We start from the raw sequence: 72,089 nt of genomic DNA on the forward strand, positions 1-72,089 counted from the left end.
TCTCCAGAGATCATTTCGAAGTCAGGCCTTCCTCTGTGGGTTCCTACCCTATGCCTGTCCTTCTCTTTACTGTTGAGGGAAGGCTCTAAATTCCAGGCAGGTTAATTATAATTGACATCACTTCATACCAGTGGAAGCCTTTCAAAAACCTTGCCTTAGAGACAAAGATTTGAAATAAACGCAGTCCCTGTCCTCATTGAAGACACAGAATAATAAAATTGCTCTTTTGCTTTATTTTTAATCACAGTGCCATTTCAGCAGCTGGGCACTTGGGATACTTGACTAAATCTCATTTTTTTTTTTTTCTGGGACATTCCTTTGCCATCCCTCACATGTTATTTCATTTGTGTCTGGACCACCATGCAGTGAGAATGCGGGCAGAAGTCTCCCTCCCTCTTCTGCACATTCTCTGCTCTTGGCTTGGTTCATACCTTCATTCCTTCACATTTATCCTACTGGATTTAAAATCTTAAAAATGAACTGAAAAGAACAAGTCATCAAGATAGTACATGTACATTTCTGTAACAAATGTTTTTTCATGAAAATATAATAAAAATCACAACACTGACATTAATTGATCACTAGGATTGCCCCAGGCACTATTCTAAATGTTGTGTATATAAACTTGTTCACTCCTCACTACCATGTGTTGAGAAGGTACTATTGTGATTATCAACCCTATTTTGCAAATAAGAGTAATGAAGCACAGAGAGGTTAAATAGTATATTCAAGACCTCACAACTAGTATATGGGAGAGCTTGGATTTGAACCTATGTGTCCTGTCCGTAAGAACTGTGTTTTTAACCACTATGCTATTTGGCAACCATTCTTTGTTCCAGCCTCTCCCCACTACTCATTTCAGGTCCTAGAAATAAACACTCACACAGGCACTCTTGTTATTCTCTAGGGAACTTATTTGGGGTTTTTGGGGGGAAATTCTATTGCACAAATCACATTTCCTCTTCCTTTCTAATTCATCGGTTACTGCTCTCTTTTGTTTTCAGTTTTCCAGATCTTTACTGAAATATTCATCTGTTATTGTTATTATTTATTCTATTCTTTAAATTTTGTTTGTTACCACTTACTATAATTAGAAGGAGGCATAGAAAGGAGAAAATATATACTCACATGATCATTGTGCTATCTTGAATGAAAGGTCTATTTTGACCTGACTTAGAGAGGTGTGACTTGCATTAGGGTTCCCCGGGTGTACCTTTGATCCACCACCAGCCTGCTCTCTCAAACTTGACTCCTACTTTAGCCTTCATACTTTTCTGACTCTGGGTGTCTACTTCTCATCTCTAACCCCTTCAGTCTTTCTCGAAACCTACAGCTGAACATGGTCTTTCTCCTTCATCTCAATTCCTGGAACACCTGTGGTACTTCACTGGCGATGTGCATCATGATTTCTCCTTCATTACAGTCATTTCTAATCACAATTTCACTTCCATGTTGCACAGAAGCTTCTAATGAGTAGTTGCCAAATCCTTTTGTAGTGGGAAAGCCTGGGCTTGAAATCAGGTGCAGTTGTACTCAAATGATAATTACAGGAGTAGGAAAGATTAAAGTTTACAAATTTTAAAGGAAAGAAAAAGCACTTGATAGGATTCAACGACTGCTTACGAAGAAAAAAAATCCCCCAGCGACTGGGAAAGAGCTTTCTCAAACTATGATGGTTATAGGTGAAAAACTTACAGGAAACATTATTCTAAATGGGCACACAAGTTCAGACATAATCCCTTTAGAAAAAGAGGAAGAAGGATGTCAACTACCACTGCCCCTGTGTAACATATTACTGAAGATAGCGGCTAAAACAAATCTTAGTTTCCACGACCTTTAGTTGTGGTCATGCAACTAACTCTGGCCAATGACATGGGAGTGAAGGTTACCATTTATTGCACTTGACAGTCTGGCCCAGAAAACCTCATGGGAATGTCCCTCCATTCTTCCCCCCTGCTAGGTGATTGGGAAGATGACTTTGCAGAGCAGGAGGAACTATAAGCCTAGAACCCTGAATGACTGTATGGAGCAGAAATCATTTCCCATCCCCTCTCAGATTCACACTGGACAGTTATATGACCAAAATTATGAACTCTAATTGTGCTGAACCCTAAAATTTTGGTCTTACTTGTTGTAGTATTTAGCCTGTCTAATACAGGAATAGGGATGCTACCATAGCAAAACCCTGAAATATATGGCATGGATTTAGTATCTGGGTGTCAGGAGACAAAGAATGAGATATTACTTCAGGAAAGTAGACTAGTCATGCTATGTTGATGTAAGTTATTTGGTGAGTGCTGTCTACAATAACTTGGAAGGGATTACTATGTGCCTTCTGTGTCTATAGCTTAGGAGATGGTTCGAAAGAGCCCAAGTTTTAGTGTTTGCTAATTGTTACAGCTTTTAATGATATTATAACAAAAATGAGTTTAGGAAATAATTGGCTGATCCAAGAAGAAATTAAGAATCTCAAAGTGTTGGGGAAAGCAAATGCTTCTGGGCCTAAAACAGTGGGACAGATAAGACTGAAAAAGACTTAGAGGAAAAAGACATATCAATGTTTCTCATTAACCAAAGAACTCAGCCCTGGGGCTGAGATCACATCAAGAATATTGCTTTTCATCATAACCCATTATTTAAGATGGCTCAAAGAAGCTGTCATTAAGTTAGAGGCAAGGATTAATGCAAGTATACAAAGAAATGAAAAGATTTAGAATTTTGTCTCAGAAATAACTTTGGATGTAGTTGCAGGAAGATGGAGCTGACTGAAAGCAAATTGAACAGAAGTCACTTTATTTTCTAAGGGATTTGTGTTGCCACAGTAAGTATGAGCCTGGCTTGAAAAAGTTTTTTCCTATTTCTCTATAAATCAACCCTACCACCATTGGAAAATGTGCTACCAAATTTGTATAGCTCATAAGCAGGGCTCAACATTCACTTCAAATATGGCCATGGAATTTAATGACCAGGAAGAACTTACCCAGTGCAAAGCCAAGTGCAAACCGTATTGCCATAGAGAACAACAGACACTTCCATATCCTGGGCAGGAGCCTACACAGTGTTTGCCCATTAGATTCTCTCAGTGCCACGGACCAATGACTGATGGTCATCTCTTTTTGGATGACTAATTTTTATTGCAGATGTCCGAGCTCCACCACTGTGTATTGGATATAGCTGTGGGAAGAAAACGTGACTTTTTAGCTTGTTGATTGTCTGATGAGGAGAAACTACATTTCAACCTGATGAGAAAACTGTATATGACCAAGAGGTCCTGGGCTTTGAGCTGCGTGCATTAACAGAGGGGAGAAGAGTATGGTATGTGTGTGAGAATAAAGGGCATACATGAGTATGTCGTGACCAGAGGCATGAGTTGTGGTAGAAACTGCCAGATGTCCATTAAAATCCATTCTACCTTTATTCCTGGGCACAAGGCTTGACTTTTCCCAGACTCCCTTGCTGTTAAGTGTGGTGGTGTGACTGAATAGTAGAGAATAGAATATGAGTCGAGAAGCGACCATTCCCCATCCCTTCCTTTTGGTTCTTAATTCATGGGAGGGATGGATTAAACCTCCTGTGTGTGCTTCTACTTATTACTTCCCTCTTCTGGAATGGTAATTTTGAAGGAAATTTGGAAACCAGATTTTGACGATGGCAAAGATGCCATCAGTTTAGAGCCATGAATGACTATGTGAAGGATAATCTCTGTTCCCTGCTGACCTGCAGTATTTCTGTACCATTACCTGAAGAGAAAAATAAACTTCCTATGTATTAACACCACTATGTTTTGGGTCTTAAGTTGCTCTAATTAAAACCACGTACAATCTAGTGGGTGAGATAACGTAGCAGGAAGTTCAGGCATTGACAATACTCAGACTCAGATGGAGGGCAGCGGATAGCTTGATTAGGTTTAGAATCACAACCACATCAGGTCCTGAGGATACAGAGAAGTATCTCTCACAGGAAGAGGGCTATCCAAGTGGTCAGCAACCAGATGAAAGAGTTAGGATTCAAGTCCATTTTCCAATCCTAGTAGGGGAATTGTGGGAAAAGACATTCTTATAAATCCAAAAATCAGGTATTTGTCACTTTAAGATACTTTTTCAAACTACCAGGAAACACAGTATTATTCTCATTTCCAAGTATGTCTGCAGAATACTTGAGAAAAAAGAAAAAAAAATGAACTCTTGGTCTACCCTAGATTTAAAAAAAAATTTTTTTTTTTTTTTTTGAGAGGGAGAGAGAGAGAGAGAGAACATGCGTTGCACAGGGAAGGGACAGAAGGAGAGAGAGACAGGGCTCAATCTAATGACCCTCAGATGACTGGAGCTGACATCAAGAATCAGATGTTTAACCAACTAAGCCACCCAGGCACCTCTTGGTCTATCCTAGTTTTGATTTCAAGAAGAGTTACTAGAAGTATATGTAATAATGAGTCATTGTGGTAGGCTCTGTTCTGAGCACAGGGGAGGAGCCATGATGTGAAGATCCTCTGTATTGCCCTTGAGACTCTCACGGTACACACTGCAAGTAAGAGGAGAGTAAACCACATGATAAGAGAGGTCATGCAATATAGCTGTATTAAACAAGAATAAAGGGAGAATGCTGGGAACTAGGACTCCCATATATGGGAAGCTTTGTAATAACCCTGAGGTGAGGAGATCAAAGCAAATTATAATTAAAGATTTTTAAAAAAATTATGACATGGTTATCATTACATAGAGGATTGTATATCATTACGTAGAGTTTTAGAAGTGAAAAAGAACTGTTATATGTCAGAGGAAATGGGCAACATAACTCCTGTACCTTTTGCTCCAATAGTCCTGGTGAGAGAGATGACAGCTTCTTTTGCTTTCCTTTTGGGTTTTCTGTATAAGCCGCTGTGGGAAGCACGACCACTGCTGAATGGGGTGGCTATCAGATATCTGGAATAACACTATCTTCTAGCAGACTTAGTGTGAGGGGGAAACAGATGCATGATTTTCTGCCTTCTGTTGTTGGGCCAACACTGCTATTCCTTGGGTTTCTAAGAGGAAGAAGTAGCCTGATTCTTTCAAACAAGGATTTAAATGAAGTAAAATAAGTTGAGCTCACGGAAGATCATATACATACCTGCTCCTAACATTGCACCAAACTAATATATGTCTTAATATGAGAAAATAGTTTTTAAGTCTGCAGCATATTAAAGAAAATAGGATCACTTTCCTTTTAAAGTGTACAGACCAAGTTATTCTATTGATGAATTTTTCTGTTTTGCACTTTATTTGAACATTTATCCTTCAACTTTCAAGGACAATTTTTGCCAAGTCACAGCACATATCGAGCACACCCACAAATGTGTTTCATGAGATATGGACGATGGTGCAATACCAAGATGTCGCTGGTGTTCTGTTTTAACAGAGAGCTCTAGCTTCGAGATAGTCAATAGGATCCTGCAACGTTGGTACCATTTCATATTAAATTAGCTCCTCGTAACAACAAGAAAAAAGAAACTGTTGAATATTACTGCACATTTTTTCTGAACTTATTAATTTATGCATGTGTATTTTTGTTGTGGTGGTTAGGAGTAAACATACTGTTTTCTACGTTTGCAAGAATAAACTTGTACCTAGCTCAAGGGTTTTGTGAAGATCACACTAAGCATTTAAAATAGTGTCTGGCACATAGTAAATGCTCAATAAATATTAACATATCATTATCCATGAAGCCTGTTTTTAAAATAAATTAAAATGGCAAAATATTTCTTGAATGCATAATTGTACTATGATGCTATGGTAATAAAAAAGAACAAAATTCAAACTTGTTTCTGCTAAAACCTTAAAATCTAAAATATATTTAAAAAACTAAGACATATACTGCCAATGTTCACATTTATGTAGGTAGCAAAATGAAACAAATCATTGTTATAATCACAACAAGGTCACTTAAGGAAATGAGACAGTTTAGGAAGATTTATGAATCCAGAAAGCACCCAGAGTTAGAAAAGAGAATTCTCTTTTTGAGGAGAATGTGTCTTTTTTAAATGTTCGGTTAGCCAATATACAGCACATCATAAGTTTTTGTTGTAGTGTTCAATGATTTATTAGTTGCAAAGAGAATGTGTCAACATGATCAAAACTTTCTGGGATTAAAAGTCAGTAGAATCAGTTATTCCAAAAAGAATGGCTATGCTTCTGTCAGTTTAATAGTTGTTTAATATCTAAAAATTGTGACATCTTACTTTGAGGAAATTTTTTTCTGGTAAATTATATACACTGTAACTGACACTTGAAGTTACACAATATTTAAATTGTAGGTTGGTTCCATTATTGGCTGTTAAGCACAAATGGCAAGAATGTTTTTCATAACACTCTGACTCTTCATATGCTTTCCAACTAATTCTCTAAGAAAAGAAAGAAAGCAAGTCAGATGTGCAAGTAGGGAAGGCTTTCCCCCCCCCCCCCCAATTACAAAACCTACACTGAGTGAGTGAGTGTGTTGGACATTTTAAAAATGATGAAAATTAGTAGTTACTTCCTTGTATCACCAAGATCCTATTTTTCTAAACTTATTGTCTTGAAAACAAACCTACCTTTTCAATTTACTCTCAAGTAACATTTTAAAGCTACTAATGACAACTGAAATCTAAAAGGCAACTGATTTCGTTTCGTACATCTACTCACTGAAAAATGCATATTGTCATATTCCAGCGACAAAAGATAAGAAATACTGGCTTTCCTGTTTTGTCCAACAAAAAGTGATATGGCAAAAAGAAAGGTGGGAATAGCCTTCAAAGGCTAAATATTTCCACAGGGCATGTAAGGTGCATTGACTATAGAACTCAATGCTGCCTTGCTGGTAGCGAGTAAGGAAGAGTTTGTCACAGATGATGTTAATCAGAGCTGCCATTTATTGAGCACCTCCTGGGTGCTGGGCATGCCCTCCATACCTCATTTTCACACCAATGTCAAGACATTTTTGCAAGGCAGTTAGTCTTATCTTCACGTTGCTGATAAGGAAACTGAAGTTGCATGAATAAACAAGCAGGAGTTTGAACTCTGGATCCAAAATTGATTCTCTTTCCATACTATCCCAGATGAAGCCTTTATAACACTAGGAATCATGTCATTTTAAATATTAAGAAAAGCGTCCTGAAATAAGAGCAGGTTTTGTGAAGCCTCACAGGAGTCACAAAAATGATTTAAGACCCCTGCACCCAAGGACTCACAGTTAAGTAGGGGATAGAATTCAGATCATAGTAAATGAGCAGAGGACTATGGACTTCGGGAAACAGACTGAGGGTTTTAGAAAGGAAGGGATGGGGAGGGATGGGTGAGCCTGGTGCTGGGTCTCCTGGAGGGCACTGATTGCATGGAGCAGCGAGGGTTATATGCAAACATTGAGTCATGGAAAACTACATCAAACTACATCAAGAACTAACGACATACTGTTTTGCGACTAACATAACACAATAAAAAAATTAACAACAACAACAGCAACAACAAAACGAGATGCACAAATGCCTTGAGGGTTCAGGCTACATGTTTCCATCTAGAAACTGCAAGTGGGTTATCGGTAAGCTGCCCGCGCGCACACACCCGCTGAACAGAGCTGAGGGCACGAGATACTCACTACAGAGATACCCACTGATGCTGTGACAGGCTTGTGCATGATACTGGGTAGAATTTTGTATTGCTTTTTGTTTGGATGACATTTGGCTCTTAGGAATTTCTTATGAGAAATGTGCTACATTTGATAAGACAAATACCGAGAATAAACCAGAAGGCTGTTGATCTATTGCTGTCTATGAATATACTGAAATAGCCCTTCTACCCTGTCATTCCTTGGCTCCCCATGTTCTTCCTTTACAAATTTCTCGTCTTTCTCCGTTCATTTCCCCTCATAGAGACCCTCTGCTCACACCTACACAAGCAAACATACAGACTGAAGGATCAAATTTTCTTATCAGCTTCATTCCCATCCCTGATTCGGGTCTCAATTTTAAGAAATTCAACATGAACCGTTCATGTCGGCCTCCAAGGTAAGATTTCTTCACTATAGTCTTAGGCTGATTTAATTATTAAACTATAAAGACCGTAAAGGAAATGTCCTCCTATAAACATTAAGTCCAAAAATGAAAAGTCCACAGATAGACGTACAGAGAAGTCAACCGGAAGAGTTCCAGGAGGTTAAAGTAATTCATATTTTAATTATTCTCTGAGTTCTTTTGCTCTTGTTGAGAAGGGACAGCCACTCTAGTCTATTGTCTTTGACTTGTAAATTACTTTAGAGACAAGCCTAGTCTCCTGTTCTTGGTTCAACATTTTATTTTTATTGAAAAAAGTACATTTAAAATTGCCTTGGTGCTTGAGTAATTCAGTAGATTAAATTAACCCAATAATACTGTCAAACTACTTATAAAATATGTAACAATAGAAATTCGCCCTTATTTTCAATTTAACACAAGAACTCTCTCGGAACAAACAAGTAGGTTAAGACTAAGACTTTGTAATTTATTTAAAAAAATTGAACTTGCTGAGCCCAAATACGTACATAATATCATTTACTTAATTATCACAATAAAAAGCCACATGGATTTTTAGTCATTTGGAAGTAGACGATCACAGGTGGGTACCTCTCTGTTTTTATATTGCTTTTTAAGTTTTATTATAAATGAGTGATAGCTCTATGGTTACAAAGCAATCGTCTAATGTCTAGAAATTTCTTTTGGATTATTTAGGCTAATTTTCGAAGCTTTCCTAAAGAGAAAATAGGACTGGATGGATTAAAGAATTCAATTGAGAATACAGGACAACCTATTAACATATTCACCTGCTTGTCAAGTTTGCCCTTCTTATTGCATTTACAGAGTTACTCAGTTTCATTATCCTGCATTTAGAGAGTTATTAAGTTTGTAAAGAAATGTCATTAATTCTTTTCTTTGTCAGGACACCATGACCTCTTATATAAATAACTCTGCCAGTGGAACAAAAAAAGAGTTCACACCCGCCTGTCAGACAAATTCCTTGAAATAGGTCATTCACACATGTGTAACATCTCACCTCTTAAAGCGGGAAAACCTTTTTGTGTCCATTTATGCATTAGAGGATGAACATGAATGTCATTTTATACATCTATATCTATGTTATCTATAATGTATGTGTTTATGCATGTGTGTACGTAAGGGATCTCCAAACACAAGCCTTATCAGTGTAACTAAAATATCATTATCATCAGTGTAATACCCTATCTTGCAGTGGAAAGAAATATTAGGATTTCAGGTCCCCTTAATATATTTAAAACAATGACAAGTCTCAGAACTCTGGGATGAGAACTTAGATATCATCCGGACATTACAAGCTCTTCATTTGACAGCATAATCACTGAACTATAATAAAATAGAATAAGTCATAAAGAACTACAGATGAAGCCAACTGGAGTTTGGAGATCAGAATTCTAAATCAATTAATTATAAAAATAACACTAACACACAAAAGCACGCATAAAAGGAAATAATTGTTCTTCATTTTGTAATGTTAATGAGTAGAGACATTTTCCATCATTGAGTCACTGGACTCCTTATGATGAAATTTTCATCTTGAAGTTGTACTGCGTAGGAAGGTATACAATATATTGGAGCATGTAATTCACACGTTCGTTTTTCATTTGACTGAAGTCTTGTGTCTTTGACTTCTTCCAAAATTTGGCTTAAGGATCAGATTCTCATGAATTAGTTTTCTGTGGAAGGATTATAGAGAGGGGGAAAAAGCAATAGTATGAGTCACAGTTCTATTTAAGCGCAACAGGAAATTAATGCATAAAATACACTTTAGAATTCTACATTCTCACAGAGTGTCCTTGAATATAGCTATTAGGGAATGAAAGGAATTGTCTTTCAGATTAGCACTATAAGAGAAAAACATGTAAAGAAAGGATTCTTAGAAAATCTATTCTAAAAGCCTTAGATAAGGCACAAACATAATTACTCTGCTCCTCATTTCTACAGAGATGAGATGCTAACACCAAACTTGTATAGGCGCTGAATATGGTGGGAAGGCAGCGACTGATAAGTGAGTTAAATTACGTATATGTAAGGCAATCTCTCTCATCTACAATCTCTCTTGGGAATAACTTTGTTCCTTGGACATCAGCAAGGAGAAGTCCGTACAGCACCTTACACCTAAATTCCTCTCTGATACTAGCATATGGGAAAAGGGAGCTGGGTTGGTTTCTTTCATCAAACCTGACTCTCAACCTTTCTTGGCTACAAAGTTGAATTTGTGTTACTCCTGGAGAGTATATTAAAGGGGTGAGAAGAGCTTTTGCTCTTGTGAAAACAGTGTTTTCCACAGTTTTCTTCCTTTGGGATATCAGAGGAACTGTGTATCCCAAACATTCTCCTGTGAGAAATGAGCTGTTGGAGTCACCCACAGCCGCCACCAAGGACAGCTAACTCAGATCCAACTCTTCTCACTTCCTATCAGGCATAAACTACATGCAAATTCAGGGGGTTAAAGTAAGTAATACTTTACACCCTAACATTTCCAGTTCTCATCTATAAGGCACGGTTCCTGTCTCTTATTGTCTTTGACTTCTACGTTTCTTTGCAGCAGTATACTACAAAAGCAGGACTAGAGTATTTTTAGATCCTTTTATGTATTTCCCAATATTTCCTGTGAGATGGGATCAGATTTTATAACCCATTTCACTAATTTTCTGAGACACATTTAATTACTTCATTTGCACCAATATGGGGAAATGAAAGAAGCCTGAAATTTGGTTCATCTGACTTTCCCCTGTCTTTTCCATATATTTGAGGCATGAACTGGGAACCAAAGCATTCATCTTGCTAAAGTAGAAATGCACATAATTCCCTGAAACATGTTCTGTCTTCTCCCACGCCATTTGCCATGTTGTCCTTCTGCCCGGAAGTGCCTTGTCTTGCCCTGGGTAATGTTCATGGCTTTGGGTGGTAAGCACTCCATTTAGAAACAGCATCAGAACATTTTTTTTGGAAATAATGCATTATTTAGATAAAAATTACAGATATTAGTTCTACCTGCAAGTCCTAAAACAAAGTATCCTTGTGCATTAAGTGGTTCTGGCACCCGACTTCAAACTTTGTTAAGTATCAGCAGATCGGGTTTTACTAATCCTTTTTGCTCAGAACTTTGTATATGCCATTTACTCTACAAAGCATGACCTTCCTGGGACTAAGGAATTATGTAACAATCATGGTTAAGCTTAAAGGACAATCCACAAGATAACTTGATGAGGCAAGTCCTGCTATAATAGGTTTTGCAGCTGGAGTGAATCTTTAAAACTTTCTTTCGCCACTCCAAACTCTAGGAAACCTAGCAAGTCCTTTGAAGACAGGTGTTTAGTCCCAGGTTAAAACTAGAATCCAAAAATTTATAGTTCTTCAGTCCTATCGTGATTTTTAAAAAGATTTTATTTATTTATCTGAGAGAGAGAGTACGGGGACAGCAGAGGGTGAGGGAAAGTGAGAATGTCAAGCAGACTCCCCGCTGAGCTCAGAGCCCAGGCAGGGCTAGATCTCAGGACCCTGAGATCATAACCTGAGCCGAAACCAAGAGTCAGATGCTCAACTGATTGAGCCACCCAGGTGTCCCTGTCATGATTTTTTGTAACTATGGAAAAACCCTAGTCAGTTTTGTAGGGGGAGTTAGGTCCTTTTTGCTTGAGTCTCACAGAGAGAGATTCATTCTAGGTGGACATCTCCCAAGATAGACATCACTTGGATTTATGCTTCAGGTGACATCTAATAGAAACTATATACTCATTGTCAAGAATGTACAAGAGGCCATAATGAATGAAATAAATGGAATTGGCTTGGTATTTAAACCAACAGCTGAGGCAGCAACCACTACTTAGCTCTTAGGAATTGCTCTCATGCTGGTACAGAGGTTCCAACATTGTTAGAGTTAACATTTTTTTTTTTTTCTGTAAGAGAGGACTAATTTTTTTTTTAACCTAAAAACCTCCTATTTTTTTTAAGTTGGAAATGAATATGCTTTTTAAAAACCATTGTGTAGGCTAATACTGCTCTGTGTGAACAAAACTGACCTGCAGTTTTCCAGGTGTTGTGTATCTACTTAGCACCTGCAGATGGAAGTGAGAACCAGGGCCCAGGGGACTGGCCATTTGTGCAGAGAAGGTCATTTGAGTGTGGAGCCTGCATCACTTATTAGAGCTAACAGGCATGAGCACTTACTATGGCCAAGAACTGTTCTAAATGCTTACTTGTTGTAGCTCATTTAATCCTCATGAAACATTATCATTATGTCCATATTAAGTGATCTCCACATTAACTATCATTATCTCCATAGCAGGAGCTTGCTCACGGTTACACAGCTAGTTAAGTGTTAGAGTATGGATTCAAATCCAGGTCTGGCTGTAGATCAGGGGCTATTAAATTATATCCACTGTAGGGTCTCCTATAGACAACCTTGCAGTTTGGAAAATAGGAAGTATACAAAAGAACTTAACTTTTGCTTTTACTTATAGCATTTGTTTTAGGTTTTTTTTTTAAATAAAAAAAAGAAACATTGTGCCTAAGGGATAATTTCACTATGCTGAAGACAAATGTTCTCATAAAAAACATCTTCCAGAGGTAACATTGATGAAATAGAATGTAAATGAATACGAATTGGGCATAAACCTCCCAACTCAGAAAGAAGTAACTAATTTATTTTCCTCCCAAAAAGGCAAACGGTATTAAATATATCAGCACCAACCTAGATTCTTGTTTCTATAGAACTTCAAAGTCTGCATTTTCTGGGGACGAATGTTGGACAGGAAGTGAACGTTTCTATGAATAAAAATCAGACAAATATTAATGCCACAATTTTCAAAACTTAAGACCATATAAAGAAAAATGCCTCAAGTTCAACATCTTTTTGTTTTTGGTTAGCGTTTGTTTTCTCTTGATTAAAATGTGTTTTGTAGACGTTACTTTTGGAAAAATACACAATTTCATAGATACTTGCAAACTGATTTCAACTTGTATTTGTCTTTCAAATAGTATTTGGTATTTCATAGGTGAATTATTACCCCCAAACATTGACTTTCATATTTCCCTGCTGTAATGAAAAATTAAAATGGAAAGTTTTTAAAAAAGAGGTAAGGTCTCTTAGCATACTGATTATGATCCAATATTTCTATATACAAATGGAATATTTTCTCTGAATTTTACCAACTAAGTATTTTAATGACTTTTCTGATTTTAGATCATCAGCCAAGAGACAAGACAACTCATTTTGCCATATATACCCAAACACAAGGAGATGCATTTCCCCCAGTATTTATACAGCAGACTGGAGGACTTATCTTGCATTCAAGCTTTACAACATCCCTCATATCACAGCAAGCACTCTCAATGACTTTTACTAAGAAGTATTCTTTAGAAAAGATACATTTACATGTAGCAATGATTATCCATCATAGGTTTGGACCTTTATAGAAGTCACCTAATAGAAGTTGTTGTTATACCACTGTCATTGCAAAGTTGTTGCCCCTCTAAATAAGCCTTTTTGAAAGAATATACATAGTGGCTAAGGTGTGGAGAACACAAAGAGAGATCAAGAAGACAGGATGAATGATAACTCAACCGTATCGTTCTTTGGTGACCAGATACCTAATGATCTAGGATTACAGTTCTAATTATGGCATCAGAAACACACACACACAATTTTGTTTTAAACTTGTTAGGTAGAAAGTTAGAGTAAAGGTTATGTGCTTTGAAATGCTGTGTCACATGGATTTAAAATTAGCTTTAGTGATGAAAAAAATCACTCATGCTGGAAAACATGTGGGTGGAGTTTGATTAATATGTACCAGGAAATATGAGACTGAAAAACAGCAAAAGTTTTAAACATATGTAAATATATCATGTTATTTTAAATATTTTGCAAACACAAGTTAAAGTACATTTATGATTGGAAATTTGCCTGTTTTTATCTATATCCATCAAAGTATACTAAATCAAGTGAGGCAAAAACTTTGGAAAAATTTTCACTAAAAAATGGGGGAGAGTTTTATATTTTGGGTTCCTTTATAGGACAAATGCAAAAAAAAAAAAAATCCACTAGAATAACCCAGTGACTTTTACGTGTCTGGTTGAAAAAGATGGAGTTTTATGCAGTTTAGTTTCTCTTTGAGTTTATCTGAACTCAAAGGGATAGAGTTGCTCACACCAGCACTTACAGCAAAATTAAAAACTGAATTCTCACCTTTGTCAGTTGGCCAATACAGAAGGCAATTGAGAGGATAACTGTAATGATACCAAGCATCACTGCATAAATAATCCCTATTATCTCTGTGGGAGAAAAAAAGAACAGAAAATTACAAAAGTATGAGATAAATTACCACATATCAACTGAAAAATACAACAGGTAAAATCAGGGTAATATCACTTTACCATTTTATAGAAAATACATTAATATACTTTTATGTATATTATATATTTTCAAAAATTGGGTTTTTCACAGTAACCATGTGGGAGACTGGAACTTTGAGTACTAACATCTTTGTCCAAGGTCATACATCTAATGACAACAAGTCTCCAGAGTTCCAACTCACTCCCATTGTTCTGAACAGGACCTCACAGGCATAATTATGGAGAAAAGCCACGTGGACATTCTGCCACGATATGGCAAAAACCACAAACTCATAGTTTCAAAGTTTTGAGAGAAAATAATGTCTTGATGTACAAAAGGGTATTGGGGAGATCGTTGAATCAGCAGTTTTGGAGGAAATAAACTCAATATAATATACCCTAGTATATAAAATATGTATACTAATTCATATAGTTCTAATGTAATATACAAAATACGCTATACTGGAAGTATACTAAAAATATTTCTCAAATCTTTTACATGTTGAGAATGAAACAAAATTTAAGTTACAGGTAGTCTTGCCTATTCATGAATACTTTTGCTTTCAAGTGAAGTAAATGGAACTGAAGGCAAAACATACAAGTAAAAGGGCATACTTATTTGGCTCATTTGTATCTAAAAGATTTATTATTGATTTTTAAAAAAGTAAATGTAGTTTTTCCTGCCACTGGTGTTGCCCAGCCTTCCTGTCTGTGTAGCTTTAACTCATGAGCTGGTGATTCGCTTCTACAATCCATTTTTCTTGTGTGAAGAATGGATGCAGGCCAGGTGCGAAGGGACGTTTAGAAAGGCCGAATAGTAAATGAGCACATAAATCAACTAACGCCAGATCCACAGCAGCACCTAAGAAGTGGGGATGACAGTCCTCCAGTCAGAGAGGGCTGGGAGGATAACTCCAAAGTGGTGGCGTAGGGCCCCGAATGAATCAGGATTGAGATATAAATGGTCTATATTTATTCCTGATATGTGCCAAGTAATCAGATGACTTTAAGCTCCTTGCTTTCTTTACAAGTAGGAAACAAGGAAGTTCAATGGTTTTATAAGCTCCTACGAGGCTTTTCTCATGTACCCATGCTTGGTTAGAAAGCTAAAAAACTCTAAATTATGTACTGCTGTTTCCAAAATATTTAGGAAAATAAGAAATGCATATTTTAATTTTAAAAAGAGCATATTTTGCTTGCCTTTACAATTTTGTATCATGAAAGTTAATAATATACCCTCTTCTGTTTTAAAAATTGATGCTTCTTGGGGCGCCTGGGTGGCTCAGTCGTTAAGCATCTGCCTTCAGCTCGGGTCATGATCCCAGGGTCCTGGGATTGAGCCCCATAGTGGGCTGCCTGCTCAGCGGGAAGCCTGCTTCTCCCTCTCCCACTCCGCCTGCTTGTATTCCCTTTCCAACTGTGTCTCTCTGTCAAGTAAATTAAAAAAAAAAAATCTTTAAAAAAAAACCCTGATACTTCTTGGGGTGCCTGGGTGGCTCAGTCGGTTAGGCCTCTGACTCTTGGTTCCAGTTCAGGTCATGATCTCAGAATGGTCAGATGGAACCCCACATTGGGCTCCCTGGTTAACACGGAGTCTGCTTGGGATCCTTTCATTCTTCCTCTCCCTTCCCCTCTGCTCCTCCCCACTTTCTGTCTTTCTCAAGCAAATAAAATCTTTAAAAAAATTAAAAAGATAAAAATTGATGTTTCTTATTTTCTTAGGCATTTGGAACTAGCAATGTGTCATTTAAGATGCAATTATTGTTATTCTATGTTGAGTACTAACATACCTGGTTCAGAGAAAGGGTGGACAATTTGTTTCATTGCTCCTAAAAACACAAAATTTCAAAATAAAGTCAGAATACATAGAGTATATCTTTAAAGTTCCATATTAGAATTACATTGTTTAGTGGGTTTCTTTTTATTAACTGTGTTTGGGGAGCTACTGTTCAATTTTAAACAGTTAACTAGTAAAACTTCTGAGGTGATGGGTCAATTTTAACATCAGTAATTCCATTATCTACTTTCAACTACCCAACAGGTATTCATGGATCAGACATTAGCAAACCATCTTCTTAAATGAAGGAAAGGGTATGAGAAAGTACTAAAAGAACCACTTATTGACGTCTACAAAAAGCAGTGCATTTAAAAATATATGAAAAAATGGGGAGAAGAAAGAAGACCCAATGAGCCATCACCCCACATGAGCTTCAGTCCAAACCCAAGAGAGATCATGTCAGGTATCAATTTTCCAGTTTTATACCACAGCCACCATCTGAATCCAAATCCTTATTGTGTCTCATCTGAGCTTTTGTCAACAGTTGCACTGGATTCCCTATCTGCAGAAGTTTCTAGTATTGTTGCCTTAATGCACCTTAAGGCACTACTAGTGTTAACCTGATGACATTTCTTTCTCTGCAGTCACCAACACCATTTTATGTCTCGAAGTACTAAGACTACCACAGCCTTACTGTTTTCTTGAATTTAGTTATTACAAATAACATATCACACCATATGTTATCATGTTGTCAGGGACTTGGTTATATTGGGTCATTCTTTAGAGGTTATGTTTAAAGGTTAATTGGGGCTTGTGTTGTCTTTCTTCATGGCAGGTGGTAATTATGGTTAGTACACGAGCTCTGGAGCGAAACAGGAGGGGTTTCAGTCACAGGAATCTCTCTCACTTGTCATGTGGCCTTGGACAAGTTCCTTAATTGCTCTGTGGTTTGGTAATTTCTTAGGCAAATGAAGATTATAATACCTATCTCTTTGGGTGAAATTAGGTAATGCGTGACAACATTAACAATGGCCCCCCATGCTAGCCTTTATTTCTAGGATTCAGGGCATGTAGCACTGCGTGTCTATATTTGACCTTTTAATGCCTTCCAGTTGGACACCATCACATTGGCTTCACACTGAAGTCACTTTGAAAATTAGATTGTTTCACTGAACACAGAAGCCCAATAATTAGTTCCCAGCCCTCAGCCTAATTTTCCTTCCCAGGTCCCTGTTCTTAAAATCTGCTGCTTCCGCTTATCCCAGAGCATTTTCTCCATGTTTCTATTAGCTAATGATCCTGCAGCTTCTCAAGGTATTTTCTAAGCCTTTTTAAAAAATCTGGAGCAGCCTGGGGCACCTGGGTGGCTCAGTGGGTTAAAACCTCTGCTTTCAGCTCGGGTCATGGTCTCAGGGTCCTGGGATCAAGTCCCATGTCAGGCTCTCTGCTCAGCAGGGAGCCTGCTTCTCTGCCACCCCCCCACCCCCCCACCCCCCCCCCAGCCCCCGCCTGCTTCTCTGCCTACTTGTGATCTCTCTCTCTGTCAAATAAATAAATAAAATCTTTAGGAAAAAAAAATCTGGAGTAGCCTGCCTAAACTCACTTACAAGAGACACTTTCCCTTTCTACTTTCTACTGGCTCTGGTGATGTTATCTTCTTTTTCTGACAAAAATAACCAGAGGCAGTGAATGTGGCCTAATGGCCCTTCTCTCAGTACCCAGCATGACTTAGAGTTCTCATTTACTAGGCAATTATGATATGTCAGGCTTGGGGTGAGGCAATTTTGCATACATCTTCTTATTTGATCTCTAGAGAAATACTGTAAGATGAGAATTATGGACCCAAAAATGAAGGGGACAGAAACCTCTTGGGGAACTTCACTCAGGGTCAGCAAGTAGGATAGCTGACCCCTGCATGGTTTGACCCCAGGCCATCCTCACCACTGCACGATGAGATCCCTTCTATCTGGCCCACCATTTCATGGTCACAGTCAGCATTTATGCACTCTGCTAGATTGTTTTAATTTCTTTAGCCCACAGTATTATTTCTGTGAGATATTCCAGAAGTGAGAATTCCTCTGGAGTAGGGATTGTGTCTCCTTAGGGCTGTTTCTCAGTGTTGGTCAGTTTTGCCACAGTGACGGGTCCAATTAAATAGAGTTGCATCATAACAATGAACTCCAAAGTTAACTATTTTAAAATATAAACAAACCCGGTTTTTCTTGTTCTCTCTTTTTTTCCTTGTTTCCTAAATTTCGTGCATGAGTGAAATCATATGGTATTTGTTTTTCTCTGACTGACTTATTTCACCTAGCACTATACCCTATAGATCCATCCACATTGTTGCAAATGGCAAGATTTCATTCTTTTTTATGGCTGAGTAACATTCCATTGTACATATGTACCACATCTTCCTTTTCCCTCCATCTACGGATGGACACTTGGGCTGTTTCCTTATCTTGGCTACTGTAAATAATGCTTCAGTAAACATAAGGATGCATATATATTTTCAAATTAGTGTTTTCACGCTCTCCGGGTAAATATTCAATAGTGGAATTACTGGGTCATATGGTATTTCTATTTTTTCTAATTTTTGGAGGAAACTCCATACTGTTTTTCACAGTGGTGGCACCAGCTTGCATTTCCACCAGTAGTGAAATAGGTGAAGGGGATTAAGAGTATATTTCTTTTCTTTTTTTTTTTTTTTTTAAGATTTTGCTTATTTATCTGACAGACAGAGATTACAAGTAGGCAGAGAGGCAGGCAGAGAGAGAGAAGAGGAAGCAGGCTCCCTGCTGAGCAGAGAGCCAAATGCGGGGCTCAATCCCAGGACCCTGGGATCATGACTTGAGCTGAAGGCAGGGACTTTAACCCACCGAACCACCCAGGCGCCCCAAGAGTACATTTCTTGTGATGATTATATTGTACACCTGAAACTAATACCATAGAGTACATGTACATTAATTATACTTGAATTACAAAAAATTTTAAAAATGAACATACTTTGTCTCCCATCTGGAGATTGTTGGTGTGTAAGATTTGAAGAGGCTTGTCCTACACTAGGAGTGCTAGGTGGTGTCTTCACTGTGGTAGGCACAACTGTAGAAAACAGAAGTTGAGAAGAAGATCAGCAATGAGGTGACTGAGTGGACTCTAGAGCATATCATACAAGGCAAATTTATTCCATGTCCCTCTCAGTGGCAGCTCCAGAATTTCTACATAGCAGGGGCTTACAGATGAAGAAAGTGTATCTTAATTTCCTGTGTAAAGCACTAAAATCTGCCTCAAAATGTCCTTGTAAGGACTAAAGTAGTTTTGTCCACGTATGTACATGTACACACACATTAGTAGAGTACTTGGCACATAAAGAATGTGACATACATGTTGGTTATTATTGCTACCATTCTTATAAAGGGAAGAGGTTTTGCATGTCATGTTCCATAACTTCGGGAAATTGTCAATGTTAAAGAAAAGGAGAGACTCATGACGATGACATAGGACCAAAGTTCTGTCACATGCCTCCCTTTCTCCACCTCCTTGGTACAATTCTACTTCCCTGGTAAAAATTAAAACCAAGACATGACTAAATTCAATTTTCTTCTTGCTGGATAGAGAGTGAGTCAATTCCAAGGTTTCCCACCCATACTTCTTTTTTCTCTTTCAAAAGTAGCATTTCAGAATTATAATAGAACTGTAGGAAATACTGGCTCCAGTCTAAGATTACTGGCTGGGGATCCAGATAACCAAGTGATGCAATGAATTCTAGGCCATGGTTATTCTTTAGAATAAAAACATATAAACACACAAACATGTATATAAGATGTGTATTCTCATACATCCTTTTAAAATCCCTTTATATATATTATAAATTTATTTTTATAACAAAACAATTATATTTTTAAATTTTATAAGTATAAAATTTATGAATTATTTTATAAGACTTTTATAAATTAAATGGGATTTTTTTTTAAATTACAAAAGTAATCTAGTGGCACCTGGGTGGCTCAGTTGTTTAAGAGTCTGCCTTCAGCTCGGGTTATAACCCCAGTGTTGGGCTCCCTGCTCAGCAGGGAGTCTGCTTCTTCCTCTCCCTCTCCCTCTCCCCTCCCCTCTGCTCATGCTCTCTTTCTCTCTCTCTCTCCCTATCTCTCTCTCTCAAATAAAGGGAAAAATGAAGGGGGAGACATCGGAGGGGGAGATGAACCATGAGAGACTATGAACTCCAGGAAACAAACTGAGGGTTTTATAAGGGGAAGGGGTGGTGGGGTGGGTTAGCCTGGTGCTGGGTATTAAGGAGAGCATGGATTGCATGGAGCACTGAGTGTTATGCATAAACAATAAATCATAGAACCCTTTGTCAGAAACTAATGACCTACTGTATGGTGATAAACATAAAACAATAAAAATAAATAAATAAATATTTTGGTATGTAGTCATCTGAACTTTTAGCTATGCATCTAAATATAGGATCATTGTGTTTAAGTATGTATAAATATGTACATAGTGTTTAAAATATATATACTACAGTCATGTACCCTATGTTTTTTAATACTCTTCTATGACAAGATTTTGAATGGCTGTATAGTATTCCATTGTATGAAGGTACCATAGTTTAGTCATCAGTCTCTGACTTTGAGCATTTATGTTATTTTTATGCATTCTTAGATAACCATCAGCATATTAAACTCTGTGGATTTATCTCTGCTTATTCCTTTGAGACATTCTAGTGAGGGAAATTGTGCTCAGGTACAACAAAGAGGGGGTGGATGAGCACCTGCAGACATTGTCCAGAGAGACTGTCACCTTGGCTCCTCAGCTAAATGCTCAACATTTCCTGGAGAATCCACAAAGAACTGAAAAGTATCTTTGACATTTCTGGTCAGTCTCCTCAAGGATTGAGTACCAAGACCTGCCTCTTTCTACCAGCTACCAGTGAATCCTGTGCAGGCAGGAATCATTGTCCCCAAACTCTCTGTGATGTTTTCTCCTCTCCTATAAATTCAATTTTCATCTTGTTCCTCGACTTGGTCCTACTACCTGATTCATCACATGTATTTAAACAATTGCTACAAAATGAACTAAATAGTATGATAAATTACAGCTATCTCTAGGTTCATCTTCAACACTCAGGTGTGATGATTTAAAAAATAATATAAGAAAAAACATTTTTAACAATAATCTGATGATAGGAATTTTAAGTTTCAACAAATATTGAAATCAAAATTATGGAAAAGAATATTTTTTATTAAGAATCAATGAAAGTATGTAAAAATATAAAAAAGGATACCTAATGAACAAAAATTATTTAATCTCTTGATTATTACATCTCCTTTACACCTTTTCATTCAGTATAATTACTTATAGGTAGGGCATACATATGTAATCACTTTAGAACATCAAATGGATTCTTTTGAGACATAAAACTTGTTTCCAGGGCTTCTAGTTCCCAGGGCTAGCTCATTTTGAATCACCTCAGCATCAGAACAGTGTTTTATACATAATATGTATTTAGTGAAATACTAATAGTTATAAATTTTTAGCCAACTTCTTATAGAGGAACAACCAAGTGAGTTTCTAGATTGCATCTAAAATGAACATAACAATGAATTAAACAAGCCATATGGTAAAGAGGCATCTACAGAATGAGTACAAGCATAACTGAAAAAATGCATTCACAGAAGATCAACAAAATATTTTCAACATTTCAATAACATACTTTTTTTTAAGGTTTTATTTATTTATTTGACAGAGAGAGAGAGGGAGAGAGAGAGAGATCACAAGTAGGCAGAAAGAGAGGAGGAAGCAGGCCTCCCGCCAAGCAGAGAGCCCGATGTAGGGCTCGATCCCAGGACCCTGGGATCGTGACCTGAGCCAAAGGCAGAGGCTTAACCCACTGAGCCACCCAGGCGCCCCCATACTTTTAAAACTGAAAAAAAAAAAATCTAAAACTGAAAAACAAAACAATCCATACCAAAGTTTTTAAGTGTTAAAAGAGAGAAAATGTTAAAAATTTAACCAAAGCCATGGAGGAGTTTTGTCTGTGAACACAAATACACCCTCCTCCAGGCTTCCTAACTCTTCCACAGGACATCATGGTCTACCTGAGTGGGGATTTGCAGGAGTCAGTTAGGGCAATGCTCAATCTATGGGCGGGTGCCCCCTCCTCTTTGTGAACACCTATAAGACCCCACCTGATCCAGCCCCCCACCTGCCTCCCCATCTTATTGCTTGTCCCTCAATCTTCTTTCTCTAGGCTCCAGCCATGCCAGACACCTCTTGGTTCCTCAAATGCACCATACTATTTCCCATGCCCACACCTTTGTGCCTCCTCTTCCCTTTGTCTGAGGTATCCTCTCCCATCCCCATCTCGCCTAGCTGTCTGCTTCTTGGGTCTCAGTTCAATACCATTTCTCTTTGGACATCCTTTCTTATCTCCCCTACTTGTACCACAAACTCTATCAAGTCCCCAGTGCTTGGCGTGGTGTGGTAAAGGCTTAGTGAAATCTTATGATTGACTGGAATCCAGATACCTCTTCCAAGGACCCCTCGGTTACTGGGAACCTTGGGTATTCATTCATTTACTCATTAGTTCACGAAAGTGTTTTAGCATGCTTACTTTGTGCTATGTACAAAGAACACAAGAAATAAATGAATCAATAAATCAGTAAATCAATAAGTCATGGTCTTCCCAGCAAGAAACTGCAACTTAGTAAAGAGATACAATGATTTGATCTAAGTCTCATAATGTGTTTTCTCTGGTAGTGAAGTGATGGACCCAAAGAGGCTGTGGTCTGTTCTATGGGGAGGAGGACAAGATCAAAAGACCTCGGGGAGGTGTTCTTGGAACTCATCTTGCAAGAACTCTAGGATTTCGACTGTGTGGACATTTAGGTACTGAGTCAGCAGCGCCAGCCATGCCCAGGAATTCGAGACATCGCTGAGGGATCTGCAAACATCTAAGGGGCTGCCGCGAAAATGGAAAGAGAAGCAATACAGCGAGGGAGCAAGGGAACCCGCTGAAGAGCTTAGCGGAGCGCCGTGTGCCGGGAACCCTGGTAGGGAATTCGGACTTTATCTGTGGAAGGACAATAAAGGGTTTGAACCAAATTTTCATTTGCGGGAGATCACTGTCAATACTAGGTTGAAGGATGTGGGGGAAAAGAGCATGCCCAAGAATGAGAACCGGCGTTCAGGGACGGCCAAGATAAGCAGTCCCTTTATAGCCCGGCACTCCTTTTCACTGAGGGTCCTTATCACTACTTGGCCTTGCTTTTTGGCGGAGAAGACGCATAATCTGAGGGCTTAACAAGTAGAAAATAACAGCATGTTGTGGAGAAAAAAAGACCCAACAATAGGATCGAACACCTCTTAAAACCGGTACCTTAGTGCTTTGAATTTTTTTTTTTAAGATTTTATTTATTTGACAGAGAGAGAGAGACATCACAAGTAGGCAGAGAGGCAGGCAGAGAGGGGGGAAGCAGGCTCCCTGCTGAGCAGAGCCCGATGTGGGGCTCGATCCCAGGACCCTGAGATCATGACCTGAGCCTAAGGCAGAGGCTTTCACCCACTGAGTCACCCAGGTGCCCCACTGCTTTGAATTTTAAACAAAGTCAGAGAAGGGGAAAAAAAAATATTATAAATGTATAGGCAAAGTACATATAACTTTTTGTTGTTGTTGTTACCGAAATGAGAAGATGCTTATGGAGACAGACCTTATTAAAATAAAATTTGAACTTTATCAAAACCATTTTCAGCCTCTGGCAAATAGATGTCTTTCTTCTCCAAAAGCTATTTCTCAGAGGAAAGGAACATTTAGTGGAAATTTTTTTCGGAAGAAGTGAAGGCTGAGGCCCAAGGCCCTAAACTCTAGCCAGAACTCAGGAGGAATATCTAACACTGAAGGCAACGCATTGTTTAGAGAAACAAAGTCCTTGAGGTAATTTCCAAAAATTGTGTATACTTGATTCAAGTCCCAACTGCAAATGTTGCATTCTACTTGCACACTTACAAAAACTGACTGGTGGCCAAATTTATTTGAGGCCCAAATTTTCCACTTTTCTTCTTAGAAATACCTGCTTTAGTTCTCCAGAATTAGTTGCTTTGATGCATTTTCTTATTATACTCACCTAAAGTCACCAACACAGTAAGAAAAGAAATATAGCAAATAAATGCCCTAAGAGCAACTTGATAAAAAATGTTTTTTAAACTTCATTTCCTCAACAATCAAGTATCTGGAACAGATCTATAAAATGATCTTTGTTGTAGTTTTTCTTCCATTTTCAGAAAAAAAAATCTGTATTTCAGTTGTCGTTAATCTGTGTGCTTGTTAGCAATACGGGGAGGGCTCAGAATCTCTTACTGAAATACATGGTCTACCAAAAAATGTTAGCTTGAAGGATCAATAATTTTGCTCAGTCACATAAGTTTTTCTATTTTTAGCACTTAGTTAAATTTTAAAGAACTTGCTGGTTATTTCTAAGATTCACATGGGGCAATTTGAAACATTTTATCAATCACTTCAAATTAAATACACTATCCCCAGGTTGAAAAATGTCACCTAGGAGAAACAAAAGAAGTATCCTTTTGTACATTCTCAGGTGCTTAAACTACTTTCAATATTCAAAGTAAGGAAACTAAAATCCCACAATACGTACCCCTAACAACCATCAGGAATGTTTTGATGCTTACATTCGGCAGCAATAGCCCTCAATTCTGCGTGACTCTCCCACATTCCTTGGGCCCTAATCAGCTAATGGACAGCTGTGGACATACAGAGTTACCCAAAGCTGCAAAATTTCTGTGAATAAGGGGATTTTAAGCAGAGTTTTTTTTACAATGGAATCTTCAATTGGGTTGACTAGGTTGAAAGCATCCAAGCAAATTTGTAACCATTAAACAGCAGACATGGTTTGCCTATACCACTTAGGGACAGGATTATGAGATCTCTCTCTCTCTCTTTTTTCTCGTGCTCCGGGCCCCTAGATTTCTGTAGCTAAATCAGCTTTCAACAAATCTGATTGCATCATTTGCAAACTAAAGGTCAATTTAAATATTGTCTTCTTTAATTCAGAATGTATTTTTATACTTTATATGACAAGGTCTCTTAGAACATCTAATTCAGCTTCCTCACTTTACAGATGAGAAATTTCATCTCATTAAAATTAACTGATAAGCTCAGTTTAACACAGCTGGTAAGGAACAGAACTGAGACCTAATTCTGCTGACTTCCAATAATATTTCCATTTCCAGGTCTGTGCCTGGTTGAAATCTTGTCAGCAAGATTTCTTAGATGTTTTAGCATATTAGGTGGTGAACATCCGGATGCACTGAACACACAAAAAAAGACAAATGCCTTGCGATTCTGGGATCTTGGGGGCTAGGAGTTTTAAAATAGTCGTATATTCGTCATTTTGATTTTTTTCACACCAATTTATTGCAGTAATTACATTATATCTCTTAGCCCTCAGAATCCTCTTCCTATAGCCACAAAGAGAAACTGTTTTCTAGTAATACTGACATGAGGGTCATTTTTTCTTTTTGATCTGTTCACTTCTCTTAGGAAGAACACATCCGGATTATACCTGAAAAATTCCAGGTCTCTAAGAGAAACATATATTGCTTGAGGCATTATGGAAGTTGTGTCAGCATCTTCCTTTACAACACTGTGCATTTCCTTAATTGCTCTGAAATATATACTCTGAAGGCTTTACCCCATGTCTACTTACAATGACTCACCATCTGAACCTTGAAGGATGGGAAGAATTTTAAGTAGAAATGTGGAAGAGGGGGAATTAAGCTCGAGAAATATCGTGAGCTAAAATGCGACGACAAGAGGGTTGCAATGCGTGTTCACGTGGAGACCCGGAGGCAGCCAGCAGGCCGAGGGTGGCAAGCCTCTCAGACTGACAAGAGTTAAAAGTTCAAGTGGCAAATTAGTGCAAAATAAAAACAAGAGTAGCTGCAGCAAGGCCTCAAAGTCCTCATTTAAAATTTTGTTTCCGTGTCCAGACACTGACATGACATTTGCTACGGTACTTCTTTTTTTTCAAAGATTTTGTTTACTTAATTGACAGAGATCACAAGTAGGCAGAGAGGCAGGCAGAGAGAGAGGGAAGCAGGCTCCCTGCCGAGCAGAGAGCCCGATGCAGGACTCGATCCCAGGACCCTGAGATCATGACCCGAGCTGAAGGCAGAGGCTTAACCCACTGAATCACCCAGGTGCCCTGCTACGGTACTTCTTAAAAAGTATGTTACAGTGACTGGAACTGAATCACCTAATTTTAGGTTCGGGAAGGGTGTAAAGAATGAATCCATATATGCCATCCAGAATGGTAAAGATTTCTAATTTTCATGATTTTATCATCTCATACTTATATAATATCTGAATTGTTCCAGAACATTAACCTCTTTTGTTTCTTCTCCTCACTGTTCTGATCTCACCGTTGCTCACTAAGACTCTACCAGTCTGAGACGTCCCTGTGTTGAGTCAGGGAGCATGGGAAGGCCCCCATCTCTGTTCCCAGTGCACCAAAAAGGTGGGGTAACTTGTGGGCCCAGGACACGTTAGAGATACAATGGAGACTAGAGGTCCAGTTTCCTAATACCCTCCTCTATGCTCTTCCCACTATATCACACGGCTTTCCCAAACAGTTGGCATTTCTAACATGAAATGTTATAAGAAAGAATAACAATAAAGTGCCATGTTGGACAAATGCCCTATGGTCTTGCTTAATGGCCATACTCCCAGTAGCTGAGCTCCTGTCTCGGTGTGATAACGCCGGCTCTCGCAGCTGCTGCCTTGGGTTTGGTTCCCTCCTGACTTGCAGCTGATAGAAGCCTTATCTTGCAAAAGCAAACTCTTACAAGGACACACCCTACACATGAAATGCCTGAAGTAGTTTCCAAGTCAGAAAACTAAATTTTCTAAGCGCTATAGTTTTGTTGTTGTTGTTGTTGTTGTTGCTCTGTTTTGTTCTTGGCATTGTGAGGACCATGAAAACTGATTGATAAACTTATCTGTGGAAGTTTCCCACAGCTAATTTGTGGTCAGACAGGGACAAAAACTCACATCTCCTGACTTCCAACTCAGTGTCTCTTTGGCCAGCCCCTCTTGTTTTATACAGAATGAATGTATAAATGAGGATCTTGCCTGTTCCCAAATATATATTGTGTCACTATTGTATATTATATATATCTATAACTATATAACTATATATATATATTTGGAGGACACTATTGTTGTGACGCAATATTTTAAAGGAAATATTCAGTTTTGCTCTTGAACCACAAGATTGACAAACTCAATCTGGATTGAGTCAGATGTCCATCCTGTCTGTGGTCATTCATTTTTCTTTTTTTGGAAGGGTTTTAGGAGGCTAGAATAGTCAATTACAACTTAGAAGAATTGAGCTTCCTAAAGAATAAAGTGGTCATTGTGATGACATTTGAGCCTGGTGTTTTGAATAGCCCTCAGTATTTGGTTTGAACTCTCTGCTCAAGAGCTCTTAAAGAAAGGGGCAGGGACACCTGAGTGGCTCAGTGGGTTAAAGCCTCTGCCTTCGGCTCGGGTCATGATCCCCCGGTTCTAGGATCAAGCCCCGCATCGGGCTCTCTGCTCAGCGGGGAGACTGCTTCCCCCTCTCTCTCTGCCTGTCTCTCTGCCTACTTGTGATCTCTGTCTGTCAAATAAATAAACAAAATCTTTAAAAAAAAAAAGAAGAAAAAAAGAAAGGGGCAGCTTGTTAACCAGTACATTTCATGAGTGTGGTGTCCAATGCAGTGACCCAGTTTCCGCTCATCTATAGTGTGGCCTGCTCTGGTGGCTCCCATGCAGCCAGGTGGTCACACTTTTACCTTCCTTCACTTGATAGAATAACAGCTCCTCATTGAGTCCTCATTGTGGACTAGGATGACAGCAGCTTCCCTCAAGGAACCTTGAACGTGACTGCCTGGCTCTGGACTGCCCAGCTGCTGGCCATTCTCATGGTCCCAAATCATTGTTGAGGCAGCAGGAATAGAAAGAAAAATCAGCCTATAATCTCAGCCACTGTACTTTCTTCAGCCCGGAAAGAAAGAAAGCAAGGAATATCTCTGCTATCCCAGTGAGAAAGGAGGTCAGAGTTCTACTCCTAGCTTTGCTACTAACTGGTTGAGGATCTGAGTAGGTCACTGAATTTATCAGTTTCTTGCTTCCAATATGAGAGTAATGGAACAGATATCCTCTAAGGAAGTTCACTAGTCCCATATCGTTTGTATGACTGAGATAATAATATTCATATTTAACACATTGCCTATTCACTACAGTCTGGGTATCCTCTCTTGCCATCTTCAAAACAATTACCTGAGTGCATATTATTATCTATTAATCATTAGCAGTAGAGAAAAACAAAGATCAGAAACATTGCTTAACTTGCCTAAGATATTCAGGTGATAAATGGTAGAGCTGGACACTAACATTTTAATTTTATATAATATTCATATGTCACAAAATATCATTCTTCCTTTGATTTTTTAAAACACTTAAAAAGTAAAAACCATTGTTAACTTGAAGGTTGTACGAAACCTGGTGGTAGGCTGGATTTGGTTCACAGACTGTAGTGTGCTGGTGCCTACATTAGTGTATGTAGACTCTCTGGCTATGGAACTCAGTCATCACTGTTTTTTGAGAGAGCCCCTTAGATGGTTCCAACTGTAGTCAAGAGAGTGAGTTCCTGCAGTAATTGGCTTTGAAATCAATTCACTGTGTCATTGCTGGTGTTTAAATATTAAATTGTATAAAACAGAAAAGAGTGCATCACATAATAAGGAGAGTTATTATTTTGTGGCATCTTGTTTCATATGTGTTTATGTATTTGTGTAGGGTGAGTTGCAGTGGACATTTACTACATTTTAATCACATTTGAATGGGTCTTGAGGTTGAGATACCTTGCTATACGCTATCTGAATACCTGGCCTCCAGAAGGGCTGAGGGAATCAACAGTGCATGACACAACTGAGATCCATTCAAGGCACCTATGAGCTGCTGGCTAGTTGGCTCCACCCTAGACCAACCTTACCCAGTTTTTATAGGGTCCATAAAAGCAGCTGGAGTTTCTGTGTGTACTGTGTCATTAAAGTGATTTGGGGGTTCTGAGAGAGAATTCTTTAAAAACATAAAGTTAACCAGCAGGATAATTACAAATAGACTATATACCTTCAAAACACATAAGAGGATAAAGGCGAACTGACCATAGCACATATGTCAAAACATCAGAAATAAATCATTAAAAAAAGAAAGTATGAATAAGGATAACAAAAGATACTAAATGTCAGTTGTGAATCCATAGATGCATATAAATGAAATTTCCACATTAAAATACAAAGACCTTTAGATTGAGTCAAAATAGATAGGAAAAAAAGGGCCCCAGTGAATGTATGCTAGATCACAAGGAACACAAACAAAAGAATATAAAACATGTAAAAAATAAGTGCAAAGGTATATTAGACAAATAAAGATAAATAAAAACAGGAATCAAAAATTTTGAAATTAGGTAAAGTAAACTAAAGACAAGGATACTTACAAAGACATGGAGGGTTAATTTATACTATTAAAGGACATATTGCACAATGATTCTTAGGTAAATATGGATCATTATATCCCAAAAACATACCAACAAGAAATACCAAGCAAAAGAAGAAATTGACAGAATTACAATAGTTGTGGAACAATTTTAACACTTTTCTCCAACTGTGATAGATCGATGAAGCAAAAAAAAAAAAAAATACTGACAGGACCTGAAAAACATCTGGCTTGCAGTCACAAGTGATTGATGTTTACTTTTTGGGTGCAAGAAATCAAAGAGAATAAACTGTATCATGTGTTCCTGCATTCATACCCTCACTTCGAAGTGACATTGCTGAAGTGCCTGACAAGATGCTTTTGTGATCTGCACCTGACAGGATAGTTCAGGGAGGAACGACACCAAGAGGCATATTTGTGCAGTGTTTCTCCCAGGAGGATGCAATTTCACGACCACGATTCACCCTGCCAGTTGCCTTCAACCCATGTACTATTCTTGCATTCTGTACTTTGGGATTATTTTATTTCTTATGATTTTTAAGTATAATAGAGATTGAGAAATAAGTGGTAATCACCAAAGGGAGATCCCGAGATAAAAAGGTTGTCTAGCCCAGAGTAAAAGGAACAAAAGGCTAACATCATAGTCACACAGTTCAGGCTCATTAACTGCACCCGTAGGAGAAGACAGACCACCAGCCTTCAGTCGGGTCTCCACTTTAATGAAAGCACAAGCAGAGACCTGAGTGACAATGTTGCAAGAGTAAGGAAGAGCCAAGCCTGGAACATCACTCTGTAAGAGACAAATTAGGTAACTTAATGTATTGAATAAGTGCCCAGATTCTAGAGCCGGCTTGCCTGCATTCAGACTAATTTCCCTATCCAATAGCTGAGACCTTGGGCAGTTTGGCTAATCTCTCTGTACTTTTGTTTCCTCTTTTGTGAAATGGGGATAATAATTGTCTCTATCTTATAAATTACTGAGTTAAATAAGTTAAAATATGTATAAATTTTGCACAAAGAGAAAAGCTGGTCTTAAATATGGAATTGCTAAGAACTACAAATAACCAAACTAATCTCGAAAAGGAACAGAGGTGGAGGGCTTACACTTCAAAATTTCAAAACTTACTACAAAGCAACAGTAATCAAAACAATATGCTGCTGCTCAAAGAATCAATGGAATAGAATTGAGAATCTAGAAGTAATCCCATACATATACCAATAGATTTTCAGTAAGTGTGCCAAGATAATTAAATGGTGAAAGAACAGTCTCTTCAACAAATTGTGCTGGAACGACTAGTATCCTAATGCAAAAGAATGAAGTTGGATTCTTATCTCACACCATCTAAAAAAAAATCAAATAAAAAATTGGACCAAAGACATAAATATAACAGTTAAAACTATAAAACCCTTAGATGGAAACATAGGAGTAAAACTTTATGACCTTGACTTTGCAGTCAGTGGTTTTCTTTTTTTTTAGATAAAATGCCAAAAGTACAAGCAACAAAATTTAAAAAAAAAAATTGGACTTCATCAAAATAAAAAACTTTTGTGTGTCAAAGGATGCTCTCAAGAGAGCAAAAACATGACCCACAGGGTGGGAGAAAATATTTGCAAATCATCTGTCTGCTAAGGGTCTATTATCCAGAATATATAAAGAACTATTATAATGTAACAAAACCAGAAACAACCCAACTTAAAGATGGGCAAAGAACTGGAGTAGACATTTCTCCAAGAAGATATACAAATGATCAGCAAACGCATGAAAAGATGCTTAATACCATCAGTCACTAAGGAAATGCAGATCAAAACCACAATAAGATACGACTTCACACCCACTAGAAAATAACAAGTGTGGCTGGAGATGTGGAGAGACTGGAGCTCTCATACACTCTCGAAGGGACTGTAGAATAGTGCAGCTTCTATAAAAAAGTATGGCATCTCCTCAATAACTTATATATAAAATACCATATGACCCCAAATTTCTACTCCTAGGTAAACTCAAAAGAGAATAAAAAAAAAGGTGTTAAAAAAAAAAAACTTGTACAAGAATCTTTATAACAACACTATTTATGAAAGCCAAACAAGTAGAAATGACCCAATGTCCATCAACTGATGAATGAATAAATACAATGTGGTGTATTCATGCAATGGAATATTATTCATTCATAAAAAAGAATGAAGTACTAGCACCTGCTACAACATGGATGAAACTTGAAAACATTATGCTAAGTGAATGAAGCAAGACATAGAAGGCCATGTACTGTATAATTACATTCATATGAAATATTCAGAATAGGAAAACCGATAGAGACAGAAAGCAAATTAATGGTTTCCAAGGCCGATGGGAGGGGAAATGAGAATTTAATGTATCTGGTATTTCCTTTTAGGGTTATGAAAATGTTCTGAAACTAAATAGTAGCTATGGGTATACAACATTGTGATTATACTAAATGCCACCAAGTTGCATATTTAAAAATGGTTAAAATGGTAAAATTTGTTACATGTATGTCTCCACAATAAAAAAAAAAATTAAATCTATGTACCTGGCTGAGTGTAGTGCTTGGCACGAAATAAATGCTATATGAATACTGGTATTATTATTTGGAATCTAACTGTATACAGAACCTAACCTATACTATACCAAGGTAGAGATGGATGTGCCAAAGTTGACTAAATAACTATGTATAGAACTTTGTACACTAAAACTAAAGATGACATCTTCTTTTCCAGTGCTTACATATAATAATTTGGGTTACAAAGAAACTCAACCAAAATCCCAAAGTGGAAATTATATAGGGCATAGTGTCTGACCACAATACAATAAAATGAGAAATTTATATGGGGGGAAAAGTGGAGTAAAAAATAAAATTTAAGGAAGTAACCAACTGTGACAAAGTAGAGGATTAATGCAGGAATTATTGACCATTTTGAAATTGACAGCAAGAACATCTCTTATCAAAGTTTAGTAATAATGGCCAAAAATAAACTTACAAAACTCACAATCTCAACTGATCATTATTAAACAAAAAAGACAATAAATAAAATGAGCAAAAGTATAGCAAAATAAAGCTTACAGAGATTAAGGAAGAAGTCAATAAAGATAAGAGCAAAAATGACTAAGAGTAAAATATCGAAATTGATTAATATGTCAAAATAGTTTTTGAAGAATTAATAAAATAAGCAAACTAATCAATCAAGACAAGTTGAAAACATAAAACACAAATATGTAATTGTTAGGAATGAGAAAAGGTGCATAAAATTCACAGATAACATTTTTAATCGGAAAACCTTAATTAAAATAAAAAGTACTTATCAAATTCAACACCCAAGGAACAAATAATCCAATCAAGAAATGGGCACATGAACAGACATTTCTGCAAAGATAGCCAAATGGCCAACAAGCACACGGAAAAAGTGCTCTACATCGCTCGGCATCAGGGAAATACAAATCAAAGCCACAATGAGATACCACCTCATGTGGAGGCCAAGAAAAACAAGGCTGTACCCACCTCGAGTCTAGCCCTGACATAAGTACAGCCATCTTGACAAAGCAAAAGCTGGCACCTTGCACCCCCTCTCCACCCGCTCCCCTCCCCTCGGTAGTATATGTGAACAAATAGTTAACTTGTAGAAATCACAATCCTGCAAGACAGGAGTCTCCCTCAGTTTACAAATGTCCCAGTGCTAAATCTCACTAACAAGGACGCTTGATAGGAGGAATGTGACATTCCACCAGGAAACTCCCAGCTGTCTTTATGTTAGTGCCTCACTAGAGGGAAAAACGGCCTTGGCTTGATAATAACCAGGCCTCCAATATCCTGACAGTCTTCTCTACCCTGATAGCCCTTCTGAATATCCCCTTTTGTCCTCACCCACTGCCGAGTCCACCCCTACTCTGCCTTTAAAAAATCTGACTGTAGTCTGGTTCAGGGTCCAAGTCCCTACTCCGCTACATCAGGTATACTTGGGCCCAAGCTTAAGCTTGTCAAATAAACCCTCATGCGATTGCATCGGTGTTGGCTCCTTGGTGGTTTCTCGGACGTGAAACTCGGGCACAACACCTCACACCAGTCAGAACAACTAAAATTAATCAGTCAGGAAACAACATATGTCAGCAAGGATGTGGAGAAAGGGGAACCCTCTTCCACTCTTGGTGGGAATGCAAGATGGTGCAGCCACTCTGGAAAACAGTGTGAAGTTTCCTCAAAAGGTTGAAAATACAGCTACCCTACAACCCAGCAATGGCACCACTGGGTATTTATCCCAAAGATACAAATGTAGTGCTGAAGGGGCACATGCACCCAAATCTTTATAGCAGCAATGTCCACAATAGCCAAACTATGGAAAGAACCTAGATGTCCATTGAGAGATGAATGGACAAAGAAGATGTGAGATATATATATATATATATATATATATATATATATATATATATATACTATTCAACCATCAAAAAATGAAATCTTGCCATTTGCAATGATGTAGATGGAACTAGAGAGTGTTATGCTAAGAGAAATAAGCCACTCAGAGACAGACAATTATATGATCTCGCTAATATGCGGAATTTAAGAAACAAAACAGAGGATCATAGGGGAACAGAGGAAAAAAAAAAAAAACAAGAAATCAGAGAGGGAGACAAACCATAGGTGACTTTTAAGCATAGGAAACACACTGAGGGTTGCTGGAGGGGAAAAGTGTGGGGTGATGGGGTAACTAGGTGATGGACATTAAGGAGGTTACATGATGTAATAAGCACTGGGTATTTTATAATATTGATGAATCATGGACCTCTACCTCTGAAATGAATAATACATAATCTTAATTGAATTTAGATAAAAATTAAAAAAATAAAATAAAAAGTGTCTTGGAAAAATATGTATGATTGAAGGGTGCCTGGGTGGCTCAGTCAGTTTAGTGTTTGCCTTTGGCTCAGGTCATGATCTCAGGTTCCTGGGATCAGCCCCACATCAGGCTTCCTACTCAGCAAGGAGTCAGTTTCTCCCTCTTCCCCTCCTTCCACTCCTTCTCTCTTTCGCTCTCTCTCTCTCTCTCTCTCAAATAAATAAAATCTTTAAATATACATACATATGAATATGTGAATACCTATATCTATATCTATCTATCTATCTATCTATCTATCTATCTATCTATGACTAAGCATCTAATGAAAATAAGCCTGAGAAATAAATAGCCATAAAGAAACAACACTGCCAAAAATTTCACTCAAGAAACACACTCAATTAAGAAATATTTAAGCAAATCAAACAAGACAACTCTTTCGGAGCCTTCAAAAAAAATCAATGCCATTAAAAAAAAAGTTGGGTAATCTTTCTAAACTAAAATAGATGCAGCAACCAAATTCGATGAATGAATGTAGGTTAATATTTGATTTTAAACAAAAACAGCTATAAAAGACATTCATGGGACAATTGGGGAAATACAAATATAAAGATTATGTTATGGTATTACTATTAATATTGTAAAATATGAAACAATGTGATTGTTTAGGATAATGTCCATTTTCTTAGGAGGTGAATATGAAAATGACTGTGAGTGAAGTGTCATAATGTCTGCAACTTATGCTCAAATGATACAACAAAAGTGTATATATTTATACACTTACAGACAGATAAAACACATATGGTCAATTATTCACAATTATTAAATCAAGAAATATAATATATGAATATTTCTGCTAGTCTTCTTTGATTTTTTTCCATGTGTTTGGAATTTTTCAGAATAAAAATTTAGAGAAAAGGAGTAGGATAATATAATTCACCATATTTGTGTATACATGAAGAAAATATAATTTTTGCTTATTTTTGTAAAAAAATCCTTCTACTATAATTGGAAGAGATGACTCTTCTTCAAAATATCTTTCATGCTTAAAACTGAGACATAGTGATTAATTATTTTTGAATAAAATGCACAAAAATTCATTTACCTTTTTTAAAAAGGTTTTATTTATTTATTTGACAGAGAGAGACAGTGAGAGAGGGAACACAAGCAGAGGGAGAGGGAGAGGAGAGGGAGAAGCAGACTCCCCACTGAGCAGAGATCACTAAGTGGGGCTCAATCCTAGGACCCTGGGATCATAACCTGAGCTGAGGGCAGGTGATTAACTGACTGAGCCACCTAGGCATTTACCTTTTTGATAGGAAATGCATGTGTGCACACAAGTGGATTGCAGAAAAAATTTATGTATAGCAAATATAGGTAAAATGATCCTAAAACAAAAATTAAATGCAGCACAACATTAAAGGAATACAAGAGACAAGGAATTGATACTAGGATGGGAAGCACAGGGCAATATAATATTCATTGATATAATTCATCACTTAACATAATATACTGAAGCATAAAAATACAGCGAAAAAACAGAAACTAGTAAGATGAACAGACATTCTTAAAGGAAAGTAAGCAAATGTTTAAAAAATACTCCTGTCATACTTGGTAGAATAGATATATTCTCTCTTGATAACTGTCAGAAAATTTATTATTATACCATTAAGCTATGGAAGTCAAATTTCAATGTTTCAACTATGATGCAGAAAAGGTATTTTATAGAATTTTAGATCTTTTCTTGATTAAATCAATGGGAAATTTCTCAATATGATAAGGATAATTTACTGAAAGCAACAGATGTCATAATTAATGGTGTGGCATTCATATTATAGGTAGTCTCAAGACAAGGATGACAACTGTCACTACCATTATATAACATTAACATATATAACATTTAGAAGTTCTAACAAATGCAATATGATAGGAAAGGAGCAGCTAAAAATATTTATTTCCAGTGAAGAAACAAAATTTCATTTTTATACGGAATACAATTACCTAGTTTTGAAAATTGAAGAAAATCAACTATCTTAACCAAAAAAAGGTTAGTGATGTCCCTTATAAAATGAACATATACAAAGTAATAAATTCATCTTAGGCTGTCAATAAACAATTTGAAAATATAATGAAACATGTTTTTTTAAAGATTGTATTTTGCAGAGTGCCTGGATGGAGCAGTCATCAAGTGTCTGCCTTTGACTCTGGTAGTGATCCCAGGGTTCCGGGATCGAGACCCACATCCGGCTTCCTGCTCAGCAGAAAGCCTGCTTCTCCCTCTCCCAATCCCCTGCTTGTGTTTCTCTTGCTGTATCTCTCCTTATCAAATAAATAAATAAAATCTTTAAAAATTTTTTTTTATTTTTCATTTATTTGAGAGAGAGAGAGTGCATGAGAGAGCATGAGGAGGGGGAGGGACAGACTCCCCACTAAGTGGGAGGGCTCTCTGAATCCCAGGACTCTGAGATCATGACTTGAGGAGCCCAGGTGCCCCTGAAACTTATTTTAATTAAGACATAATATAATAGAACATGTAAAATGCCTCTTCAAAATGGAGACACATACATTTATCTAAAGTTTCTTTCAGAATTTTTTTCAACTCTTCAGAGGATGTAAGATAAGACTCAGAAGAAAAATGTGATCTATTCCCAATTCATAGATTTACCATTACAAAGTTTTTCTTTGCCATGAGCTAATTTATTCATTTCGTTCCATCGTTCATTCTATTCTCACCAAATAACATGGAGATAAGTTCATGTTGCCTAAGGGATAGCTTTCCCAAGTGATTCTGAAACTCATCTGGAGGAACAAACCAAAACTTCTGGCTTCCCATCAAGGCAAACCAGCTTGTTGCAGACCAAAAATCCTCCTGTCCATGATACACAGAAGAGCTGAGCCAATGGAAAGCATCCAGGGAGGGCAGCAGAGTCTACCAGAACAGCAGGCTCTGGAGGTGGAGGGGAGGTGCAGATGGGTGAGCTTGACATTGGCCACCAGCTCTCTCTCCCCTGAAGACATTTATTTGTCTATTTCCAAGTGAGTCCCGAGAAGCTGTGAAACTTGTGAGAGAGTTTAATGGTCTCACAGAACGAGGGGTTCAGGGCTCACTGAGGAGGAGAAGCCACAATGAATGCTACAGATTTTAAGTTGGGACCCCCAAAACGCTACTCCCTAGAAATAGGGGTGAACAGAAAGAGAGCTTTCCAAAAGACCAAATGCCGGCTGTAGCTCTCAGAGGCTTGGTTGCTGAGTGGATTAAGATGTTTCTTCTCCAGTAACTGCCCCCCCAGAAGCCAGGATCTGAGCTGGCTCTGGTTTGCTTGCCCTCACTCACCTCACCCCAAATCTGACTCTGATGGATCCCGGCTGTATTTAAAATTATGATATTTTATTCACCATTGATTTTTTGCATTCATCTTGAGTTTTTAAAAAAAAAAAACATTTCATTAAAATATTTATCTTGATGACTTAAGGTTTTGGTGTCCCCTTCACTTTGGTACAGAGGTGACAAGTTCACTCACTCTACCCTAATCCCAGCCTTGAGTCCTACACCTCAAATCAGTGAATTCCATTGCATGCAAATTACATTTTAGTAAAGCTGTTAAAAAATAACACAGAGAAACAGTTTCTTTTCACTTGCAATCAAGGAAATCAAAGTCAAAACATAAATATACCAGGTTGTTCACTTAACCTTTATCTCAGATAAAGACTTCTGGGATACAATTTGGCAAGAAAGTACTGAGACAGATGCCTTCAAAATCTAGTGATGGGTATACACTTTGACATAACTTTTGGGGAAGTGAATTTAGCAATATTCATCAAGACCTTTAAAACGTTCATATTCTGACACAAAAACGAGTCTACAAGATGTCTATCTTAGAATTGTTTAGGTATTAAGGGGGCACTTGTGATGAGTACTGGGTGTTATACGTAAGGGGTGAATGACTAAATTCTACTCCTGAAACCAGTATTACCCTGTATGTTAGCTAACTAGAATTAATTAATTAATTAATTAATTAAAATTATTTATTTATTTATTTATTTAACAGAGAGTGGGAGAGAGAGGCAGAAGCGGGTTCCCCACTGAGCAGGGAGGCTGATGCGGGGCTTGATCCCAGGACCCCGGGATCATGATCTGAGCCGAAGGCAGACACTTAACTGACTGAACCAGCCAGTGCCCCAAGCTAACTAGAACTTAAATAAAGACCTAAACAAACAAACAAAAGACTGTAAAGCAGAAACAGCCTAAATATTTGAAACATGGCATAGGTTAAATAAACTATGATTATGCATTGGATGTAATACCATGAAGCCATTAAAACATTTTATAAGTATTATTGACTAATATGGAAAAGATGTTCTCTAAGTGAAGAAAAGTCATCGCTTCTCGGCCTTTTGGCTAAGATCAAGTGTAAGTGAAGAAAAGTCAGGTTTCAGAATATTATGTCAGGTTTCAGAATATTATGTCATTTTTTAAAGTATATATTTGTAAATATACCTAGAAAAATTTCTGGAATATTCATACTAAAATGTCAACGGTGTTTATTTCTGAATAGCAGATTAGGAATAAGGAAGGAAGAAGAACTTCCCCAAGAGAGTAGAACTTCCTCTCTTGAGGAAGGAAGTAGAACAAGTTGGTTAAGGCTGAGGGTTCTACAGTTAAACCCTCTGGATTTGTATCCAGCTTTCCTGCTTACTATATGTTCTTAGGCACATTTTTTCTTGTTGTTCTTGTTTTGATTTGTTTTTTTAAGATTGCCTCCCTCCTTCCCACCCTCCTTCCTTCCGTCCCTCTCTCTCTTCCTCCCTCCCTCCTTTCCTTCCTTCCTTCCTTTGAAGGAGAAAGAGAGAGCAGGGGCAAGAGCAGAGAGAGAGGGACAAGCAGACTCCAAAATGAGCCTGGAGCCCAACACCAGGCTCAATCCCGGGACCCTGAGATTGTGCTGGAGCCGAAATCAAGTGTATGGATGCTTAACCGACGGAGCCACTCAGGTGTCCCCCTTAGGCAAGTGTTTAAAAACTTTCTAGGGGCACCTGGGTGGCTCCATCAGTTAAGCGTCTGCCTTCGACTCAGGTCATGATCCCAGTGTCCTGGGATCGAGTCACGCATGGGGGTCCCTGTTCTGTGGGAAGCCTGCTTCTCCCTCTGTGTTCCCTCTCTCACTGTGTCTCTCTATCATAAATAAATAAAACCTATAAAAAATAAAATAAAATAAAACTTTCTGAACCTCTGTTTTTTCACCTGCGTAATGGGGATAGAACCTATTTCCTAGAGTTATTGTCAGAATAAAATTCATGTAAGGGGCTTAGCATGGTGCCTGGAACATAGAAAGTGTCCCGCTTGAACTACTTATATTTTCCAATTCTCCTTGTTCTCTAATGAATATGCGAAAAGTTAAATATAGGCATGACCCTTGTCCTCTCTTTGCATATGGTTTCTGTAAAGTGGAGAACTCATTGTCTCTATCATTGGGTAAATATGTTCTATCACTGGATTCACAGTACCTAGGATCAGAGGTGGTGAAAACAGATGTGTAATTGGTGCTTGTGTGGATACTCTGAAGGCATAGCAACAAGTTAAGGTCAGGGGAGGCTAATGGTACAGAAGACTGATGTTAGTCATAACGCAGTCTGATTTTCATATTGGATTAGAAGAAGCATAGCTTAGCAGAAAACCCTTCACTTGACTCATTCTCCATTTACTACCAGGGATCTAAACTCTTCTTCCCTAAGTGAAGCCGGTTTGTCTTTCTTGTTGTACTTAGTTAATTGCTTAAATTTAACACCTCCGTGGGTTATGCACACCTTGGAGGGAAACCCAGCACTTTTGCTTGGATCTTCAAAGCAACTTGCTAAATTTGAGTCTGATTCTAAAATACCAAGGGAGATGAGGCTCTAGCGGAGATGAGAGCAGAACTCTCTTCCTGCACCTTTGCTCTGGGGGCTGGTGTCGTGCTTGGGGACTGAGAAAAGAATATACAATGTTTTATGATTTGGGGCTTGTGATGTTTTTAGAGGCGTTTACTTTTCTGAGACAGGCTCAGAACAGGCCAGAACACTCCCTGAGTCCCATGATGTGACAGAAGTCTCTTAGTGAATAAGCATCTTAAGGTTCTATATGCTACCACTTTACTGGTACTCTTAGCTGCTGGAATGTGGCAGCTGGCAGTTTGGGTCTGTGCATCATAACAGAAGTGTATGGGTTGTGTATCATAGCAGAAGCAAACCCTGTAAAAATGGAAAAATTATTAAGTATGGCTTATCTCATCTGTTCACCAATAATTCTTGCTTTTTGCCTGACCAGATCCCTGAAATCAGTTTTACCAGACATTGTAACCAAATTTATTTGAGCAGTTATAACCACAGTGAAATGTATCTCCCAGGATCTTGGTTTTCTTGTTAATCTTTGTCAGCATCGCTTCGTGATAGGGGCATCTTAGAAAGCAGAGATTTGTTCAGTTTGCTTTTAAATAGTTTTTAAACTCTTCCTAATTATACTTTATTGATTCTCTTTGCAGAAAATTTAAAAAGCATCAAAAAATAAGAAAAACATCCCAACACTACAATCCCAACACTTGGAGATAACCCTGGGATGTTTCTGCTTTAGTTTCCATCCAGGTCATGTATCACAGAAGACCACACAGAGAGGTACTAATTAAATATGCAGAAATGATGATGGCTGGAAAACTATTACAAACCTGCTTCTTCCGGTAACTTATCTTGTACATCCTGATCCGTGGGATCCTCTTCGTTTTGAGTAGAAATACAACCTATAAAGACAAGTTGGGGAAATCACTTAAAATGTGCCTCCTAAATTGGTTCATAGGTGTATTAAACAATCCTCTAGAAATCAAAGTTAAAAAAAAAAAGCATCAAAAGAATGTTAAATCTAGTTTCCCAATTTAAAATTAGTATGTGTCAGGTTTTTTTTTTTAAAGATTTATTTATTGACAAATAAATAAGCCAAAACCACGAGTTGGACACTTAACCACCCAGGCACCCCAAGTGTGTGTCAATTTTGAGGTACTATCTCATCTCTGTTTCCCCTCTCTTAGGGATCCTTCCCCAAGTGTTCATAGTGGGGTGTCCGTTTCTTTCTAAAAACCCAATGTCACACCAAGCTAATGAGATTCCTAGGTTTGGGGGCTACACTGCATGTTATCTCAGGCTGAGCTTTGAGAAGTCACTGGGGTTTAGAGGTGGAAGGAATTCTATTCTATTGTATATAGGCACAAGGAAACTGAGATGGACTGATTCTACACAGTTAAACTAGTCTGCACCAAAATTCTGGTCATTTGTCATTTCTGCAACTACTATTTATTGCCTTTGAGTTTATTATTTATTTACTTATTATTAATTATTTGTTTATTATTTATTGAGTTTGAGTTTATTGAGCTTACTTTGTGCCTCGCAATGTGTGGATGAATAAGTAAGGACACAGGTTTTACTTTGAAGAAATTTAAGTGGTCCTGAAACCCAGCTCAGAACGCTTTCCTATAACTTCTACACGGGCAGAAAGACACTCCTCCATCACCAAAGAAAAAGGAGATGCCTTGTTTCTTCACTTTGTCATTCTAAGCATGTGCTCTGCAATCTGATGTACCTGAGGACTATGTAGAAAGATGCTCCGGTATCAGGGTTTATCTACGCGGAGCTCTCATTTTGTCTAAACAAATGAAGACAAATATTCTTTCCTTTCTTCTCCTCCTTCTCTTCTCCTCTTCCTCCCCCCCTTTACTTGCTTCCTTCTTGGTTCAACCAATATCCTAATACATGTCAAGAGCTATGCTTGATTCTGGAGATACACTAATGAATAAAACAGCCATAATACCTGTGTCTTTGGATCTTCCAATTAAATCTATATATTATGGTCTAGAATGCAAATTCTGCATACATTTTCAAGTAAAATCAGGAAATTTTAAGAGATCCTGCTTTATGACATCGTTTGCCGATCAGAGTGTTGCAACCCTCTATTCTCAAATTCCTTGTTAGCGTCAGAATCTGGTTTTCAAAGAAAAGCTTTGAACACACCAAGTTTTCTGCCTGTGTCAGAGCTTTAACCTTTGCTCTTCCCTCTTCCTTCAACGCCTTGCCGCCAGATGTCTCAGGCTGGCTTTTTGTCGTGGTTTACTTCTCAGCATAAATGTCACTTACTCAGAGAAAAATGTCCTGCTACCCTTTTGGAAATCAGCCTGCTGCATTACGTTTATCACCTTTCCCAGTTGGGTTTTCTTTGTGTTATTTATCACTGCCCTTATGTTAGCGGTTTACTTATTCCATTTAGTGCTGGTGTTCCCTCCCACAGTCTGCCCCCACCCACCCTGAGCAGACCCTCCCAGGAGCTCAGGGGTCTTACTGCTGCGGCCTCAGGGTCCAGCACCGGGCCCGTAAGAGTCGAATGAGTACATGAATTCAGGGATGGGGAATCAGACAATCTGAGGAGAACTTACTCTCCATTTGGAGGATGATATCTGATAAATTTAGAATTAGAATTACTGGTTTTACCCTTAAGATTCCTGGGGAGAGAAAAACAGCCTTCTCTCTTTTTCTCCCTAGCCAAAGATGTTTAACCAGCCTCACACTTCCCAGACTCTCTCCTTCAGTTGCTGCGGGGGGAAGGGGAAGGATCCTGCTCAGACACCTTTGCGTTACTCTATAAAGTAGTCACATCCAGAGGATTTCTTCAGAGGGTTTCAGAAAAGGCAAAGATAGTAGGGAGCACCATTGGCTCTGCGGCCTCATGGTGCCTTTGGAGTCACGTGGCCTTGACGATCGCTCATGAAGTTTCCATCGAAGGCCTTAGTACCCTCTAGCAGGTGTTGATATGAAGAATTTCCTTCTTTTCCAGGAAACTTTTCCAAATATCCCACCCCACTCCCGCCGCCAAAAAAAAAAAAAAAAAAAGGGTAATGCATCTAGTTGGATACGGAGCAGGCCCCCTTCCCCCTCTGAACAACAGAAAGAATACCTCTTCTCTCTTCTGTGTAATAGCTCTACAAGTACTGAAATATATTTAAATATTATACCACATCTCCTCTGCTTGTTCTCTCTTCTTCAAGCTAACTGTCTTTATACTTTGCTACTTGAAAAAATTAGAGCAATTTTATTGTCTTCTGTTTTCCTATAATTTTCCCATGTTCCTGGACTTCTCGGAAATCACATACCCAGGTTTGCTCCCTAGACAGTAATTACTATCACAGCTAAATTATTTATTAATTTGCTATTACTTTATTTTGTCCTTATTTCATTTCTGGGAGGCAGGTACCCACAATGTATACATTTTACACATGATCTTAGCCAAAAGGCCGAGAAGCGATACACAATGTATACATTTTACAGATGAAGACGCTGAGGCAAAGAGAGGATGCTTCACCTTAACGTTCCCCAGGCTTTCAGAAGTGGAAGCAGGTAGGAGACCAGTTCTGTCTGTTTCTCATGCCTGCATTTTAACCATTATACATTTTATCCCCTAATATATCTTAGAAAATGCTAGATCCTTTCCCTGTCTCCTACAGAGTGCCCAGAAGATCCCTGATCTGAGCTCCAATTTGAGTCAGAGTGATGTCTGGGGGATAAATACATTTCAAGGAACTGCCTGCTTCTTATCTCTGTGCTGGGCGCTAGGATTTCTAACACATAAACACTGCATTTGAGAAGACATTAACCATACCACTCTCAGGAAGAAGTCAAAACTAATTGTTAATTTAATACAACTTAATAATACTCCATATTATTATCTCAGGATGGTGAGATCGAGCCTCACATTGGGCTCAGCGCTGAACATAGAGCAGGCTTGGCATTCTCTCTCCCTCTCCCTCTGCCCCTCCCTGTTCTCTCTCTCTCTCAAAATAAAAAAATTAAAAAAAAAAAGGGGGGGGGCGCCTGGGTGGCTCAGTCTGTTAAACTTCTGCCTTTGGATCAGGTCGTGATCCCAGGGTCCTGGGCTCAAGCCCCATGTCGGGCTCCCTGCTCAGTGGGGATCCTGCTTCTCCCTCTCCTCTTTCTCTCACTATTTCCCTCTTTCAAATAAAAACAAAATCTTTAAAAATAATAAAATAAATAAAAATAAATAATACTCTATGTTAATCTTAATGAATTGATTTTGACATTTTGATATCTCCCCAAACCACACAATACCTAAGCCAATAAGACTTGCTTTTTCTTTTTCCTCCATCATTCCTCAGTAACGGACCACAGAGTGGGAAACAACTCCCACATGAATTCAGAGTTCATGCTTGTAGCTCGTACTCTTTTGGTGGGAGAAGGAGGAAATTCGAACTCTTCAGAAAACTTTTTTGAAAACTGAGGACCCGATATCCACCTTCATTAGTGACTCTTTAATTTAGAAGTTAAACACAAAGAAGGCGACAAATTTATTCACATGGGGATATTTCTTATACTATTTGATACAATTCTTTTCACTGTAGCTGGACTTAGAGCTGAAGCATGCTTCTCTTACTGGAAAACTCTGATCCAGCCATAACTACCAAGCACCTGAGCACCGTAATCCGATTCCTTCCACCGTACCAGCTCAGTTCCAATAAAAATCCATTCACCAGACTGAGATCTGAGACACTAGTCATTCATTTATTCATTTAAGTAAGATAGAACTTAGGGCAGGCAGTTTATATTTTAATCTATAATTTTATATCCAATATAACAGCATCATGCTAAAAAAAAATCCACTTACCTGAGAGTAGTAATATAAATACTATTTTTTCGTACATCCTGAGATCATGAGAGGGCTCTCAGTAGTCAGTACTGGGAAGCCACCAGGGACAGACTGGTGTGGTGGCCCGTGGCCCCCCCAGGAGCTGGTATCTTTCAGACACACCTTTTTGAGGCAGCACTGATAGGCCTGGGAGGCAATTTAAATTAGGCAAATTTGTCAAACATCTGTCAGTAAAGATACACGGATCGCTTCTTAGCTGGCATTATTAAAGTGTTAAGTAAGGTCTTCACTGCAGGGAATTGGCTGCTACATGTTAAATTTAATTGGCATAAATTTTTTTTTAAGATTTTATTTATTTATTTGACAGACAGAGATCACAAGTAGGCAGAGAGGCAGGCAGAGAGAGAGAGCGAAGCAGGCTCCCCACTGAACAGAAAGTCCCATGCAGGGCTCTATCCCAGGACCCTGAGATCATGACCCGAGCCAAAGGCAGAGGCTTTAATCCACTGAGCCACCCAGGCGCCTCCATTTGTCATAAATTAAGTGAGCATTGCAAGGCAGTGGTCTTCAGGAGCTGCCCAGTTGGACCTTGAAGACCTGAGACAGGGTCCCTGAGCAAGGGTGGGGTGGCCGTTAGGGAGCTAGAGACCTTCTCATGTTTCATGTAGAGACCCTCGCGGGCCGGGATGAAAGTGACTTCTTATATGTGAACTGAATGTATTGGAGAACTCCATTGCCATTGAGCGCTCTGAGGTTTGAAAGAATTCCCACACCCATGACAAGTCACACAGTGATCTGAGAATGCATGAAACACAAGAAAATTTCATTTCAAACCAGTGTTTCAATGCAACAGCTAGGACCCGCGTGGCGGCAATCAGGGCGTTCTTCCTCTCCAAAATATGCCTCACAAAGCAAGCAGAAATGTGTGGCAGGACAATCATGCAAACACTCAAACACAAGGCAGATGACCCCAAAACCTTGTTGTAAAGCAGGTTAAAATGTGGGGTACAGCCCTCTGAGGAAGGGCCATTTTAAAGGGAGGCAGAAAACAAAACAAAAGAATATGAATTAGATCTGAAACTGCTCAAAAGAAGGCGATTGGGTACTCTACCTAAATCTTCCCATTAGAGCCATGAATATCTTTCCTGCTTGCCCTGGGAAATCGATTTGCTAAGTCAGCAATTTGTCAAATAAATTATATGTATATTTTCACCCAAAATGTGGTTTAAAAGACTATTTATGAAACAAATGGTTTGCAGCCTCAGGAAATGGAGCCACGGAGAGAGGAAAAAAAGTCTTTTACTGGAGAAAAGATGGAGAAAAATGTCAGCTAACATCCCAGACAGGGAGCTTGGAGGGACAGAGCGGGCGCTGAGAAGCAGGCTTCAGGGGGGACTAGGACTGAGGGTCACAGAGGGGGACTCTGAGAGACAGTGCAAGAATGTTAAAACCCCAGAATCCTGGAGCCCCTCTGAAGGGCCTGCCAATTCATGCAAAGCAATTATAGCAAAATTTACAAGTAGTTAAATGTAACCAATATTTAGGAAACCAAAATCTTGCTTAAATTTAGTATTTGCTATGGCTGGATATCAGGTTGGGTTGCAGAAATTGTTCCTAGTAGACAGTCAAATAAAGGAGATTTATTTTTGGATATTAATAAGAGCAATAAGATTATTTCACATGATTTCGTATTTTTAAGGTAAGAACAATTAGCATGAGCCTTAAAAATGCTATCTCCCTTTGAAAATAGGTAAATAGTCACTATCCTCACAATAGATTATTAGACAGCTATTAAAATCATGTTTTCAGGGGCGCCTGGGTGGCTCAGTGGGTTAAGGCCTCTGCTTTCGGCTCAGGTCATGATCCCAGAGTCCTGGGATGGAGCCCCGCATCGGGCTCTCTGCTCAGCCGGGAGCCTGCTTCCTCCTCTCTCTCTCTGCCTGCCTCTCTGCCTACTTGTGATCTCTGTCTGTCAAATAAATAAATAAAATCTTTAAAAAAAAAATCATGTTTTCAAAAAATAAAATCAAATCATGTTTTCAAAAACAGTTGAAAAAAAAAAAAACAGTTGAAAGACTCGGGATAAAAATGGAAAATGGCAAGATCCAAAATTGTATATACAAAAATAAAATCCTGTTTGATTCTTTTTTTCTTCTGTGCTTGTTACCTCCGCCTGGAACACATTCTCTTCTTACATGATCTACTTGTATTCTGTTTAAGATCTCAGTTTAAGAGTTCTTCCTCCAGCAAGCCTTCCCTGACTTCCTAAGTCTGCATCAGGGTTTTCTGTTCTCTTATCATCGAGCTTACCATATTGCACTGCAGTCATCTTTGTGTCCTCACTGGACTACAAATTCTAAGTGTGCATGCCCAGTCTATGGCTATCTTACTTACCACTGAGTGCTTGGGGCACAGTTGACAATAAATATTTGTCAAATCAATGAAAGGCAAATGAATATTGCACTGCAGAGGAAAGCAATTTCTTTTAGGCGATCTTGGGGAGCAGAGGTAGGTCTAGCTATCTATCTACCCATCTCCTATGTCATATCGTAGCTTCAGGTTACCTCCAGCATGGAAGTCTGTCGCTAAGGCGGAAGGAGAACAAGAAAATCAGTCTAAAATCCGTAGCATCTTCAGCCTGGACTGATGGGCCTCTGGGAAGACTTCCTAATGTGACCTTCTGCTTTCCTGGGGAGTCACTTCATTAACCACTCTTGAAACTCCTGCAACACTTAAGCTAGTTCATTTGTTTTCTTGCATGACTATTTTGTTGTATTAGTAAGTCTTGTCTCCCTTGTTCTACCTCCAGCACTGGGCAGAATACCCTACCGAGATTGAGGGGCGGTCAGTAAATCGTCATCAGTGCTGGCCACCAGACCACAAAGGCAGCTGCCTCCACGAACAGCCGGCCACAGAAGAGAAATGGATGCTTTGCTCTTGGTCACTAGGAACGATCAGTCAGCTTTTACTAATGTGGGGAGTGGGAACTGACCTTGGGGCAAGGACAGCTTTATAGCTTCCTGCGGGCACCCACGTTGACCCTACCTGGCCTGATTAAAGACAGGCAAAACCTGCAGGGTTCTCAGCGTAAAAACAGGAGGCGAGCCGGCATTACACACAGGGTGCGTGGAAGGAAACTGCGTAGTGACCTCTAGTGGCACATCCGCATAATGGAAGGAAAAATGTGAGACCTGAAAATGCAACAGAAAAAGATACTCAGATTACATTTCTCCCTTCCATGCATTTCCCCAATCTTCTTTATATTTTTACTGAAACACATATTCCAGAGCATCACAAAACCCCACCTCTGAGATACATCATGCAAATCTGTCAGACAAATTTACATACCTTTTGAGAATTTTGAGTTTACGTCTAAAATAAAACAAGTACTTTTGAGACATTTCCTCAAACAGGGAAATCTTATTTCAGTTTCTTGGTATGTATGTCTTTGCGCTATTTTTTCTTGACGGCCAGTAGTCCAGAAGAAGGACGAATTATAATGTGGCAAAGGTGGAAAGTCAATTTGGATCTGCCAACCTAGCTCCAACTTGTTTCACCGTGGTGAAGTATCCCTTTTTGTCAATTACTAACGTCCCAACTGTTTCAAGATCAGACTAGCATGGTCTGATCTTGGAGAAGATCATGGAGAAGTCTACTGTGTGTGTTTTTCATGGAGAACCAAAGAGGGAGGGCAGATGTGGGAAAGTTGACATAGTGGCTTCCATTTTAGCTTGTGCGTAGGAAGCCGCAGCCTGCTTTGCCAGAGTGGTTTAACATCTCTCCTTGACCTTCTTTTGTTACCACAGCATTTCAAAATTGAAAGAAACACAAATCTGACAAATCTGTTGCTCAAAATAACCCTATTCGAGAGGCAGAACAGATCCAGGTTTCCCCTGCTACCCAAAGGCAGAGCCTTCTCGTGAAACTTCATAAGCCAAATGGCATAAAGCAAAGAAGCGATTACCGTTATTTACATAGAAACATATCTGAGCGTTTCCAGAACCCCCAGAAAACCTCTCTTCGGTTTTTCTCATACCTTAGACACATCTTGCTAACAGATGCACAAAAGAAGTGGCGATAAAACACAGGAGCTCACAGACACCCCTCAAGGCTCTGGCAGCCTGACACTGAGATGCTGTGGAGCCTAATTCCCGGGGAAGGACCTTGGCGGGGCTGCTCTGGCTCTTCCGGTTTGTGCCGCCTCCGTAATGGCTTCATGTAAAAACACACGCTCAATGCTATTGTCATTTCTTGTCTTTTTTTCCCCTAAAAACAAAAATCCTCCTCAGATTTTAACTTTTGGTTACTGGAGACAGGTTCTAACGTAGGTCCTTTGTTGGAGCAGAGGGGTGCAACACAAACTTTCAAAAAGCAAGGGATACCTCGATTATCATTCAAATTTTATACATGAGAAAATCGAGGTAAGGTAAGAGATTGTAAATGTATCCCTTAATTTTATTTGGTTCTAAGTGTCTTTTTATTAAAGATAAGGAAAGGATTTACTATTTTTTTAATGAACATGAAGTATGTATTATACATATTAGGCATTTATTGGGAGGGGATTTAATGAAAACTCTGTCCCCTCTTCAGCGTCAGGAAGATTCGTCAAGAGTGAGCTTTGCATTCCCACATAGGCAGGATCCCCTGGAGCTGAGAGAGGACTGGCCGTCTCTTGGGTCAGGTAGCCTTTCTGGAGATAGCCAAGTCCTTCCCCTGATGCCTGCAGCAGCCAGCTTACACTATGTTATAATCAGGAGGAACCTCAACGCCTCAGTGTCTTCGGCAGCATTGGTTCATTTCCTGCTCATGTTACATTTTGTCCGTGGAAAGGCTAGGGCTTCCAGGATCCAGACAGAAGGAGTAGTCCCCATTTGAAATCTGCTACTCTTGTTGCAGAGGGAAAAGAAAAACGGCCAAAAAGGGCAACGGCTTTTAACTGTTCTGCTGACACATGGGACATGCCAGTTTTGCTCACAGTTTACTGGCCAAAGCAAATCACAGGCCAAGCTGACATCAGTGGGACAAGGAAGTATACTTCCTCCAATGGGAGGTCCTGCAAGTCATACGACAATGGTGAGGCTATTTAACACACGTTCAGGAAAGGCAGTCGATAATTGAGAGCACATGATATAATTGCCATATCCATTGATATAATTAACCATGTCCATTTATACTCTGTGCCCAGCTCTGTTCAGCATTTGAGTTTGTAAACCCAGTTTAGATAGGAGAGCTCTGAAAGGCCTTCTAGACCTGAGATTTAACCCAGGTCCCCATTTCCTTTCTTTACAGTCATACAGTGATGTGCTGTGTGCCGGAGGTGTGCTAAGTAAATGCCCAAGAAGTCGGAAATTCTCAACGCCACGTGAGAAGGAGGCAGTGAACGAGTACTCCAGGTCAGCTTGAATTCCATTGTGCTATTCTACTGGAATGGTATCAGGCACGATCTTTCCATGGAGGCTCAACAGGTCATTTGTTCTGCATCCATTCAATCATTCGACGAATGATTAATGAGCACCTACCAGGCATTTTATCAAGTGCCAGAGATACAACCTTCAGTGACTCAGCTTCCCCTGGAGGAACTTGCAGCTAACCTGGGGGACAAATAAGAAGGCAACTGCATTCTGGATTGCCTGTTATACAATTGTGAGCAAAGGGCACTATGGGCACAAAGAGGGGCTCCAAACTCGAAAGGAAGACGTTACGATGGGCATTCAGTTTTAGGATAAGTAAGTCACAGAGATGAAAAGTACAGCATAAGAAATATAGTCAATAATACTGTAATAACAGGGGTGCCTGGGTGGCTCAGTTGGTTAAGCATCCGACTCTTGATTTGGGCTCAGGTCATGATATCAGGGTTGTGGGATCAAGTCTCAGTGGGGCTCAGTGCTCAGCAGGAAGTTGGCTTGTCCTTTTGCCCTTCCCCCCACTTGGTGCATGCTTTCTCTTTCTCAAATAAATAAAGAAAATCTAAAAAAAGTATTGTAATAGCATATGATGACAGATGGTGACTACACTTACCATGGTGAGCACTGGGTAATGTACAGAATTGTCAAAGCAGTATGTTGTGCACCTGAAACGAATACAGCATTGTATGTAAATTATACTTCGCTAATAAATTTTTTAAAAAGGAGGCTCCCAACTCAAGCATCAGGTTCTGGAAAGACTTTCCAGAGTAAGCAAATAGACACAGAGGTCTAACAAGGTCAAGGGAGAAACAAGCACATTTTAGGCAGAGAAAACAGCATAAATAATGGTCTGGAATTGAAAGACAGCACTGGGGTGGTTTGCAAAACTTAAATTCTAAAGACACACACACAAGTGTGCACATTTACACTTTTCAATGTCTAGGATGTCAATTCTCTCTGCCCTTCACCTTTGTGTACATGAATTTGGCCCTCGTTCTGTACGTAAAGAAATACTGGGGAAAGTGTATCAGCGTAAGATAGAAGACAAATACATAGTTAACTTCTTATTTTTTATTGAGATGTAACATACACAAATTTTAAGTGTGCAATTTGATGGGTCAGTTATATACACACACGCACACATACAAACATACACGTGCATGTGTGTGAGACCATCTCTCGGATGAGGATATAGAACATTCCCAGAGATTTCACTCTTTCTCCTTCCCACTGTCTATCCCCTTGATCTGAGGTAACCACTAGTCTGACTTCTAACACCATTGTTGGGTCTTGTCAATTCTTGAATTTCATATAAATCAAATGACATATTATGAACTCTTTCATGTCTGGGTTGTTCCCTGCTTAACATAAAGTCCAGGAGATTCACTCAGGTTGCCGAGGAGAACTTTCCTTTATATCACTCCGATTATCCAACTGACTCCGCACACCTTACTGAAAAGATCATCTATTCCCAACTTATCGTTCCTTCACTGAGGGTAACGTGTGCTTTTCCCTTCCGGATGCTTTGAAGATTTTCCCTTTGTCTTAGATTTTTACGATTTCGGTTATGATATGTCTGCATGTATTTGGGGGAAGGGGAATCTGAACTTCTTAAATTTATGACTTGATATTTTTAGCTGTTTTAGAACATCTTGACCACTATCCCTTCAAATATTTTAAAATATTGTTTCTCACTTTCCCCTCTGGGATTTCAGATATGTATACATTAGATTTTTAAACTATTATTCATTTTACATATTTTTTTTCCATTCCTTTTTTTCTTACTGTGCTTTAGTTTGGATATTATCTAATGACCTTTAATCCTGTCAACTGCTGTGTCTAGTCTGCTGTTAAATCTATATCATGTGGGGGTGCCTGGCTGGTTGAGTCAGTTAATCATCTGACTCTTGACTTCGGCTCAGGTCAAGATCTTGGAGTTGTGAGGTCGAGCCCCATGACCAGCTAGCTCCATGACCAGTGGGGTGTCTCCTTGGGATTCTCTCTCTCCCTCCCCCTATCTTCTCCCCACTTGGCCCTCTCTCCCTCTCTCTAAAACAAATAAATAAAGTCCTTTAAAAAATTAACCTATACCATGAGTTCTTTGATTCTGATGTTGCATTTTTAATTCAGAATGCTCATTTGATTCTTTTTATAAGTTCCAGTTCAGTTAAAATTCTACCTATTTTCATTTATTCTATGTACTTTTTACTTTGATTTCTTGAACATAACCAATCATAGTTATTCCAATGTTCTTGTCTGCTGACTCTAAAATCTGGACAGCGGTAGTTCAGCTTTTATCTTAGTTACTTTTATTATTGCAAAATACATGTAACATAAAATTTATCATTTAAAAATTTTTAAGGTTCTATTTGAATAGCATACTTAAGCGCATTCACACTGTTGTACAACCACCAGCTTTTGCTTTTAAAAATAATAATTTTGGGGGCACCTGGGTGGCTCAGTGGGTTAAAGCCTCTGCCTTTGGCTCAGGTCATGATCCCAGGGTCCTGGGATCAAGCCCCACATCGGGCTCTCTGCTCCGCAGGGAGCCTGCTTCCTCCTCTCTCTGCCTCCCTCTCTGCCTATTTGTAATCTCTGTCTGTGAAATAAATAAATGAATAAAATCTTTAAAAATAATAATCATAATTTGGGGGGCGTTTTCCTACCTCTTTCATGCCTAATATATGTATTTTTTCCCCCTGTAGCACATTGAACCTTAGCTTTCTAGGTTCCCATCCATACAGATTCAATGAAGATGTCCCGAGGAAGGGATTCATTTATTGAGGCTCTGCCCTCGGGCAGGAGTTTGTCTGTTTTTCCAGTTTAGCTCCCCAGACTGCTGAGCCATTCTAGAATTCAGCAAGTGCCCTACTGGAGCACTTTGTGCTTTGTGATTGGGACTCCTCTAGTTCCCAATCTGTTATGCCAACCCCAATGAACCACCAAAATCTCTGACAGTCTCCTCCCTCCCCCAAAGTGTGTTTCTGCTTGCAACCTATTAATGTTCCCATGGAAGAAATCAATAGATAGGTGAATTCCTCCAGGGAAAGAAAAGATTCCCTCCATGTACCTATGTAACTCCCTATTACCTCTCCTACCTGCAGAAGGTTATGAAGCCAACAGCAGTATGTTCCTGATGATGTTCTCACCTTTTCCCCCAGTATGCTGAATTTGGAGGAGTAGTTGGATCATGTGTTTCAAATATCAATGAGCAAAGAACCAAGAGTCATTTTTAGTGCTAGATTACTAATGCTTTAAAAACTTAAAAACTGGGTCATCTGAGTGGCTCAGTCATTAAGCGTCTGCCTTCAGCTCCAATCATGACCTCAGGTTCCTGGGATCAAGATCCTCATTGGGCTTCCTGCTCATCGGGAAACCTGCTTCTCCCTCTCACACTCCCCCTGCTTGTGTTTCCTCTCGCTGTGTCTCTCTCTCTGTCTAATAAACAAATTTAAAAAAAAAATCTTTAAAACTTAAAAACTAACCCAAAGAAACTGGTGATATTTTATAAAAATCTGGGATTATTCATCACGATATCCCTTATATTTTGTCTTTCTCGGCTGCACTCTTGGAGTCAGAGGACAGAAACTATGGAGCTTGCTGTAATAATAAATATAAGTGAGCCTCTATAGGCCCTCAGAGCCAGCCCAATCCAAAATAAGTGCATTTATTTTCAGGTTATAAAACTGTAGGATACTTACCACACTGCTAATCTGTTGGCTTTGTCTGACAAATCCACGACATTAATGAAAAGCTACTGAATTCTAACCAAGGATCAGGCATTGTACTAATCATTTCTTGTGGGTAATATATTAATCCTTGTCATGATTCTATGAATTAACTGCCATTCCCTTAGCTTGTGGTGGAGTCAGGATTAGAATCCAGGCAGTCTGTCACCAAGGCCCAAGTTTATATTCTGCAAACTCTATTCCCTCCTGTTATACTGGACCATCTCATCAGTTAGCATGGTCTGGAAGGATAGGGACAGACCAAACACTAAAATTAGGGCATTGTTCCCTAGTCGCATGCAGGGGTAGGTAAAGAGGCTTTCAATAGAGACTTCTCTGTGCCCTGAGACAGGTGCATACTGTTCAGAGGTGTGAACTTGACTCATTATGGCTGGGGAATAGAAAGGGAGAGGTGAGAATGGCAAGAGATATGGCTAAAGAGGGTGGTCAGTGAGATCATAAGGCATGTTAGGATTTGGGGTTTCATACCATGGACAACTGGTAAGCCACGCCGGGCTGTGCAGCAGCACGGGGCCATAGTCTCCCCAGGATGGAGCACAGCTGCTAGGGAGGTAACTCTGCTGACAAGGAGAGTGAGAAGACCTTAGCAGAAACTGAAGAACAGAAAAGGCAGGTGTTTGAATAAGCCAGCCCTTGAGGAGCTAGCTGAACTGACTCAACAACTGTTTAGACCTCAATATTGAACGGTCTTATGTTTAACTGGATAAGGGGAATGAGAGGAGGCCGCATGTTGCTTCCAAGCTTTCCAGCTTGTGTGACTAGGTAAAGTGTGGTCCCGTTTATAGAGATCGGGGATTCTGCGGGCAAACCAGGTCTGTGAAGGAAGACGGTGCGTTTCATTCGGATATGCTGTGTTTGAGATCTCTCTAGAAGATCCCAGTGGAGAGGTTAAGTAGGAAATGGATGGTTAAATTTGGCACCCAGAAGAGGAATCTGGACTAGAGACAGAGGCACGGAGGGGTCGCCCAAAAATGGAGAGAAGGGAACTGCTACTGGACAGGAGGCAAGGCAAAGTTTGTACTGTCTTTGGCTGAGGGGACAGGTCCTACAATGTTGCTAGGGCTTCCGCTCGGGAACTAGAGACATGGAGGTAGCCTAAGCCATATCATCTCTAGTAAGTTCCAGGTTCCTGTAACATCCAGCTGAAACCTTATAAAATACATTTTTTTTTTTTTTTGCCCAGAATTCACCCCTTTTCTTGGGGTGCTTTCCTCCCCTTCAGAGGTAGGCCCACAGATGACATGTATTTTATTATGTGACCCTTAATTTTGACCATGGCTGATTAGCTCACACATGGACACCTGATCCAACCATCCAATGCCCCTCTGGAGAATATTTTATTGAGAAACACAGAAGAGAGGAAGTTAGAGGATAAGCTCTATTAATGATGGCATTCTTGGGTCAGCATCAACAAAAACGTTCCTGAGTTCCATGGAACTGCCGGGCCTCCCACCCTTTCTGACGCCTGGAGTCTGTGAGGTAGCCCAGTGTCCCTGCAATAAATTCTCCCATTCTAGGAAGCCATTTTGAAGTGGGTTTGAAATACTTGTAACCAAGAGAATCTTAATGAGGACTGGCCTTGATGTGCCTAATTAAGGAATCATTACCAGAATGAGGCAAAGCTGAGGCTGAGCTGAACTGGCCAGGGACCAAGAGAGGAAGCTTCACCAGTGCCCATGACAGAAGCGAAGACTGAGGTGACGGAGCTCCCATGACTGGAGGGCCCTTGTATGGCTAATCATGTGGGATGTTGAACACAGTCCGCATATGTCCCTTAGTCCTGCCTTGACACTTCCGTAAGTAAGATTTGAGCCTCCACTCTCTCTTCCAGACAAACCCCACTGCGTCCTGTTGTTGTTTGTTTGTTTGTTTTTAACTATCTGTCTAGAGCAGAAGGGATTCAATTACCCTTTAGCCTTCAAACTATGCCAAAGGATGGTGCTGGCCTTCTGTGGCTTGGAGCAAACTCATATTACACAAATCTGTTTCTCATTTATGTGGTTCAGCCAGAGCCGGGGCTGTTTTTTTCCCTCATAGAATTTGACAGTACAGAAGGCCGGCATCCTTTTTATTCAGACATTCTGTTCAGATCCTGGACATAGGAGGGAAGGAGAAGAAAGTACTGGAAAATTTCAATGTCTATCTTTTTAGGACTAAAGCTCTGGGAACAAGAAATGATAGAAGGCATTTTCAAACACACAGTTAATTACTATGTTACTCAACTCAGATTCTGTTAGCTGGTATGATTTAATAATTGAGTCATATGGTAAGGTTTCTAATGCCTTCACTACAAACTCTGTGACTGATGCTCGATATAGCTGAAAAGTATACGCAGGAAAACACTGTGTCATAAGAAAGAAAGCAGTTGCGATAATGGGGTCCTACAGTAGCTTCCGTAGTGATTTAGGGATTTCCCTGTTTAAGTTTTATAGATGATAGTTATTCTTCAAGATACCATAGCTAATAAAACTATGTATATTCACATGGTATTCTGAGTAGAGAGACTCAAACACAGAACGATGCTTGAGCCGGTGCTTCCTAACCAAGCCCAGGAGAAACTGTCCTTTAACACCTTGCTCCTGGATCCCCTGAGCTAGTCTTTTTATTTATTTATTAATTTTTGTTTTCATTTTAAGTTTTGGTTTACATTCCTTGCCAGCATTGATTTACAGTAGAAGGCACACGAAGAAATTTGAGATCTGAGGCAATGCCACGCCAGGGGAACTGGACCGTCAGATTCAGCCGGGGTCTTCTAATCAAAGCGTCAGCATGTTTGTGACATGTCTCTTCGTGTCTGAGGAGACCGCCCAGGAGCCCCCCACCTTCCCCCCGGTCTGTGGAGGTGGTGTTTCTACTCTTGCTATTCGATCTTGGGAAAAAGCTCGCACGGCTGGTCACAACTGTTGGGAGGCCAGCAGCGCTTAAAGATCATGGCTTGAAAGTAGGACGAGTTGGTGGGACCTTGTTACGTGTCTTTCCACTGAACCAGATGATGCTTCAGCTGCAAAGACCGGTTTATACATGTTGCTCTGAGGCCGTGTCTCTCCATCATTTTAGGTCATGTCACTTATCCCTTCCATCCTTCCTCAGTTTTAATCAGTTCAGGAGATTTTACTGGTTTTCACTTTCTGTAACTGGTCTTCAGAAACGAAGAGTATACGGACACAGCCTTTAAAAAATGACACAGTCCAGCGAGATTCTAAGACATCCTCCTGGGAGGGAGGGGGCATGTGTAGAGTGGTTGCTGAAAACAGTACATCTCTTTGACAGTGGAAACTCATAAAGTAGTATGACCAGGGAATTTAATTTACACATTCAGAAGGTATTGCAGAATGTGTTACCCTTACTTGGATAATTGTGAAAACAGATGTCCAGAATTTCTCTTCTCCCCGTTTTCCCTTAATTTGCAAACTTTACGTGGGCATTATTTATCGTTTAAGAGGGGGAAAAAAGGAGAACTGTGTATTTACCCTGTGAATGCAAAAACCAATCAAAAAATTTAAGCCTTTAGCAACAGCTTTCCATGGACAGCCTATAGCTGAGAGCTAGGACCTAAATACCTTATGTGAGATTAGAGGGTTTTGCTGCGGTGGGAACTGTATGTCTGTATGTGTTTACAAAACAGATTTCCTCAGAACCTGGAAACTCTCAGCATATTCCTTTTCTCAAGTGCCATAAGCTGGCATTAATGCACAAGGGCTATTAAGCAGCTCATGTGCAGCATTTTGGGTCACTCTTGGTTCCCTCTTCAGCCACAAGCCCTTCAAGGAATCTCGTGTGGTGCTTCTGCACGTTGTCATCAGAGAGTTCCCGGTTTACCATATGTTCCCTGTGAATGACACTTCAGTCGTGTCTAGGGGATCATTTCTTAGAATTACCTGGCAATTTGACAAGATGTATTGAAAACTGTGCCGTGTTGCATATTTTTTGAACCAGAAGTGGTCATTTCTGAGACTTCATTTTCATGCTATAATGCTGGTAGAGTTCAAAGAATTAGCTTCAAGGATAGGAGAAAAAAAATGGAAAACAACCAAACTAATCCATAGCAGAGACATGTTTAAATCAATTATTGTGAAATATTAAATGGGCAGTAAAATAAATGTCATAGGATATTTAATGGCCTAGAAAGATATTCACAGTATACTGTTAAGAATGTAAGTTGCAAAATAAATGTCCTGTATGATCCTTTGTGGAGAATTACCTACTTTTGTATGTTGCTGGGAACTTGTATGTAAATGCACAGAAATGGGACTGAAAAGAATATGCTCTTAAATAATGGGATGTTTTTTCTCCTTTTGCTTCTGAAATATTCAGGATATTTCAGAAGCAATTTTCGTTTGCTCATAAGATAAATTAGCTGCAGTTAATTTATTTAAAGAATGGCTAGAAAAATTACAAAACAAATATATAATTTCTTTTTTTAATTTTTATTTAATTTTTATTTTTTATTTTTTTTTAAATTTTTTTATTTTAATAAACATATAATGTATTTTTATCCCCAGGGGTACAGGTCTGTGAATCGTCAGGTTTACACATTTCACAGCACTCATCATAGCCCATACCCTCCCCAATGTCCATTTCCCCACCACCCTCTCCCATCCCCCCTCCCCCCACCCCCCCACAACCCTCAATCTGTTTCTTGAGATTGAGTCTTTTATGGTTTGTCTCCCTCCCAATCCCATCTTTTCATTTTTTCTTTTCCTACCTCCCCCCAACCCCCCCTGCCTTGCATCTCCACTTCCTCATATCAAAGAGATCATATGATAGTTGTCTTTCTCCGATTGACTTATTTCGCTAAGCATGATACCCTCTAGTTCCATCCACGTCGTCACAAATGGCAAGAATATATAATTTCTGATTTTGGAAGATACCTCTTTTCTAGAAGAAAAAAAAAAAAAAAAACCTGGTAAATTTGTTCCCTATTTTGATCACTAGAGGTCACCAAAGTCATAAAGATTATTAGCAATTTTTTTTTTCCTTTCCGTTTTTATTTTGAGTCACAGAGGGATGTTTCTGGCCTCTCCTGTTTTGCAGTTTTTGAAGCATTTACTGGAAGACTTCTTGCTGCTTAGTCTTAAGGAGAGTAAACTGTTTGGACTAGTTTTTTCTAACATTAAATATTCCCTGAAACAGAGAGTCATCTATCTATGGGACTATTCAAAACAGATGGGTGTTTCTGTAGAATGTGATTTATTTCCTCCTCTGATACCAAAGGGCCTATTGGCTGATACCTGCTGAATGTGAGTTCTGAGCAATGTTTTCGAGACAGAACCACAGAACACCCAGCAGCAGCACACATCGTTTCAAATGAAACAGCATGGACCATTTCAAGGAAAAAAACATTGTACCTTTACCGGTAACATGTGTGGTGTATGAGGGCTTCAGTGAAGCAGAACATTCAAGAACACCCATGGCATCTTTTGAATTACAAACCACACTACCTTTTTGCATGTTCATAATTCTGCATTTTTTGAATTCAACATAAGCCCAAATCCCCAGACCCTAAAATTATGGAGAACCAGGGAAGATTTAAAAGCTAGATTAGAACCTTGCAAACATTCAAAGAAATGGTCTCGTTCCAAAGGTTGCATCAAGCAGCCGAGGATACAACAACTAATTTCAGTGTTCTTAGCATGCTCTGGGAATTCATATTTAAGAAGGAGTTTTCTGTGATTAAACAAGATGCAGAATGTAGAAGGTGTATGTTTGTCAGGAGTTATAAGCAGTGGACAGAAAGGCAGTAGGTGAGAAGCCTCTCGCATTTTCAATGTTTCAGTTACCAATAGGTAAGATACTTACCTGGTCAAGTTGATGAGTCTGCGTTGGAATCAGCCTCCCACAGAAACTAAGCAAACCATTCTTCTACAAAAACTCCCAGTGCTCAGATACCTGACAAATTCAAGGTTAAGGCTTTGGTACAACCATAAACTAAGAGAATTCAAGCCAATATCAACATGATACATTTTGCATTCAGACTTTTTCCTTATTCGGTGGACTTCATTTGCCTTTGATCTTGGGTAACTTTGAAGTATCCAAGGTTCCCACTTTCCATAAGGTTTTTTTTTTTTTTTTTTTAAAGTTAAATCAGACAGGCAGGCAAGGGAAATCTAAACCTTAAAAGAAGTGAAAACAACTAGACACAGACAGTTATATATTTTTCCCACTTTGTTTAAAGTAGTACAACGTTATACTTAAAACACTTCACATCATTGCATTATTTATTAAGCTGTAAATAAAAGTCACATTTTCTGTTGTGTCTTTGGAGACACACTGGAAAACACGTTTTTGAGAACCTGTCGTAGGATTTAAGTGAAATAGTTTAGTTAAATGCAAAACTACAGATAGTCGTTAATGATGTCCTAAAAACCATTAACAAGAAATAGCTGTTAACTTAAAGGAAATATTTATATAGGAATTCCAATATTGCAGATCTTATATCTGAAAACTGGCTGCTTTATGAAATTTCACAGACGACGTATTCTGAAGTCTGCTAGACGTCCAGTTTTGAATTTGTATAAAATGATTCAGACCCATATCTCAAATACTCATTAATTTTACTTTACTCTTCTTATGCTTCAGATTTATGGGACTATTTTTTCTTATTAGGATAAAGGTAATTTTATTTAATGATGAAGCCCATATATATAATCACATGATTATACATGCATCCGTGTGTGTGTGTGTGTGTGTGTGTGTGTGTGTGTGTTTAAGTTATCATCTGGCACAAAAGTGGAATCAGTTATGTATTGTTTATAAAATTTGTCTTAGAAGGTATTAAGAGAGAAAATGTCTTTTTTGAGAGATATTGAAATTTAGCCCACCCAGATACTGTTTATCTCTTCTGTACTACCTCACTCACCTAGTCCTTCTCCTTTTTCTAACTCTGCAAAGTGGAATTTTCCTCTGTTAAAGAGAACCAACACATTTCTGTTATCCCAGGTCTTTAGTGGTGTCCTAGGGACAGTTCATATTACTATTTTGGTGCTAGTCCAGCAAGTAGCAGAGTGTGAGTTATCATTCAGGCCATCTAGAAGAGTTAAATTCTCTTTTGTGTAAGTCTGATCCTGTCGAAACACAAACCCGGTATAGTTATTGGACATGTATTCTGAACAGTGATACACATAAGAACTTGAATAATTGAATTGCCCATGGGCTTCATGAAGAACATTTTGGAGTGGAATAAACTCTTCATTTATCTGGAGACAAGAGGAGGTCTCATTCCTATGTCAACTCTACCTTTCCATGGACATCTGGAAGAAAACCAGAAAGGAATTTATTCACTTGTCTTTAACTAGGAAGTTTAGGGAGGAAACTTTTAAGAAGGGAATTCAGAGATATAATGATAATGTAGATAAAAATGTGTAAGCCTTTCTACTCATTTCCTAGATGACAATTTTTGCTATAGATAGATATTTGATAGATGCTAAGGCTCCCATGGTTTTGACTGTGTTCTTTGGGATGACACTGGGAACCACTTTATTAGGCTGGGATGTCAGAAACAGCATAGGGCCAGGAACTGGATTTTGGATCTCAGTACCCTCAGCTTGAATCCTAAAGCTCTCTGGTACTAGACAAGTTATTTAACTTCTTACCATACCAATTTATCATCTATAAACTGGAAATAACACACATCTCGGAAGACTGTTGTGAAGAAAAAGAGGATCTAAATGTGAAGCACTAACATAGTGTCTAGCTTGTAGTAAATGTTTTGTTTTTTATTTAAGATTTTATTTATTTATTTGACAGAGAGAGATCACAAGAAGGCAGAGAGGCAGGCAGAGAGAGAGGAGGAAGCAGGCTCCCCGCTGAGCAGAGAGCCCGATGTGGGGCTCAATCCCAGGACCCTGAGATCATGACCTGAGCCAAAGGCTGAGGCTTAACCCACTGAGCCACCCAGGCGCCCTGCAGTAAATGTTTAATAGAAATTTGTTTCCTTCCACAGAAGGTTGTAGGACTAAATAACTTAATATTTGTGAAAGAGCTTTGTAACCTGCAAAATGCCAATCAAATATCAGTTATTATTAATGTCATTTTTAAGCTGTATTTGATAGGCACTTGGTTCTTTTGGACAACTTCCGGCAATCAGTATATGGCCTGGAACTGACATCGGAATTCTAACAGATAATCCAAAACCAAATTTTAGAGATCTACATTTCCTCCTAATAAAAATCATAAATGATGTAATAAAGAACTATTATTTGGAATAAGTATATCTTCCTTCTGAACACCAAAATGCTCCAAAGTAAGTAAGAAAATGCATAGGGTTAGGGTGGGGAGGGCAAAAGAATGAAAGAAAGGAAGGGAAACAGAAGCGGTGAGACGATCTACCCTGTGAATGATTGAACGTGGCCTGGTCTCCTCATTATTTTAAAGAATGAAAACCATTTTAAAATGTAGTTTGTTTTGAAAGAAACATCCATTTGACACCTACAAGTCAATACATATCACTAAACAGGTCTGGAAAAGGCTGAGAGTATACTTTCGAGGAGCAGGAGGCTGTTCCGGAAGTTCCCACCTGTGTATAGGAAAAAGTTAAATTGTGCAGACGAAGCCATAAGTCCATCCTGGCAAACTCTGATGCCACTCGAGGGTTAGACCCTGAGAATTTAGTGCCCTCAGAGAAACATTATTGTATACCCCTGAAGAAACATTAAAGATAGAAACTGAGTATGTAAGTCACAAGAACACAGACTATATACAGGCTTCTCTCCTTTGAGCAGGAAGCAATTGGAATTCATTAAATCCAGGTTAATTCTCTGTGGGGATGTTTCTTCATAAATCAGGGTCCTAATGTACAATGACTTGTTCAAAGTCTCAGAAGATATCTTAGAAAAATCAAGGTCATAAGTCAATCTGATACGGGATTACTGAGCAATGAGTCACAAGAGAAGAAACAGCATCAAGGCTGAGAGAACTTGCTTTGGTGTTAAACTAGCCTGTTCCTGCCCCTTACTTTGTGACTCCGGTCGACTGGCTCAAAGGACAAGCTTCAGTTTCTTCGTCTAAAGATGGCAATAATAACGATACATTGCAACACCGCTTGCAGATAAAATGAGAAAGTGTATGTAAAATTTTTAGCACTGTGTCCAGCAAATAATAAGTAGCTATGATAATGAATAATATTATTAATGAAATGCTCACAAAAATACTCCATCATGAGGATAGGGGCCTCCAACCAAGGGCCCTTTGTAGAAATATGTTAGGAATGCAGGGGCTGTCCTGAAGAATGTTCTGTGCTAATTTTAACTGAGAGTGAAAAATGACTGCTTAGATAACAAGAACCAAACAAAATGGGAATCACATTCTAATATGTTCTTTCAATGTCTCTTCAAATAATAGTGACTTTTGACTAAGTAGAAACAGCCTCAACCTAGAAGATGCATCCCTTGAGCTGTGGAGATGGCGTTTGTGCCCAGAGAACTTGAAACACTGTTTATTTTTAGCTTTGGCTAAAATAAGGCATCGTTTAAAAACATTTTTTATTTTATTACATCCTAGTCAGCTAGAGAAGCTACACTAAAAATGCTATATTCCTATAAATATCTATAAAATACATTCAAACTCATACTTGATCTATATATAGTTCTTTTTGGTTACTTCAGCTGACAAAATTGATGACCCAGAATTGATATGGAATTTTCCCAGATAATCCAAAGACAGATTTAAGAGGGCATCCATTTTGTTCCCAAGAAAAATTTTATAATAATTAACAAAGAATTAATTATTATTTGGGACAACTACCATCTTTTTCCCTCTGAATACCAAAATGCTCCAAAGTCAGTAGCTGTTGAAAGACGTGGGGCAAATGATACATCATCTTCACTCAGTTATATTTCCTCATTTTCCACGCTTTACTCTGGAGCTGCTTGAGTTTGCCTCCAGTCCCACAGCCTGGGCCTACCCTTCCTAAGGGAAGGCCAAACAAAATCCCAACTAGAGTGAATGTTCTGAGGGGGGTAGAAGAAGGAATGATTTTCCCTCAGGGCAGGTTTTTCTTTTGACACTGCCAAGATTTGCATCTGCAACACCAAAATCCTCTTGGATGGTTCATTGACCTGGTCAATGAATGAAAGCCAAGCATTGCTATGATGGGTGGGTATAATTTGTCTACGTGTTTGTTTGTTTTCTCATGAAAACAGTCATAGTCTTTGTTTAAAAAATACCAGCATCACGGTGTTCAGTAATATGGTCATAGAAGTAGAAGATAAAAATAAGGGATTATAGCAGAATAAAATCAAATTATTATTAGTGTTTCCAAGAGTAACAAATCCATTATGGTGACAGAGAGCCATGGTTAAGAGAAGATTGAAAATTAAAAAAAAAAAAAAAAGAGAAGATTGAAAATCAAGATAAAGAGACAATCTTGGAAACTGAACAAGATTTGCACTAAGGCAGCAGCAGTGGGGCTATAAAGGGGAAAGGAATGTACCCCTTAAAGATGAGGGGTAGAGTGCATGTGAGGGGTGAGATGGAAGAGTTCTAAGATGACTCTTGGGTTTCTGGATTGGTAGACTATGAGTATGGTAGAACTATTCCCTGGAATGAGAAAAAAAAACAAAAACAAAAACAAAACAAAAAACCCCCAACAAAACAGAAAGAGAATAAGTATGGAGGGAAAGCAAATGTGTTTGCATTGGATGGTTGAGTCATCAGATATAACCAATAAGTAAATGGATATTAAAATCAAATTCTCGGGGTGCCTGGGTGGCTCAGTGGGTTAAGCCTCTGCCTTTGGCCCAGGTCATGATCTCCGGGTCCTGGGATCGAGCCACACGTCGGGCTCTCTGCTCAGCAGGGAGCCTGCTTCCCCCCCACCCTTCTCTGCCTGCCTCTCTGCCTACTTGTGCACTCTCTCTCTCTGTATCAAATAAATAAATAAAATCTTTAAAAAAAAATCAAATTCTCTGGAATAGTACTTAAAATAAAAGGCAATCAAATAGAGAGCAGTGTACATCAAGAACATCTGGTGCTGTAACAGATACAGTTCAGTCATGTCACAGACTTGCCTTTTGTGAGTCAAAATTTAAATTGTTGGGGGGGGGGCATGCCTGGGTGGCTCAGTTGGTTAAGCGAATGCCTTTGGCTCAGGGCTGGTCCTGGAGTCCCAGGATCAAGTCCCACGTTGGGCTCCGTGCTAGGCAGAGAGTCTGCTTCTTCAGCTGCCCTTTCTCCTCTCAGGCTCTCTCTCATTCTCTCTCTCTCTCTTTCAAATAAATAAATAAAATCTTTTTAAAAAATTTAAATTGATGGGGCTATTCATTAGCACAATAAATTTGGAGAACAATATATAAATATCAAAATCCTTGAAAGTAGGGGTGCCTGGGTGGCTCAGTGGGTTAAAGCCTCTGCCTTCGGCTCAGGTCATGATCTCAGGGTCCTGGGATCGAGCCCCAAATCAGGCTCTCTGCTCTGCAGGGAGCCTGCTTCCTCCTCTCTCTCTGCCTGTCTCTCTGCCTAGTTGTGATTTCTCTCTGTCAAATAAATAAAATATTAAAAAAAATACTTGAAAGTATTAATATTTTTATTTAATAATTTACTGCTAGGAGTCTGTTCTAAGAAACTAATCACAGATATAGACAATGTGTAAAAAGATATATGCTGCCATCATAAAGGTGCAAAAAATTGAGATTAACCTGAAAATCCAATAATAGGGTTGTAAAATAAACCATGATAAATCTGTAAGACTCTTAGGCAACAACTAAAAATAGTTTTCTGGAAGAATCTTTAAAAATGTGGATGCATTAATTTTATCTTGCTATACAACAAATTACACCAAAACATATTATCTTAAAACAACAAACATGTATTATCTCACCCAGTTTCTCAGGACTGGGAATCTGAGAGTGGCTTATCTGGTGGTTCTGGCTCAAGATTGAAGTTGGGCTCTTGGCCAGGCCTATAGTCTTCTTAAGGGTTGACTGGAGCTGGAAAAGCCATTTCCAAGCTCATGCACATGGTTATTAGAGGCTTTCTGGCAGTTGGCTAGAGGCTTCAGTGGGCTCTGTCATAAGACAGCTCACAATATGGCAGCTGCTTCCCTGGGGGGTGAAGGGGCAGGGGTGGACAGAAAGAGAGCAAGAGAGGGAAAGAACACTCGGTCACAATCAATATGAAAGCTAAAATCTTATATAACCTAACCTGTCACTTCTGTTATATGCTATTGATCACACAGATCAATCTTAGATCAATATGAGAGGCGGCTATCCAAAAATGTGAGTACTGGTAGGTAGAGGTCACTGAGGGACACTGGAGGCTGAGTACCAGAGTAGGACAGTGCTGATGCTAAAACATTAACTAAGCAAAATAAAGAATATAAAGAGACCTCAATTATTTAAAAAATGCAGAGAAAGGAGACAATGTGAAGATATGGGAATATTAGCAATGTGTGTCTCTGCTGCAGGGCTACAATAATTTATTTTATTGTCCTCTTTATAGGCTTTGATATTTTACACAGTTTTTATAATGAGTGTGCATTTCATTCATTATTTTCTTTACAGATGCCAGAACGCAGAAAATATATTGAGCATTTAATATTATTTTTACATTGATTTGAGGATGTTCTGATAAAACTCAAGTCATTTACCAAAAATTATACTGAAATATTCTAATTTTAGTTCAATGAGTTAAGCTTAGGATCAAGAGATTATACTTTGAGTTCTTTTTGAACAAATCCATATATTTCCTGGGGTATTTTGTAGAAATTCAAATGTAATAAGTAGGCTCCTTGGTTAAAGAATATTAAGATTTGGGTGGCCCACTTTATTAAAGGAACTATGTGCCTAGGCTAGACAGTCTCTAAGGAAACTTCTAATTCTAAAATTCATTGATTTTAGTGGGTATTTATTAAATACCTTATAAGTACAAGGCACAGTGCCTTCTTAGTCAACTGTACTACAATCCAAGATTCATGAGGAATCTAAAGGTGTTTTTGGAAAGAAAAGTTGGTGCAAATGTTTATTTTTTATTTGCACCATGAAATCTAGGCCCTGCCTCAGCACATCAGAAGTTGGCATTTAGAGATCTAAAAAGCAATACAGAAGTTTTCTGCGGCATTTACAGAGTTTCAATAGCTCGCTACATGAAGTAGGGCATATTTGTGGACTTATTTAGTCCTGAGAAGTGTCTGCAGATACCTCAACAAATGTCTTTCCTGGTGTTTTAGTGTTTACTGGTATTTCCTTCTGCAGGATATCCGCTCTGCTTGTCTTCCCGCATGAGAGAGTGCAGATGTTCCTGAAAACATCTTTGCAGGATTTACTTGAAGCGAGATGCTGAGAGAAGCAGCAAAACTTGAAGGGAGCTGTCAGACGAGAGAGAGGAAGGCAATTGGGCAGGGTTTTCCAGGCTATGAGAGTATAACCTGTTGTCTAGGAAACAGCTTCCCTTTTTTATGAGAGAGAATATGGGCTCTTGCTGTTACAGAGGCCAGAGATACTCTAGCACTCTTTTAAATTTTCAAAATCCAAATAACCCCATTATGATGACACTCTTGGATATTCTGTTTGTCTCACTGAGATCATGAGATTACAATCTGGTGTTTCAATTGGTGAGTGTTTTTGTTGTTGTTGTTGTTGTTTTAAAGATTTTATTTATTTATCCAACAGAGAGAGATCACAGGTAGGCAGAGAGGCAGACAGAGAGAGAGAGAGGAGGAAGCAGGCTCCCCGCTGAGCAGAGAGCCCGATGCGAGACTCGATCCCAGGACCCTGAGACCATGACCTGAGCTGAAGGCAGCGGCTTAACACCCACTGAGCCACCCAGGCGCCCATCAATTGGTGAGTGTTTTAAAAAATGAAATTACTAAAACATTTCTCAGTGTCTGAGTATACTAGACCTGGTGATAGAACAGGTAGGTCCGAGGGAAAAGGAAGACCTGACATGACTCCAAGCTCTAGTCAAAAGAGCTCTATAAATAGTTCTCAAAGCACAACTCATATGATAAAGCCACCACCTCTTTGAAAAAGGGATTACGACCAGGACTCTAGGGTGTAGGTGATTAGAAGTTCACATAAGTTAAGTATTTAAGAACCTGTGGTGTTTTGCACTCTTGAGAGTGACTAGGTGCTTCTCCAAAGGTAGGAAGTATTGAGTTTTTTTCCTCACGTTTCTGAGGACTTACTAGAGAGGGAGGCATGATTTGAAGATATCACTGTCAAGTGACAAATTCAGAAGTACATGCATACACTGTAATGATACATGCATTCTGAAAGAATGTACCTCAAAATGGCACATAAAGCAATGTGCACAAAGTAATTCAGATTGTAGTTTGTAGACTAATACAGACTTGTTCCAATGGAAGCACACTAGGGCTTATAAATTATGTATTTGTGCTAAAGCAAACCAAACTGGTATACCAAGGAATGCGTAACTGTCTTGGCCATGGTCAAGTCGCGAGGTAGATGGAGAATCCAAAAAGGGGTGTCTGAGAAGGAAAAAACCAACAAAGCCACTGATCTCATCTTTCCTCAACAGTTTTCCCAAAAGACAGCAGCTTGCCCCAGAGCTTAAATTAAATGAATGAATAATGAGCACAGACAGAATAAAATAGGGAAAAGTCTTACTTAGAATTTTTACCTTCAAACTGTGCTGCATAGCCATGAACTTCTGGCCTCTCCCAACCAAATCCTTGAATGTATAAACATGGCATGAGTGATTAAGGAAGGGATCACTGATGGGTGGATGACTCTATCAAGGTCTTTCTCCTTTTAGAATGACTGGTCACTCTCTCCTCCTCATCATTGTGAAGCAAAGCCAGTTCTCTGAGATGAGAAAAAGATGTTAGAACTCATGAGATGGACAAGGCATGAAAGTTGCAGTTTGAGAAGGAATGGAAAAAGGAAAGAGATCATTTTCCATTTGCCACCCCCATGACGAGGTATAAAGAGGAGTAATTAATATTTATTGAATGTTTGCAATGTACTGTGTAACAGTAGTGATTTATGTATATTACCTCATGTAAACCTTATAAACATTTAAAGAGAAAGGTCTCCTCATTTTGCAAATGAGAAAAATCAGAGGCCAAATATGTTAATGATTTGCTAAAACTAATACCAGCTGTGAGTGGCAGACTTCAGTTTTGAATCATCTCTTTTTCCATGATTTTTCTGTTAAGTCCTATCTGTTTCCACTCTCCACTGCTTCTTTCCTCAGCAGCCCTGTATCCATCTCGTGAACTGGCCAGTCTAGCACTGCCAAGTTGTAATCAGCTACTCCACTCTTCTCTGGAAAGGTAAGGCTTGCTTTTGCCTAAGGACCTTACTTTTTCCCTAGGTATCCTAATGAGTTATTCCTTCACTTCATTTGAATACATGACTTCTATTATTTGCAATCACGTCTTCCTCCCTCCTTTTACTCACAGCTCTCATCTCTGTGTGATTTTTTTTTTAAAGATTTTATTTATTTATTTGACAGGCAGAGACCACAAGTAGGCAGAGAGGCAGGCAGAGAGAGAGGAGGAAGCAGGCTCCCCGCTGAGCAGAGAGCCCGATGTGGGGCTTGATCCCAGGACCCTGGGATCATGACCCGAGCCGAAGGCAGAGGCTTTAACCCACTGAGCCACCCAGGCGCCCCATCTGTGTGATATTAATATATCTTTCTGCGTATTTGCTTATTTTTTGACTCTTCCATTAAAATGTATGTATGCTTCATAGAGTCAGGCATTTTGTTTTGTTCATTCCTATATCTACAGAGATTAAGTCTAAAATTTAAGAGGTGTCCTATATGTACTTGTTTGGTCAATGAATCAATGAGTGTGTTGCTATTTCGTAATGACAATATTTCATAATGACTATTTCATAAGCAGAGTGAAAAAAAATCATGATCAGCCTTTGTTTCCTAATGACTATTTCATAAGCAGAGGGAAAAAAATCATGATCAGCCTCAAATCTCCAATTCTAACTCCTACCCTTCCCTAATTCTCTTCCCCTGCCATATTTAAGTGAAATATCAAGCCTCAAATTATTCATCACCTTGTTTAGTTGTAAAGTTCACTACTGATGGAGGTGAAGACAATTGTGGCACAGATGGTGGCGTGTTGAGCAGAACCCACATTTCTCCTTCCATGCTAAGGCATGTGGCTCAGAGGTGGCTGATTCGCCAAGGCTAGTTTCCCAAACCTGCTCCTTGCATCTTGAGGCAGCCACACAATTAGTTTTCAATGGTGGAATATGAAAAGAAGTTGTTTCAGGGTCGGGTTTTCAAGGAGCAAGTATGCCTTCTACATTTTTTCCTTTCCTCCAACTCAGTGCAGATGAACCTGTTAAGATCCCAGGGGTGGCAGACAGAAAGATGGAAGGAGTCTGCGTCTCTGACTCACCATGTGGAGGAAAATCCCCTCCTATCCTTAGGGATAACACCGACATTTCAAATAATTGCAAATAAACTTCCACTAGATTAAATCACTGCAAATTTAAGGTTTTTTTAAATAGCTCTTACCTATATTTAGAAATAGCTTAGTAAAATTTTAGGTGACAAGGTTTTGGTGGAAATTTTGCAAAGGTTTTGCCAATATTTTGGACTAGAGGAAATATCAGAGATACTTTGTATTTTTCTGGTTTTCAATGTAATTTTGTAAAAGCAATCAATAAATCTTTTTTTTTTTTTTTTTTGGATATACATACAGGTCTCTATTTATCCAGAAAAGGGTTAAGTGAGAAGAGTTTGTGGATAAAGACTTTTATAGGTAGCTGGAATTCTCTAATCGGGCCAAACTGACTTTGTCTTGATGATGTTATGTCTTGCGCTTTCCTGGATTAAGGATGTATGAATGCCTTTCTCTGTAATGTGGTTGAGGACACTAGACTCAGCTATTTGGGATACCCCCCAGGACCCCAGTTGTCAGTTAAATAATGATAGGGTAGTAGATGCTCTACCTAATTTGTTTTGCTGCTACTTCTGTTTGAAACCTTGAAAAGAAGTCCATTCATTTTCTAATATTCATGGCTTGCCTTTCAGTAAAACAAATTACTACTCATCTTTGTGCAGATTAAGGAGGTCCACTGAGAAAGAAATCATTAATTTGGTAGATTCCCTGTGTTCATGTGTTAAGGACTCTTTATGGGACAAGGATGTTCTCCTTGTCTCCCTATAAAGCTGTGGAGACAGGCAGAAAATATCCACACCAGCTCTCCTTCCTCTTTTGTTATAATCCTCACCACAGGCATTAACCTTCACTTCCTTCCTGGTTTGAAAGGACAGCTAGTCTATGAATGACTTATTATACTAATCTAGGTGAATAAATTGGCACAATATTCCTTCCCAGAATTAGACAAAATTTGTTTAATGTAGCTCTTTTAATAAATAAATAAATAAATAAATAAATAAATAAATAAAAGGAGGGAAGGAAGGAAGGAAGGAAGGAAAGAATGAAAGGGGGGGAGGAAGGAAGGAAGGACAGAAGGAAGGAAAAAGGAAGGAAGGAAGGAAGGGAGATGTTTAAAAAGGAAATGAACTGGGCATCCGTATGTTTAATTTTGTCAGCTAGTAGGCTCGTCTTTCATGATTATTACTTTGATTGTACGGGAGATAGATCACAACTCTTTTCCTAAGCAATGTAAACTGAAGAGAAAAAGCTATTTTTAAAATTTCTTATTGATACAATATATATATTGAAATGTGTATTTATCTTAAGTGTATTCTTGATGATTTTTCACAAACTGAGAAGACTTTTGAAATTAGAACCTAGATCAAAAACAAGCCATTAGAACCAAACCGTGG

General features: G+C 38.9%; 1 protein-coding gene across 1 annotated transcript; it reads right to left on the reverse strand.

Annotated features, from left to right (window-relative positions):
* Positions 1-8,471: 8,471 nt before the first annotated feature.
* GYPA (glycophorin A (MNS blood group)) lies at positions 8,472-45,330 on the reverse strand. The gene is made up of 7 exons (XM_080796982.1): positions 45,239-45,330; positions 41,247-41,318; positions 19,155-19,250; positions 16,165-16,203; positions 14,229-14,314; positions 12,735-12,808; positions 8,472-9,714 (listed from the first exon to the last, which is right to left on the reverse strand). Exons 1-6 carry the CDS (start codon positions 45,273-45,275, stop codon positions 12,749-12,751), a joined length of 390 nt encoding a protein of 129 aa, XP_080653108.1. The 5' UTR covers positions 45,276-45,330; the 3' UTR covers positions 8,472-9,714; positions 12,735-12,748.
* Between the last annotated feature and the right edge of the window lie 26,759 nt (positions 45,331-72,089).

Source organism: Martes martes (genome assembly GCF_963455335.1).
Source record: "Martes martes genome assembly, chromosome: 2".
Taxonomy (NCBI): domain Eukaryota; kingdom Metazoa; phylum Chordata; class Mammalia; order Carnivora; family Mustelidae; genus Martes; species Martes martes.

What these genes read in the sequence shown, in the direction of transcription:
- GYPA (XM_080796982.1), bottom strand. Translation starts at nt 45,275, where the DNA reads ATGTACGAAAAAATAGTATTTATATTACTACTCTCAG. An exon ending in ATCTCCAGATGGGAGACAAA is followed by an intron (nt 16,204 to 19,154) that starts GTATGTTCATTT and finishes TTGTGTTTTTAG; the next exon opens with GAGCAATGAAACAAATTGTC. An exon ending in GTATTGGCCAACTGACAAAG is followed by an intron (nt 12,809 to 14,228) that starts GTGAGAATTCAG and finishes TTTTATTCATAG; the next exon opens with AAACGTTCACTTCCTGTCCA.